The following is a 72089-nucleotide window of genomic DNA, read 5'->3' as shown; positions in this document are numbered from 1 at the left end:
ATAGTTTTGCTTCTATAAAACAACTACAATCTGTACCCCTTCCGGCTAATTACAATAAAATGCTTCCATTCACATTAACAATGTAAACTGAGGGTGGAGGCGAATGAATTCTGACTCAGGTTTATAGCTTCCCAGGCCCTTGAGATTTCCCAGGTGTAGCATCCCCTGACTGAGGTGCCTTTGGGGGTCGGTTCCCAGGGAGAGCCGCCAGCTAGGGACTGTGCCAATTGCTGGGAGATTGTAGGGGTTATTGCTGAGGGATGGCTCAAGGCACACTGAGAAGAGGGAAGAGGTTGGGAGGAAATATGACTAGACATCCATTTAGGCTGACCTGGGAAAAAAGAGAGTACCAGACTTAAGTATGATAGGGTCTCATCGGAAAGAGGAAAGGAAATCAGCTATATGAGATGTAGATTAAGTGAGCAGGATGCAGGGGAATGAAGTTTTTAAACTTAAATGACAGGTTCAAAAAGCATCTGAGAAAAATGCAAAACAAGGTGAGAGACCAAGAGATGTTTTATAATGGGATTCATTTTCCTACTACAGTGTAATGTATTTACTCAAGAGCTGTTTGCATACAGAAGCCCTGCTTAAAGCAATGCTTTTTTTTTTTAATTAAAACATAAAATCAAATATCCCCAATGACTGAGGAAAAAGTTAACAAAATCCTTTCTTACTTCAAAATCCCCAAAGTTAAAATAACCTTGTGTCAAGAAAAGCAATGATTTCCCAGTTAACAAAAATAGAACACAATACTTAATGGACTTTCTCTGTTTATTAATTAACAAATAGATTTCCCATATCTGCACAAATCAGTTAAAAATGAGCTACCATCTACCTTGATACCCTATTTGTTTAAGCTTTCTCCAACCTGTGTACAAGCTTAGCATGTAAAATTCTCTGATGAAGAGTCATTGACAGGGAGGACTTGTGTTCTTATGGAAAGCCTTACTCCTGAACCCATGTTCTTAATGCCTACACTGGAGAAGAGTCATTCCTGATTTTAGGTCATGTCCATGTGCAACAAATAGAAATTTTTTTTAGCTTTGTAGTCCTTCTTACACAGTAATAAAGAATACCTTTAAAGCTCAAATTGTTTCAGGGGGGCAGGTTGATCATTTTTTTTTACGTTCCCTTCCTAAGATTGCTGATTTTGTGAGGGTCTCTTTTTTTTTTTTTTTGAGAAAAGAAAATCCTACATTTACATGGATGAGAGATGACTGATGTTCGTGGCAACAAACACCACTGCCACTACGATTCTAGTGAGGCAAATGTACATGTGAGTTTCTGCTTGCACATAGAATAAAAATATGTCTGATTCCCCATCCACATGGCAACCCAAGTACATCTGACGACCCAATTTTTGACACTTTGTGACATGGCCCCAGGTCTAATAACCTTTTTCTGCAGATGTAGGTTTTGTATGCTTTTAATCATGAATCATTCCTTATCTATAAACCAATCATATTTGCTAACTGGATTGCTTGTGAAGACCTCTTATTGTAATTAGCATGCCTCAGCTGAAGAGTAAACAAATATTCTAACAAACTACTACGACATAAGTTGATTTTCTGTTACTAAATCGCTACCATTGTGGATACAGTAAATTTTGAATTAAACATCTCTCCATGATTTAATGATCTCAGTCAAGAACATTTTAATTAAATTAAGGGATTAGAACTTTTATTTTTGACAGAGAATGAATAAATTAACAAAAGGGGAATCTGGTTTAATGAAAAAAGTTGATCCAGAGAAATAGTCTGGGAAATAATTAAAATTAGGTTGACCAACTGTGATCAAAAGGAAGGGTAAACATTTTGTGCTAAAAAAAATATAATGTACTACATAGAATTCAAAGTATAGATATAGCAAGATATGTATGTGCCTACCTAGCAATAGCCCTCTGACAAGAAGGTCATGTCTTCCAGCAGCACCAGGCCTGTTCTGTCATCCTTGTGTTTGAGTTGACAGATGTGAATGTTGGGCTATTTCATGAAATATATTAGCAACATTTTGGGAGGTCTAGATATATTGGGGAATGGAAAGATCTCCTATTTCAAAAGCTTGGCTTTAAATCTGCCTGATATGACTGTTGAACTGAGTTTGTAGTCTGCAGTTTGCTGCATCTCCTACTGGTTACTCATCCACTGTTACAGAAGCTGCAATATACAACATTTACTACCACCTTTTGTTTTACTGACAAAATAAATAGTACTGGACATCAATCCAGAGCAACAGATTTATGTATATAATAACTGTATGACTAATATACTCGGATCAACCAAATAGCATCTGTCTGGCTCCTTTATTTTAAATTTATACCATGTTTTGAAACACATACACACACACACGTATCTCTGGATATTTAATCAGTCAAATTACCTGGGAAGTAGGTCTTGTATAGTGAACATATTATGAGCTACCAAGAAATATAAGTTTACCAAAAATATCTATCTGACATCTTTAGGAAGAATTCAAGGTTAAAATGACTCAAGGTTCCAATCTGTAGAAGCTCACTCATACACCAAACAATATCTATTTTCATATTCTTTAAACCACTGCACGCAATGCTCCTAATCTTAATAGTGCTCTGGAGAGTGTGGAATGGCCAAAACATGAAACAGAATAAACCAAATACACAGAAAACTGTTGTATTTGCATTGCAAAATATTGGCTTGAGTTTGAAAATCATGGAATGACAGTTTGTCCTCTAAACAGTATCCAACCTCCTTAACCTTTAAGTGTCATCTGCCTAGGCAGCCCTCAATGCTTGTTTTTACAGATGAAAATAGGGCCCATAGGACTTGGAATAGATCAGATAACTGGGCTCCATTAACAGTTGGGCTCATTCCTAAAATAGTAAGTCAAAATAAAATAAAATAGGACTGATTTAGAAGTGGATTTATTTGGCTACACTGGAAACTGCAGGAAGGGAGAGGAAAAAAAGAGCATAACCTGGGGGAGGGAACAGAATGCTAAAGAAGATGGGCACATCCCTGAAGCATGCTTCAGAAATCTTTCCTCCGGTCTTCTTCCTGGTGGCAGTAAAGAAAATGCAATATGGGAGAATGTTCTTCCAAAGTCCATTCAGGTTCATCTCAACTTCTTGCACACCTGCTTCTCTTTTCCTGGCCTGTCTCCTCTTCCTCCAAGAAAGCAGCTGGCTATGTGATAATTCCTTGTGGATATCCACCTTTCAGACTAAATGGAGCATGAGCAGAATTGTTAGTTTTCCTCATTTTAGTAAGAAGAATCTTTGTTGTCGTTTCTCCTCACTATAGCTCCACTTAAAAGCCACATTGAATTTCTGATGCTTATTCTCTCATAACCTCTCTTACATCTATTTTCTTTCTAGTCCTCCAACTAAATCTCTTTGCCAGGCCATCACAGTTTCATGTCATGAGTACTGGCAAGCTCCTGTGTAGCCTATTTAACCCCTTTCACCCTCAAAGAAATCAAATGGCACCAAAAGGAAGCACTAAACAGAGGTCTTGAGATGTCGTGTCAGAAAAAGAGGCAATTTTAGTCTGTAAAATGACACCACAGAGAAAGGAAGGATTGTTCTTAGGGTATCTGTCCAGGTTTGTTGAAATGTTCAGCATTGCCCATGGAAGTATTTTTGCATCTTCGTGCATCTTCATGTAGGAAGGTGTCTTTGTTCTCTTTTGTGAGATTGTGAACACTCATGAAAAATTTGTCTTTGTCTCCCAGGACTGGTTTCACTGGTTTTGCCTTCCTCATGGGAAGAAGAACAAAATATGTCAGGAAGCAGAGACAATAATATTAAGTGTGCAAATGAAAAAAATGCTATAAATATTTTGGTTGAAACAGCAAAAACATTAAAGATAAAAGTTAAATGGAAATAAAGGCAGTCAGATGGTTATTATATGTTGCTATAAAATTCAAGAACTGTTAGAAAAGGTAGATCAGGATTTGCTTTTAAAAAAAATGACAGGCCTGTAAGAAAGCAATATTTTTGATAGATAGAGATTTTAATTGCTATGATATTTATTGGAATGACAGCTATTAGGAAGTGAAGCAGTGATAAGGGATTCTCTGAAGCTTGAGGGTATTTGGATAAACACCTCAAATTTGAATACCTATCAGAAGCTTATTAAAATTATTAAAACCTTGAATTTTTCATTTGGGCTAAAAGTCTGAAAACAAGTTTGTTTGGAGAATTTCTTATGAAATGATACAGACTATTAGTGAAGAATTTTTTCCTTCTCTCTTGCAAAGTATATGCAGGAACTGCTGGTGTGTATATCTGCAGAGGTTATAGTGGTAGGAACAAAATTCATGTGGCTAAAACATGTTCCAGAAAAATGTGTAGCCTTAGAATTAACAAATGGTGTTACTTCCCCTAGGCATTCAGGTTTTATTTTTAAGAGATTTAATCTGTACGTGTGCTGTTTGCCATCTATGGCAACTCTAGTTTTTACAAAGTTAATTACTTGCTTTGGATATATAATCAGATAAATAAGGCCTGAGTTTTTAACAGTTCTGTTCTGGATTCCTGAATTTTCTGTGGTTTTCAAAACTTTTGAGCATCTGCAAACTGAAGCAAAGAAAGGAGGTGGCTATCACTGTTTCAGAGACTGGGGGATGTGAAAGCTTCAAGTATGGTCATCACATCATGGCTTTGCTGATCTATGTGTCTATTATCTTACAGAGATGAAACGAATGGCAAAGTTAATAAAATGGCCATTCATTAACTTTCATGCATATTTCCTCTTTTTTAATGTTTTATTTAGTCATTTCCACATTAAAAAGCAAGTGGTTGTAATTGTAGTACTATTTAACCTCGTGACACTGGTTATATGAATGTAGGGTTTTTCTTCTTTTTTTTTTTTCCCCTCTGCACAAATGCCATCCCAGTTACATGGTAGTCATGACCATTCATTATCATAAGCTAAACCAGTTCACTGTGAGATGTTCCACTAAAATGTCCAAATTATACATTGATTAAGTGCATGTGTTATATACTGATGGTTGGATATAAAGTCTAAGTACAGGTATGTTTGGCAAGGAACATTTATATGGGTACTTTAAAATAGTGGGATGGGGTACAGTTATAACAACTTGAACTGCTGTTTCCAAGAGTATTGGAAAAGGATGATGTGAGGAAGCTGTAACTGTTTCTGGAATGATGCAGCCTGGGACAACCTGATCAGATCACAAATAAAATATAACCTGTAACAGTAGAAAGTAGCGCCCTGCTGGCTATATGAAACAGAGTTTACGTGACTAAGGATTTTAGAGTAGACATAGTAATAGACTGGGGACTGGATCTTTCCAATCTGTGGATGTGCTGTGAATCATCAGTGCCATAAGCTGCTAGAGAAAAATATGTGTAAGAATCAAGAAAGCAGTACAGGCAGCTGTTGCATGAGTTTTGGGAGAAAATGGAAAGCAAGGGTAGACCTGAGGAGAAAGAAAACAATGCCCTATGTTGTAGTGGTCAGTGGAAATGCTGGCCAACAGAATTAGCTCAGAGATACTGCGGTAAGCTAGGCTGAAAAAGTTAGTGTTGGAAAGAGGAAGACTCAGTTCAGAAAGTTTCAGATATATATATTTACTTTGGAGAAGTTATTTACAACATGTTTCAGTTCTTTCACATGAGGTTTTCTCTTTGTCCATTTTTATCCAGTCAGCTCTCTTCTGTGCTATACCCCTTTATAATTTCTCTGTATTTTTCCTCCTTTCCAGTCTTTTCCTCTTCTTGTCCTCTTCCATTTAGTTCCTCACTGTGGGGCTAAGTTGGTTAATGCTTCTGAAATGCTGCAGCAGAGGAAGGGGAGAGTATGTCTACTAAATGCATGCAACACCTTTCTACTGTTTGCAGTGCAGAGCATATTTCACCCAATGTATTGTGTATCTATTAGACTATTTCAGTCTTCTGGATATTTGGGAGATTTTGCTTTTTGAATTTCAATGCCCTATTCAGAACTATAGCTTAGACTTGTTTTTATTCTTCCATGCACCGCTAGGATGTATCAGCCAATAATTAAGAATGTGAAAAGCTGCAGTGGATAGTCAATAATACAAATACTTCCATGTATCATGCGTCCTTCAGATTGTTAGCAAATTTCTCTTTGATAATAACATATTTTCTTTCACACTGGCAAAGTGACATGACATAACCCTTGGCATTTGAGGAAAACGTTTTTTTTTTTTTTTTTTCAGATGGATTAGTTCAGGTAAGCAGATCTGATGCAAATATTTAACAGTGTCCATAAATCCGACATTCATGGGAAGCTGTTAATTCTGAAGTGATCATAAACACTTAACAAATGCAAAGACTTCAGTCAGCGCATAACTCAAAGAAGACTAGAAACTGAGATGGTTGCTTCTGACAAATCTTTCACTGATGACTGTGTCTAACCATCAAAAGATGAACAAAGAGTCAGCATGTTTCATAAAATACACTCCTTATTTATTTTAATTCTTCTGTAAAAGAATTTGACATCTTTTTAGATTATTTCTTGGATTTACTTTTTATTGCAATCAATCTTGATTCAACAAACTGTTCTTACCAAAACATTTTTAATAATGAAACAATTACAGCAGTAAATTTACATAACCAATGAGTTCTTTCATTGTTTCTTTTTACTACAGTATTCTTCTTTTCTTTATTTCAGAGTAGTGTCTGCTAGTCAGTGTGAACCAAAGAAAATAGCTTAGTTGAAACTGACTGAATTTCTTCATTAAGCCTTAAAGTTAAAACAGTTTACTGGATAATTCTTCATCATTTCAGTGACTGTGTAGTTCTGGGTTAAAGCTAGAGGCAGCAGCACAGCAATAGTTAGACTGTTCTGGCAAAGATTCCCTGCCAGCTCTGGAGTGGTAAGAGCCACTCTTTCTGCACAGTAATCATCATTCCTGCCACCCACAGATGTGGTGCACTCCTTAATCTTTTCTCCCCACATTACCATCCTTGAAGGAACAGTGGACACTTAGTGCCACTGTCCCCATGAGGGATTCCAGGGTAATTCTTGCTCTGTCCACAGGACGCTTTGGCTTGCTTGTGGAGTAAATCACAGTCCCATGGTGCAGGAAGCGTGCTCTCATGGATGCCCACCCCCGGGGCTGGTGCAGGCTGCCCGCCCTGCTCCACAGGCACTTCGCACCCCAATCCACAGCAAGTAGCCATCAGGGCTTGGTGGGAGATGTACAAGAGCAAAGGGCTGGGCACAGGAACGTGACCCCCAAAGAAGGCCTAAACAAGGCTGCCACCATGCATGGGCTATCAGCTGTGAGCTCCTTCCAGATGGGTGAATTCAATCATTTTGGTATTGCCTTTCCATGCTATGGTGGGGTCCAGCCTCGTCTGAAATTGTTCTACCTCCTTCCAAAATGAGTGGGGCTTACTTATGATGCCAACTGCATTTTAGGATTAAACAAGTCTTGTAGCAAAATATGTGCACAGAAGTGCTAGACTGGGTGGTGTACAGCAGCTTTCCCAAATTCTATTTCAAGTGTGCTAAATGGTCACAGTAAGTTTTCCCCCAATTTTCCCATCTTTATTCTAACCAAGGGACCTCAAAGAATGCTGGTCATGCACAGGGGGTGGCCACATGTATTTTGCAGCAGGCATGAGGATAAATTCCTGCTGCTGTTTTAAATAATTTGAACTCAGATTCTTCTGCTGCAGTATTGTCCAAAATAGTGGCATTTTGAAATAATCCAGATATGTGGGTGCTACTAATGAGGAGAGTAAAACAGAAGAAACAAACTTCAAAGCAAGATTAAAAATATACTATGGAAATAACCTGTCTAGGTTTTGACAGACAAAATTTGAAGACAAATGATTTGTCTTTCAAGCAAAGGCATTTTTTAAAGAAAATTTAAATGTAATGCATGAGGAAGAGTTGTGCTGATCTGAAAGGTGGATTAACTGACATGATCTTGATTGTAGGGTCATTATGCTGCTACCCTGGAAAAATAAAACAAACAAAACAACTTAACAGGAGGTCAGGCAGTGGCTTGTAGCAGCTTAGCCCATGGGGGAAAAATGTAACATACAGAACTGCAGAATGTAGAAATCACCTGATTGTGGGAGATTTATGGGCTTTGTGGGGAGCAGAGGGCCATGTTGCATTTCTACCACAGTCCTGCTGTCCACAGACCTGGGGGAGGGAGAGCAGCCAGAAACAGTCTTCCCCAGAAATGTTTCCTGAAACAAGGGCTGCAGTGAAAACTATCTGAGTCTCTGGTTTGACTTAGCAATCAGGTCATGCTGGAGCTGTGACATTCCAGTCACTTCTGCAGCAAAAATCTTTGTGAGGAAAAAAAAAAAAGTGTTGTGAGATTGATAAAATGTGCTCATCACATAATCTTGTAGCGCTGCTCCAACAGGAAAATGTATAACAATATGTGCAATTTATTGATAAATGTCAGCCTAAATAGTCTGCGAGAGAAGGGGGGAGAAGAAAGCTATACATTTCCCACAAGCACCCCCTCAGGCAACAGCTTGAGCAAATACAATACATGCGATGCAATAAACTAAGATTATGGGACTTCACCACAGACAAGCGTGGCCTTCACCGTAGGCTAAGTAGGCAGTCACCTCCGCACTATATTTAAAGGGGCACTGGAATAACAGAGATAACACGGTCATTCACCAGTACTCCAGTTCAGACCAACTCCTCTACAACTGCTTCAATAACACTTGTCTTTCTCTCTAAAAGGATTTTTCTTCCAATTCTGTGCAGAAGATCAGGGCTCACACATCTTCAGCACTGCTCACATGCGTGATTTTCATCAATACATGGCCAAGCATTAGGGTGAGTTTGATTTACAGCATCGCTGCTTACTCCAGTTTCCAGCCGTTTCAGGTTGTGGTTGCTTGCTCTGGGCTCTCCATGTGTGCAGCCACAGAGCTGGCTGCAGGCTCGTGTGGCTACAACCAAGACGTGTAGATGGGCTCACAGAGAGCCCCACCATGGTCAGGGTGGACCATTTTGGCATGAGGCTGCAGACCAAAGAGGTTCACTGCAGGGACTGGAGCATTAAGAAACGTTTCAGTGTTTCAGCAACACATACCAGAAGAGTGGCTGAGGGAGTTTTCAGACAAAGAGAACAGCTGCAGTCTGAGGGTACAAAGGCTGTTTTCATGGTGGGGATGATGGGGTTTCCACTATTGTCTAGGTCCAGTTCAATTCCTTCTTGTTGCACTAAGTAGCACAAAGTGACTGCAATCAGACTCTACCTTCCCGCAGAAATGGGAATTTTAAGGTGACAAGGGTAAAGTCTGGCCTAAAAAGAGAGGCCAGATATTCTAAGCTTACGCTGGCAGATTCCTACTGTAAAACAGACTTTCTCAGCCGTGGCATGGGTAAGCAGCAAAATACTAACCATCTGCATTTTTCTGTGTACATGAGAACTGTTGTCATGTAAATGAAAGACCCTTCTAAAAACTGTATGAAACCGAGGCACCCCAAAGAGTTAAAAACACATGCAGTTAGTGGTATTTATAAGGCAGCTCAAATCTGGAAAGGATTTTAATGAGAACATTTAGTCTTCATTACTCTAACATTTTGTTTTGAAATAAATACTCAAACCTGGGTGTGTGAGATTTGGGGTGCTTTATAATGATCCATACAATAAATCCCTGAAGTAGAAATAAAAAAATTAAATATAAATAGATTGTTCTCCTGTGCTACCAGAACCTGGGGAGCCTGTCCATGTAGGCCCGCTAAAATACATATGAGCTGAGGTACTTGTTTTTGTTACGAAGCTGAGTACACAGAGAGGCATAAATCACTTCTTTCCTCTTTGCTGCTGTTTTCCTCAGTCAGCTCTCCCACAATGCCTTCGCAGAAGCTGACAGTTGGATGCTGCACAAGACCCTGCTGGACAACTGTCAGGTTTGTTGAAGGATATTAAGGAGAACTTGATCATGTGTCAGCTCTCTTCAAAATATACTCACATTGGAAAAGTGATATATCTGTCAAAGCAAGGACTTCAGCATTTGGCAGAACAGGCCATTTTCACAAACAAAACTGTCCAATTACATTAGGGGGCATGAACTTCAGGTGTGTATGCCAGGGACAGAAAGATCTGCAGCCACACATCACAGAGACTGTCTCCTTAAGCCATATGGTTGGATGTGGGCTGCATCTCAAGCATAGTTTCTTTATGCTTCATAGATTAGGAATTAATTTAGAATTATCAGAAACATAAATTGCTGCTTTGAACTTCTACGTTAACTTTTTTTTTTTTTTTTTTTTTCACTGAAGGCTGCCAAGAATTCATTTTAGGGGAGAGAGAGAGAGTGGAAAATTTATCAAGTTCGATTAGATGATTAAGAACTAAACTATGGAACAGAAATGCTTCTTTCTTGTTTTGTTTTTAAATGCTTTTAGGAAGACTAGTGTGAGTTTTGATTAAATAGCATCATTGGTTAAGAAACAAATTGTGCCTGAGAGAATAACAGCAAAGACTTTTTCTCGGAAATATGTTATAGTTGAGTTTAGGTCTTTCTTGGCTCACACAAAAATGCAGACATTTGGTGGGAGTGAGCTTTCAAGTTAAAACTGCTTGTATCACACACAATATCCTGTGTGTGGGGAACTGTTATATCTAAGTTCAAGAAAACCATCAAGATTCAGTGATGAGGATGGAAACTGTCTTGATCACATTGTTCATGCCAAAATGCTCATTTTTGTGTACAAGAAATTTCAGACTTCATCTGTGCATGGAGGTAAAATACTGCAGTGTAGTGTGGAGTTGTATACAGTCTGACAGGCACAATTTACAAAGGATGAGCTCAGGTTTGGGAGCAATGTTAGGAGATCCTAAGGTGAATTTAGCTTTCTTAGGTTGTTTACAATTCTATTAAAGAACTGTAAACATTTATACAATCTTTTTATATGAATTATGCTTCAATTTCAGAATGCAAATGTGAAAAACATGACATTAAGACAAAACTTCCTGTTCCAGCTGAACATCTGGGCTAAATTTTATGCTGACTTTTACCTTGTGCAATCCCACCAAAGGCTGTTCATTAAAATGACAGCTCTCAATATTCTCTTTTTTTCCTTTTCTTTCCCAATCCCCAGAAGCAAAATCCCACTTTGATTAGCAAGCTGATTTATTTTGAATAAAAACAGCACTTCTTCTTTCTCCTTTGAGAGGGAGAATTCCACATGAGTGTTCTCAGTTCCGGGAGAACAAGATACCTCCTCTTTGCCTCCTGCTTAGCCTGTGCTTCCTTAGCCAAGTCCCTCCTCAGGAACAGGAAAACTACCAGATAATCATAACTATTTATGTTGTCAAATATGGAAATATATATGCATACATATAAGCACACACACAGAGGCATATATCTATATACATGTGAGCATATACATGTTCTCCTCTCTTGCTTCAATTTCTCCACAGGTTCAATTTCCTTATTTCTTCATAATTTCCCCATTAGGAAAAATGTCCTCTTCCTTGGCTTTGCAAAAACTTGCAAAAAGTTTTGTTTTTTTTTTTTAAATTCTTTTCTTTTCTTTTCTTTTCTTTTCTTTTCTTTTCTTTTCTTTTCTTTTCTTTTCTTTTCTTTTCTTTTCTTTTAATTTTAACAGCAAGACAATACACAGCTATGAAGCTATCTGTCTATGAAATCTTTGTGGAGACAAATCTCAGGCAGGTTTTGCATGAAACATTGTTGTGGTTTAGCGCGGCTGGCAGCCAAACACCACACAGCCGTTCGCTCACCCTCCCCCCTCCCTCTCCGGGATGGGCGAGAGAAACGGGAAAGTGAAGTCTGAGTTGAGATAAAGACAGTTTATTAAGACAGGGAAAAGAATAACAACAACAACAATAATAATAATAATAATAGTATTAATAGTAATAATGTGTACGAAATAAGTGATATACAATGCAATTGCTCACCACCCGTTGACCGATGCCCAGCCTATCCCCGAGCAGCCGGCCCCCCCTCCACCCCGGCTAGCCACCCCTATATATTGTTCAGCATGACGTCAGATGGTATGGAATACCCCTTTGGCCGGTTTGGGTCAGCTGTCCTGGGTCTGTCCCCTCCCAGCTCCTGCTGCATCCCTAGCCTGCTCGCTAGCAGGACAGAGCGAGAAGCTGAAAAGTCCTTGGCTTGGTGTAAGCACTGCTCTACAACAATTAAAACATCAGCACGTTATCAGCGCTCTTCTCATTCTAATCCAAAACATAGCACCCTGCCAGCTACTAGGAGGAAAATTAACTCTGTCCTACCTGAAACCAGGACAAACATTCAGGCAAGATTACCAGTAGGCCCGAAACAACCAAGTGTTTGAGTTTACGAGCCACTTTGTGGTAACTCCTAGAGATGGTGGATTAGCCATGTATGCTTACAATGCATTAGCTATAGAAGTTTTTGGTATATTGTTCCATGCATGCTGACGTAGTTGAGTGGGACTATACCTCTTTTTGAGGCTCCCTGCAAAACTCAGAAACACATTTCTGCAGTTGCAGTACTAGTTTTACGTTTTAAGAATTGTTTTTATTCACATCTAAATTTGTCTTTTTTTCTTATGAGATCTCTGGAAAACAATAGAAGGAACCCTCCCTTGTCACCACCTTGTCTTTTGTGTCTGTCTTCTGTGTCACCCTGATGGATGTAACCCACTTTTTGAGAAATAGGCACTATTCTGTGTTATTAAATTTGTTTCAAAATCCTCATCTAAAAGTAGTTTAATTTCTGTAGAGCTGACATTATGATTGATAGGAATTTCTACATCACAGTCAGTAATCCTTAAGAAACTAAATACCTAAGTGGAAACAGTTGTAGTGAGGGCTTTTAACTCTATGTCCGTGATAGCTGCATGGTAACGTGGTGACATGTCACCATGACAATGATGTGACATGTCACCTCATACAATGACATGTGACAGCCACATAGTAACTCTGGTACTACCGGATAAATCACAATTTGTGCAGAACTGTGATAACTCTCTGGCTACTAATCCAATTCTTGTGCAGATTAACCGCAGTCAGACTTATAATTAGCTCCAAAACTTACTGTCTCAAAACATCTGGCCAGCTCAGAGTTGTGTGGTTAATGTTAAGAGCAGATCTGAGGGAGGTGAAGTTATAGAAATCTTCAACATGGACTTGTAATGGACGTGTTACATGAGTCCATGGACTTGGACATAACCTGAGTCCATGGACTCAACATGGACACGTAACGGGCTTCCCTTTGGTGCCTGTAGTCCTGGAAGATAATCTTTGTGTGAGACCTCTTTTAGTCTTATGAATGTGATGACTAATTTAAGATTTGTACTTATTTATAATCTCCCATCCAACAATTGGAATCACATGAGAAGAGCACCATTTACATGAAGAAAGCTCTATCAGGGTTGCTAAGAGCTAGATCTGAAAGAGATGCAGGGGCTGTAATGCCAACCAACGCAAAGCCCGGTGCACGAGGGTCTCTTGCTCTGGACTTGGAGCCTGGTGCATGCAACCTCCAGGTTCATTGCTGTGGGGAGCTAGGAATGATTTCCATGGACAGACGCAAACAGTCGTGTTCAGCAGTAAGCCAGAATTGCAGCAGGATTTATTACAGTGCATTCACTGTACAAGCGAACATACTGTGAGTCTCAGCTGCGAGCGTGGGCACAGCAATGGGCGATTTTGGCTTTACAAATTTTAGAGAGGCACTGGCTTTTGCCTGCCTGGCTTGTAGGGTGTGTGCAGTTTGAATGTCAGCACTCATCTCTGCAGTAACCAAGGGTTTTGGAAAACTGGGTTTAAGGTAGTCCCCTGTGGAACAGTGATTTCACTCAACAGTGGATGGAAACACGAATGTGGTACTGTAGCCCCTGTATTATGTATATGTATGCACGCACACATATATAAACTTGTGTACTTTTCTCTATAGTTAGACCATCTTCAGTGTACACACACACACACACACACACAGAGCTTTTAGGCATCCAAGGGACTTGGTAGTCAAAAAGCGAAGCCTAGATGAACAGGTGAATTCAGCAGTGTACTTAAATCCTATTTGAATAATAATTTTGTGCAAGTCTTCCTCTGAATTTCCCACTATGCCATTTTAAAATCCTTTTTTTTTCTTCTTTTTTTTTTTGAGATTGTCAATATGAAATATAATGTATGCATGAATAGCCCCATAATGCTCTGGGATGTATGTTTTATCGGTACTCATGATGCGTATGTTATGCCATACCATTTGCTATTCACAATTAACAGAACACATTTAAACTTGTGCTGATCAGCTTCTATGCCTCTCTTTCTTTCCTCATCTTTCTATTTGAATAATGACAGTAGAGGACTCCACTGCCAGTACAATTTCAACTTCACAGTAACCTCATATGACATAATGATTTGAGATATTCACGGTTATGGCTATGTCAGGCTCTTCACAAGCTTCAGTTAGTGGAATAGCTCCTCCACTTGACAGATTACTTGCCTGAAAATGCAAGGGGACCTTAAATTTTACTTCTCCCTCTGCTTTGTTCCATAATTTAATCTCTTAATTGGCATGCAGAGTATGTCCCTTTATTTAATGAGTTGTGTGGTGACCTACAATGGCTTTTAGTGAAGATCTTGATGGGTGTGATGCTCAGCTTCGAGCTGGCACTAAAGGCTCACATGCAAGAGCTCAACAAGTGTTGAGAGAAGGTGGGAGAATGAAAAAGAAAAATAAGGTTAAAAGCAATAAGACTCTTTACCGGACTTGAGGCATCTTTTAACCATGATGAAAACTTCTAAAGACCTGGAGTTTTTTGTTTGTTTGTTTGTTTTACCTGGGTTTACCCTATCTGGTGTGATGTGAGGGGACAAGCTGATCCCTCCCCAGTGAAAGATGAAAGTTCAAATCTTTCAGTTCTGCTTCCACCTCATTCTGGGACTGCTTCCCAATGTAGCTGGTACCTAATGAATCTTTGCTTCAGACTGGTATCTCCACCACAAGTGGACTTGTATTTTAAAATAAATAGGTAGGAATGTCAGATCATAGGCGTAATTTTGGTCTCCTGGGTGCAAATTGGCCAGTGGGTTCAAATCTGGAGGGGGGGGGAAGTTTGCAAACAGCCAGACTAGGGTGGCCCCATGCTGGGGATAAGGGGCTCCTGGGGCTGTCACACCTATGTCACACACAGGGCTGCTGGGAGAGCTGGAAAGCCTTGACAGGGAGGTCCCAGCATGTCACTGAGCTGTTGCAGGGCACTGGAGCGCTGGGTACCACGTCCTGGCCCAGGCAGTGCAGGCACCCTGGCAGCTGCAGGGGCTCTGGGTGGTTCTCTTTGTTGGGCCACAGATCCCAGCAGGGGAGCCTGGCAGGGATTTTAACAGCTTTTTGCATTGCCCTGGCTTTCCGCTAATGCAGAGGGTCCCAAGCAGGGTGTGAAGACTGTTGAACCCTGTGTTATACATGTAAACTCAGTGCCAGAAAACAAAGGGGTTGCCCAAACTTTGAAGTGTGAGCCTACAAGTCTGGGAAATAGTTACCTCCTAAAATGTAGGTAATGATCATCACTGTGAAAGCTGAGAAAAATCTGCTTGGTAAGCAAGCACTCTAAAAAAGTCAAAGCATTAAGATGGTTTAATTGGCTTAATTTACTTCCTGTTACTTTAAAATACGCCTGTTTGAGCCTTGACATTACAGCACTTCAAGATGCTCCCTCTCTGATGCCGCATAAAAGCAGTGTTGAAGCAAGAGGGGCTGTAGTTTAAAGTAGCAGCTCTAAAAATTACGGTTCTTCTCTTGCCCTCCTTAACTCCCAGCAGCAAAATCCCAGCCCGATTAGCAGGCTGATTTATTTTACATAAAAATAGTAATCTCCCTTTTTGCTCGTCTCCTCCCAGTTGGTGAATTCCATTCCTGACATCTGCAATTTCATCTGGATACTGTTCTATTTTTTCTCCACACCCCACCTTCAGTGCATATCGAATTGCCGGGTGCTGTTAAGTATCTGCTATATTTCACTGCAGAAGTGGGTGCATTTGGATGATGAATTGAATATTTCCTATACATGAATAATCTTCAATACCCTGCTTATATCCTTTGGGGTGAAACGCATTATGGGTCACATTTGAAAACTGTTTAGGCACTTTGCTCAAATCAGGCATTTAAATAACTTTGCAAATCTTTCCTTCCAATACTGACTTTTATTTATTTTGAAATCTTTTGAAATATTTGAATATTTTGAAATCTTTTGAAATATTTGAGAGTAATGCTTTATCACAGTTTCTAATTAAATTAATTTTATATGACAGTAAAGGAGAGAGATTAAGACACAGTATGAAGCGTCCTACCCCTCAGTACACTCACAATCTCAGGAATGCATTGTTGTGACCACAGGTGTGTGGAGCGAGGCTGGATGGCAGCAGTCAGGAGAAGAGCATGCTGTGGGCTATCAGTGACATGGCACTGAGCAAGATTTTCCTCTTTGCATTCCTGTGGTTTCAGGGAATGAAGGAAATTGCTGTGCCACACTCACCATCTTCTAAAGCTCACTCACCCTGATTTCAAAACTTGTGAAAAATCTTAGAGATTTCAAAATGATTTTGAAAAACCTCAAATATTTGGCTTCTTAATGAAGTGAGGGGATTTGCTTGCTCTGGTCTTCATGAGCTCTGACCATCAGCACATCCCGGTATCTGTATCTAGGCCCTATGCATCTCCAGTCCCTGATGGCAGAGGGAACTTTCCAGGGACAGTGACTGTGCTGGTGACTGCCGGAGGTTGGGCCAGGAGCAAAGGGATGCCCTAGTTTGCCAGGGCAATGTCTTCTTGCTCTCCACCCATAAAGTCCAAGTAATTTCCCAACTTTGTTTATACTGAAGCTTAGCTGGCCCTTAGATCAAAGCAGAGGTGAAACCAGTTTTCTTGTCCTGTTTTCTAATAAGCTCAGGAGCAAAAAGCTCCCTTGAAGGATGCTATTGACTGGAAGAGCATCACATTTTGTGTTTGCTGAAAAACTCTGTCATCCCCTGCTATCAAAGTGACATTGAAGATTCTAATGGGGTCATATGACTTTTGGAAGGGAGAGTGAAAAAGCCTTTCCTTTTCAGAGGATACTTAGAGGTGAAAAGGTAGAGAGCAGCAGCTCCTGGAATCACTTGAGCACAGAGGTGGTGTTTCAGGAACAAGGGGTGAGGGATCTGGGCTGGTTGAAATGCTTTGTGCATCCCCAGAGAAAGGGGGGTGAGGGAGCAAGAGAAAGAGGGAAAGAGGCATTATATCAAAACCAGGTGATCTTTGTCTAGTATAGAGCTGAAAGTTTTGCTCAGCATCAATCATACTAGAAACCAATTTTTGTCCTCCTGTATTAGTGATTTCAGGAAAAAGAGCATTTGGAAAGAAGAAAAATGCAAAGAAACTTGACTGAGGTATATAACGTTGTGAGTATGTAGTGAAAACCGACCAGTTCTTCCTTTTCATGTTAAGTCCTAATATAGCAACAGCTTGTCGTTGACTAAAATTAATAGCAGGTACATTTAGAACAAATGAAAGGATACCTTTCTTCACCCAGCGTGTCCCCAGTCTCTGAAACTCACTACCGCAGCAGGTCATAAGGACCACTACTGTAGCTGGAACAGGTACAGATGTTTACGTGCAAATACCATCACTTATAGTTATACTTGCTAAAATAAGAGTGATCTAACCACAGCTTGTGTTCAGTCTGCAGTGATGTCTGAACTAACCAGGAAAAAATTTGGTCCTGAGGGTGCTCCAATGGCAGACAGTTTTACTGTTAAAATTGTTCCTACAGTTTTGTTATTTTTGTGGCTTGTTGAGTTTCTTTTTAAAATACATCTCTTTCTTTCATAACACATTATTAAAAAAAAAAGAAAAAAAAGATTCACAGTACTTGCTGCTAAACTTTCATTTGCCAGAAAGTTGTTCTTTTTTTTTCTTTTTCTTTTTCTTTTTTTTTTTTTTATGCTGTAAACTGCTACATGAAAATTGAATACAAGGTGTTAAAGATCGATGGGCACAGCTGATTGCTGTTCCAAATGAGACTACCAAGCACTAAGACACTGAGAAATCAAATTGATGACCTGTAAAAAATAAGTTCTGATTAAGAAATATCAAGTTGATAGAAATTCTTGAAGGCAAGGAGACAAGGGAAGATGAAATACTTTTGAGAGTGAATGATGAAGTTGTTGGTTATGGATAATTTTGAATTTCCTTTACAGTCTGTTACAGCACATCAGATCTGTGGTTGATCAGACAACACCCTGTTTGGTAGCCAGGGATATTTCAGCGCTCAGTTGGTTATTATAAATTTGTGTTTGTGCTGTGGCTGTGCTGCAGAGGCAGGTACTGGACACTTACACATTCTCCTTCCCCAGCTGCACCCCAACAAAGGACTGTCTTTGATTATGCACAAAAATCATCCTGTGTGGTCTCACAGAAAACATTCCACTGTTAACTTCTTCAGTAATAGTTTCCTTTATCTAGTACATCTGAAAGGGATACTGTACAATTAAGAGTATTGTTTTATACAGATTATCTGAAGGAGCTTATGGACCTGTTTTGGGGCCTAGTTTTGCCAGCATGACCCTGCGAACACTTATTTGCAAGAGCCTTAAATATATGGTCAGTAGGACTTTTTGCTCGTCTAAGACTCGTGGAAGGAATGATTTGCAAGGCTGAGCCCTTAGCGTGTTAACTCTTTAGTAGACAAGACTCCTATTTACTCTTTCTCCTAGGCATGCTATGGGCCCTCTAAAAGCCACACCAAAGTCCACGTTTCCAAAAACAGGGGTCATGCCAGTGCATGCTCAAGACTTGTCTCCTCATGTACTTATGATAATTGCAGGAAAAAAACAAAACAAAACAAAAACAACAATAACAACAACAAACACAATGAAAGGCTGTAGAGCTAAGCGAGCAAACCTGACTTTCCCTTGGTGTCTCCTTGTAATTGTACTTGCCTTTGCTGCTGGTGCACTGCTCGTCCCTCCAGCTGTATCCCTATAGCAGAAAGACAGTGGTAAAGCAGGCCTTGGTGGCTTCAGTAGATGTCTGCCTCTGAATTTTGTTCTTAGAAATGGCTTAGGAGGAATACAAATTGAAGATAAGTTCCTTTACTCTGATATGGATTTTCATTTGATTTTTACTGTATGTTTTCAAAAAGAACTGTCAGCGTGTTTGTTCAACTGAGTATATATGATGTTATAATTGTTTTGTTTAGTACTGTAAATATTATCTGTGATTAATCTTGTTCATGCTAGAAAGGTATTTGAGTTTCTTACCAGACAGTATATATTTAAGGTTTGCTTTATTTATGTGAAGAAAATGACAAATACTGTAGCTGAGGGAACAGGAAAAAAAAATGAGAATTGTGCCCTGAAAAAAATCTAGATTGGGAACTGGGAAACAGTGCTGCTCTGCTGTGCTCTGAGTTGGGGTGATGCTGTGTAGTGGAGGGTCAGAGCTAAAGATTGCTGGCAACTGTCACACCCAACCTGAGATAACAGAAGCTAGAAGGAGCCAGATGAGCAGGATGTGACCCTAAAGGGTAAGGAGAATAAGCCAAAGAGCCTGGAGGAGGCATCTTCCCCAGAGTTTAAATCTTTTGTAAATAGCTTGTTCCATCACAAGTACTGATATCATGACCCTGAGCTATTGAAGTTGCTGCTTTCAATAGATCTTAGAGGCTCCATTAATACTGTTAGATCACTCACACAGGATGACACGATAGTCCTTTCCTTTCCTTCCTTTTTTTTCCCACTTCCTGAGCAGTGGGCACTTAGGAAAAAAGGGGGGAAAAAAACACCCACCCTTCTTCAAGAGTGCATCTACTTAAAATGTAATAATAAATTGTGCCCCATTAGGGTTAAAATAAACACAGCTACAGCCCAGCCATACTTTTGGGAAACACCGCTGTTCTATTTTATTTTAATACTGCAGGACTGTTTTGCTCTCACTCCACACCAGCCTCACAAATCACTAGTGCAGTGCTCCCACTAACTTGTCTGTATTATGTTCATTTTCTGGGTGGCAATAAATATTAGAATAAAATAAACTAAAGACTGCTGGCTGGGGCTCTGTTAGCTATCTTTATGGTTTCCACAGCAGCTGAATGACAGCTCAGGCTGGAAGCAAGCGGCCCCTTTTCACCAAGTAAATTTAGCCTTGGGAAGGATGAACATCTTCTAACTCTTGAGCTGTGATGGTTGATGCCAGTCAGTAAATCAGTCAGATTTTAATTATCGGACACATGACAGGGAGCAGTGACAGGCGGCAGTCCACTGGAGAGCATTCCTTCAAAGCAGCTTTAAAAACAGAACAGCACTTGAAGAGGAAAACCAAGTGAACAGAACACAGTCACAGCTGAATTGCAGGACATTAATAGCATGATGGAATTCCCTTCCTAATATTTTTAACTGCTTCTCGGCCACAGCCTTCCCAATGAAGTAGATCTAATGCAGCTTTATTGGGAATTTATTTTAAGCCCCCTTCACACAGGCCTGTGTTTTTTAATAGAGTTTCACACAGTTCTCTGCATAAGCAGCTGTTTGGTGCAAAGAAAGCAGTGACAGATTTATAATGCAGCAAAACCTGCTAATTGGGTAGATGAAATTGCGTTTCTGTGAGTGGCCCCTCTATGAATATTGGTAACATACCTCACAGAGACTTGTGTATGTAAGAACTTGATTATTTATTGTATTTTGCCTTTTATGTTAATCCTATGATTAATTCTTGGGTAATTACCTACAAACACCTCCCTGGAAGCCTCTTTAGATAATAAGGGCTGGGTAGTTAGTGAAAGGTTACGGGAATTTTACAAAACCTATTTAGAGAATTCTCAGGATATTTAGAAACACTCTGTAGTTTCATATGCATATTTGGGAGAAACTGGGGAGCTGCTAAATATTAGTTAGATTTTTTTTTTTTAAATAGCTATTAAAGGAATCATCCAAAGTGATCTTTGGAAATGGTCACTGAGTTAACAAAAATCATAAGAGAAAATTTAATAATAATAATATCAATAGCAGCAAGGCTCTTAGATATTCAAAATATATTAATGTGCCACCTTTCCAAATGGGCAGCTTGCCATTATTTGTTAATTGCGGTATGTGAAAGGGAAACTGAAGTGCAGTCTTAAAACTGTACCACTTTCTCTTGCACTGGTTCAAATTCATTGTTCAGGCTCCCATACTGAAATCAAGAGGAAGCTTTGATCAAGCTCGGTCGCATGGGAGACTGTAAAACCCTTCCCACTGCAGCCACTCTGTGGTGCGGGGCACAGTGCATGGAGGACAAGGGGCCCCCACCCCAGCGAGCCCACCGCCAGGACACGGCGCTGAACAATTCAGAACAGAGCCGAGACTGCTGAGAATACATGAAGTCGTGAAAACAAAAATAATGTTTGACTTAATCTCAGTGAAGATCAATACTTTTTTCAATGAGTAAGCCACAGCCAGGTACAAATAGGCCGTACTTTAGAATTGGACCTCTCTTCTTCTATGAAAATAAATGTCTTTCCTACTGTCACAAAAATCACCCAGCGTCTATAAATGAATCCCTTTTCCCAATGGGAATCATACCGTGCACTTGAACTCTGATGTGGTTTTGATGTTTTTAGGCTGGGCTTCAAAAATAATTTTAATTTAAAGGCTTCTGTGGGAAGAGCTTTATAATAGGAATGCAGGTTTCCAACAAATACATAACTGCTCAGCATTGTTGGAGTTTCTTGGTAATCATCTTCACAAAGCTAAAAAGCTTCAGTTTTTATTATTTGTTTTATAAAAAGAAATCTGTAGATTGTCAAATGTTCAGGTTTCCTTGTTTTGTTTTGTTTCTAAAAGAAACAGAGGAAAGGAAATGTAACATTTTTTTTTTTGGATGCCTTTATTTTCCAATCAGGTAATTCAAACATCCTCCCCAGCTGACAGGAACAGGGACTTAACCAGTGTCTACCCAAAACAGGCTTGTCGTGTACTTGTCAGCTTCCACTTGTCTGTGGTTCTTAAAGCATGGAACATGCAATTAGTCCTGTTTAAACCATGGGTCAAGAATAAGGACAAGGATCAGAGCCTGTTGTGCTGGACACTGTCCTGTGCCTTCTGTTTGTAAGAGGATAACTTGGCATTCATGAGAGTGCCATTTCCTACACTAAGTCAGTAGAAAAAGACATGAAGTGCAGTAACACAGGATAAACCCTTTGCTCTGGCTCTGTACCTGACTTCCAGCTGCTAAACTGCACTGGAAGACAGTTAAAAATACATTAAATACTTCCTAAATGCTCTTTTTCCAGGAAAACAATTGCTGTGATTGCTGCAGTGATGTTTTCTGGCTGTAGATGGGAGGGGATGATGGTGTATTGTGCTTTGGAAAGGGAAGTCATCCCGCTGGCAGTGAACATGGGGAGACGGCCCCTGAGACAAAACCTGGGAAGTGTGGCTCATTGTGAGGGCATTTGTGAACAGCTAGGTTTAGTCAGTTTAGGAGAATGGTTTGTACCTCATTTTATGCCGTTTGTAAATAAGGGTGCATTATTCCAGACTGATGTTAGGGAAACTTGGAGCAGAATCTGGACCTTAAGTTCTCTAGAGGATATTTATCTTGTCAGGATGAGTTATTTTATTACGTTGTTTAGATGCATAAAGCAGGTTATTCAGGTGACTTAAACAGTAGGCTGTAATTTCTACAGAAAACAGAGATTTGTAAGTAGATAGCAATATATGTCAGTGTTTTACTGTGATTATTAAATGTTACAGGAAATGCATCGCATAATCCATGCCCTTTGTGGTTTTTTTTTCTTTCTTTCTTTCTTATTATTATTTCTTTGTGAACAAGAGGATGTTATGGCTGCAGACAAAGAAAGAAATCATCCAACACTGAGTTTGATGTAAAACCACCACCCTCTTTATAAGGCAGCACCTTCTGGCTAGGGGACAAATAACCCAGACAAAGGGAATTACTTTCACAAAGATGGGAAGGTCATGAAACAAAAGAAAACAGATGAACCAGATCTTTTGCTAGTGTAAGTCAACATAGATTCACTGGGATGTAATCAATTAGGTATATTTTTTCTGAGAATTTTTCAGATTTGGGAAAGGGAAACCAATGGAGCTCAGAGGACATTCTATATATTACTGGAAGCTTATGACATCCAGAAAAGATAGCCTTCTTTACCTGGGATTTAATATTAAGGGTAGTCTGTGTGGATTTCTAAGGGAAACACACTAATTTGAATGGCAGTGAAGTAATTCACTAACACCAAGTAAAAGTTGAATTATGTCTCACCAAATGTGACAACCAAGTCCTCTGATTACAGGCAGTATTTTCACCGTAATATTTATTTCATCTTGTGGTTTTGGTCGACAGTGAAATATATAATCATCTACTTAAGCATTCAAAGAACCTGTTTATGATTTGCTGTTCCTGATATGTGGAAAGAGAAAGGTTTCTGGGAGTTTTTCTTCTCTTCTTACAGTATTTTGCACTTGATAAGGAGAGAGAAACGTGGGAAATCTGAGATTAAGCCTCTAATTTAAACTAGGATGGGCCAAATTTGAAATAGAGTCTGAGATTTTCTAAGGCTGCAGGCAAGGTTTGGTTTAGAAATAGGGTCCAAAACAGCATCTGCATACAGATTTAGATTTGGCCCTCTTGCAGGTTTCAACATGCTTTAAGTCTGAGTTTGTGGCTCCAGATTCTCTCTAGTTTAATAGGTAGGGCACCAAAACTCAGATGCCAAACAATGCTGAAGGGACTGACTCCAGCTGTTTGAATATGAGAGGAATATATTAATAAAAATCTGCAAAGAGAAGTAATAACCATTACTATTATCATTATTTCTATTCCTATGGACCCTTTTTCTGTGAACAGCTGCAAGGGCTAATCCTTAGTATTTTGCTACTGAGTGGAGAGTGAAGGGGTGTCAGGCAATGAGCGGTGCTCACTTACATTTCCTACATGACAGAGTAGAATAGGAGAGAGGGAGAAGAAGGGCCATCGTGCCTGGGTGAATTCTGGTGAGGGAGAAGGAGATGGTTGCAGTCCTGCTGGACTGCCTGTTGGAAAGGGCAGTCTGACAGCCACTGTCTGTTACAGAGGGCTGATCCTAGTTAGCCTGACCTTAAGCCATCACGTTGGCCAGTGCAAACTAGGCATGAACGCTACCATTTCTGTAACAACTTGTAGCCACTTTGTACCATGTACTCAAAGCACATGGTGAAGGAGAACAAAACCCATGTCTCGTTAACAAAAGGTTTCCAGTGGCTGTCACTCAGACTGTTCACTTCATCCCCTTCCCAGCATCTCTGTCTCTTAAGAGATGTTCTTGGGCTCAAAGTGTTTATAGATTTTAATTAACTAAGTCTAATAACAATCTTTGAGAGGTAGAAGCTCTCTTCACCACCACTAACATGCAGCTGCTCTTTCAGTAGTGAGCAAGAATGCTATTTACAGTTTGGGGCAGGAAATTAAGTTTATCCCAGGCAGTTGAAAGTGTAGGTAGGCAGAGAGGAGCTGGAAAGTGGCCAGAAGGCTGAGGCGCAGAGAAAACATCCACCAACTCTGGTTTCCATCTTATCTGAAAGCTTTCTCCGTTAGCATTAAAGTTCTTCCCTTCATACCATGCTTGGTCATATTGGCCCATAAAAGAAACAGATGCCTCGAATCACTGCCCACTTCCTGCACCACCCAAGAGGTTTTGAAGATACCCTGTTCAGATACTGACTGACAGGACACGACCCCACCTCAATATGCATTTTTAATATGTCTTAAAACTTTAAAAATCATCTTTACAGACAAAAAGGAAACAAAACAAACAAACAAAAAAAAAACAATTAGTGACAGAAACTGGAAATTTCATCTCTTATTGCCATCCTCCACTACACCAGTAAAAAAAGTATCTTCTAACACTAGATTCATCATCAAATCAAAGCCTTACTGTTACCAGGATAATCTACTTAACAGCATTGGGAAGGATGAAGTATTGTCAGTTGGTATTTAGCTGGGGGCCCTTCTTAACAAATTTGAATTTAACATGAGTCCTTTTGGAAAGCGGAGCTGAGCTTTTCTGGTTCTTAACAGGACAAATGTCACTCTTGTTAACCCAAACATTAGAAAACTTTTGGGAAGGTTAGATTTAAATTGAGACTGTGTAATTGTGTAGTGGTAACTCCACTTTGGTTGGTCTCAAGACAACTCCAAATGGCAGAATGCCAGGTGAAATGGCTCTAAGTGCAGAAGTCTTCTGCCCTCTGCAACCTGCACAGAGTCACACTTCATTGGAGGTGGTGGAGGAGGCAGCATACCTACGGTAGGAAAATATCCACTCTATTCCATACAAAATAGAAGCATTTAAACATGTCCGTTGCTATTACTAAAGCAAAAACTTTGCAGAAGGAGCAGTTGTATGCTGCAGAGCTGTATGTATACCTGAGCATTTGGAGCACCTCAGAGACAGGAATAGGTGCCAGAAGCTGTCTGATATATTTTTGGGTGGCATTAAATTAGCTTCACTTGCAAAAAAGAAATGATTTGGTAGAGTAAACTATATCCATCAATGGAAAAAAGGTGGTCAGGTTGGAAAGTATAGTATGACTGGCTTAGGCAAAAGGCCTTTTTTTCCCAATTACAATTAATTTCAGTGGACTTGGGCCTACAAGCCCCTGGCCTTGGGCACTTTTCACATCATAACAGTCGTGGGGAGGGAAAATGCAGAGATGAAATGCAGCCGTTCAAAACTAGCCCAAAGCTGTTCTAGCAAATAGACAGACTTTTCTCATTTTCATGAAACCATCGAATATATGAATTTCACTGGATTCACTTTCTTGTGCCAAAGAAGTCAACATAGTTCATCCTGGCATGTTCAAAATTGGAAGGATCTGATTGACAGAAGAGGGAGATGGCAGATTCAGAATATTCAAATCTTGCTGTTGCACACTTCACTGCAATACAAAAGATACACACACAAAGAAATACTGCTGACAGTCCATCCATTGCACTGTGCCATGTATACTTTACATCTCCTTTAAAATAATTTGTTTTTCTATTTTACCATATCATTATTATGTTTTACTCTTCATATTATATTTTCATATTTTAAGCTAGATTCCTCATGGGTCATCTTTTAAAATTGGAGTCCCACAGTGCTGTTCTTCCTTCCTCTATTTAGGGGGCATATCTAACTATATTTTCTCTTCCCAGAATGGTCTCCCTCACTAACATTAATTTAATTTTTTTTTTGATTTAGTGTGTCTAGAAATAAAACTTACCTCAAATCAAAAGTATTTCTTGAGAAAATGTGGGATTTCAACTCAGAACCAATAGGGAGCAAATACATGAAGCCCCATAAAGAGTCTGTGACCAAAAAGCAAGCTTACGTGGTGCACTGAAACATGGTATATGGACACCCAAGCTATCCTTAAGCAAACTAGGGTGATTAGTGGAAGCAGTCCCCCGTGGTGGTGTGATGCTTCACACAGGTACATTGCTCTGTATCTCCACAAGACTTGCCACAATCCAGAGAATGGGCTGAGCCCTGAAAATCTGGAAGGGTTTCTTTGTGTGTCCCCAGAGAGCAGTGCCATTCAAAGTGAGAGAGATGTTTGACGTTCTGTGACAGCATCGGGCAGTAGTACCCCCCAGCACCTTGTGGAGCTCCAGTATCTGCAGAGACTCATCCTGTGCAGCTCAGCTCCCTTCAGCAGTTCATGAAGGAACAGGTCAAACATCTGGCTACTGCTTGTTCTCTCGTCCTCTTCCCCAGTGCATCTGCTGAGGGATTGTTTTGCTTTGAAACCTTTCAATAATATATAGGTACATTGGTGTGCATTTATGTCAGAGAGGGCCAAGCCAAAGGCAATGCCTTGCAGTTACTAGAGAGAGAGTGGTGTTGATCCTCAGTTTCTGTGGGATTTCACTGTCAGGGAGCAGTTCCTATGGAAAGGTGATAGGCTGCTGCTTCTCTCCTTTGCGTGGGCTCAATGCAGACCTTCCCTGGGCACTCCTTGCGAAGGAAGCACCTGCAGAGGGAGGCCAGCTGGGAGATGAGCAAAGCTCCTCCACCCTCCCCTCTGTACCTGGGAAAATGGCTTTCAGGTAGGGCTCTGGCAGAGAGATGTGGCCATGCTTCCAGGGAGCAAATGGGTGGGAAATTCCTAGGTTTCTGCACATAGTGTTAAACTCAGTGATCAGTTTGGTGTGGGGAACAAACATCATTTTTTATTTATTTTTTTCTCAATGGGAATGAGAAGTCAGTCACAAATTTCATCTCACTGGAGGCAGTCGAGGCAAACTAAGCATTTGGAGAGCATGTGCATTCTTTCAAGATTTCCCTCAACTGACCATACACATTTTCTTAAAAGGGGAAAACACGATCAGTACAGCTTGCAGGTATGTTCTGAAATTAGGGTCTCCATTTTTGCACTTCTTAGTTCTGAGGCACACCCCGAGTAACTTGAGTTATAGCAATGTAAGACCTCAAAACCCAGTCCAGCAGTCAAACATTGTCAGATGATGAATGAATCCCAGCTGAACACTGGCTTCGTAAGGAAAGCAGGTGAGTCCTGTCTGGTCTCAAGTTCAGTTACAAACACTTCAAACAGCTCTAGCTAATATGTCTTCTCATCTGCTGCTTTATTTGTCATTAAGTGATCCTTCCTTGGGCTTTCTTGTGTTCTGCATAGTCATTCATTTGAACTGCCATTCCCCCTGGCAAGTTACAGGATTTTCAAATGCAGGTTAAACCAGCTATTTCCCAAAGCAGCTAGTGCACATACTTCTGGGATCTCTTTGTAGCATGTACTCTACTAAGGTCTAGCAGCACCTATTTGCCATTTGTCTCATTTCTATCTTGCAATTAAACGTTTTATCTTAACCCATCAAAAAGTGCTCCTTACAACACTAAATAGAACGCTTCACATGAAAACTTTCCTATGAAAAGAAGGTTTCTGGACATGAGACATACAGCAATTAATGCTGCTTGATAGAATCTATAAATGTACACTGTAGCAATGCTATTTGCTTTAAGTACTACTTCAAGCAGGAAAAGGCAATGAATCCCCCTTCCAGTGTCTGATTTTATGTTTAAGAACTAATGAACTGAATTCTTCGTAAACATTGGCAAAAGATGCAAATGAACAGACAGATTCTCCAAATGCAAAGGGACACATGAGAAAGAGCTAATTTTACACAATTGACTCTCTAACCTTTTTGGATCAGTGGAATTAGAGGCTGATTAATCTGCCATGATTAGCATTTATTGAAGCTTTTGACACTGCTGCATTGTTTTTCTTTTCCTTTTCTTTTGTGTCTCAGAGAGTTAACAGTTTATAATACATTTAACTGCCAGTCCATCACCCTGACAGGGTCATAGCTTTCCTTTATGGACTTTTAAAATTAATAACAGACAGTTCTATTTTGACATGCCCTTGCTTCTGCTGCAGAGCTCGGCTGTTTAATTGTAGAGCTGGCCTCTTGTGGCCAAATGCTCCCAATGTTTAGCAAGGGTTGAAAATATGGATGTTAGGAGAAAAACTGGCAGATGGCTGACAAGGCATTTTTACTCATAACACACCAGTAAAACTTTAACTCAGAAGATTTAGTGCTAGAGCTTTGCAGTCAGCAAGCTGCAGCCATATGCAGATTTTTTTTTCAAACTTCTAAACTGATGGTTTTGCAAAGTGTGCATAAGCGGCCTTTATTGATTATGATGTTAAAAATTGAAAGCGTCAGTATCATTTAACTTGAGATACTTTTAAAGAAAAAATGAACATTTGTTTTCATTATGAATTCCTGATAGGCCAGACACCAGTAGGGTCTATGGTCTTTATTTTTTAAACTAAAGCAAGGAACATTCTTACCATGCTTTTTTCTAAAAGAAGTGTTGTATATATGAATCAAACAGCACCTAACATATATACAGTAACTGTTGGTTCTTACACATTCATAGACTCCAGATGATGTCCCGACCCATGAAAGTGACTTGTTAGCTGGATATAAAATCACAGACACCATAAGCCTGGGTGATAGCTTCACAGCCTAACTTTCAGACACAAGTTAGTATTTATAACACTCTCAGTACCTATTTATCACCGCAAAAAGAGTGTTAAATAACTTTAAAGGCCTGACAAACCCACAAAACTAGGAAATGAAGATTTATGGGTGCACAGTCCATGAATACATTCTATTGTGCCCAGGTGTTACAGCACACACAGCAGTGACATACGTTTGCTTTAGTTTAACTGTGAAGTGATGCAAGTACATTATCACAGGTATCCTGCAGTGGCTAGGTAGCGCTGCCCACCATTTTTGCTGTTGAACACAGCCAAACTTTGTGCTTGGTCACAAAATATGGTTTAAAATAGTCAGTTACTTAAATCCTTTCTCTTTGCTTCTACACCATAAGATATTCACTTGTGTATTAGCTAATCATAAACATAATTTATACAAAAAAAGAATGGAAAACACATTTAAGTCTACATTTATGAAAAGAAACATTTAATCTCAGCTTAGAAAGGACAGATAAATTTTCAGTTAGGCAAGTAAAAAGAAAGAACATAATTTTTTTTTCCATGCCCCGTGAGATAATTCTGTGTCAAAAACACAACATTGGTAAGAAAACAACAAAAAAAAAAGCAACACAAAAACTAGATACGTTAACTAGTGCTGCTGAACTTCAAGTCTGTCTATCTAGAACAACATTAGTAGATAAAAGTTTGGTAACTGTGCACTTAAATAGCTTTGCTCACACATCAGAAGAGTCTGCAGGTAGATGACTCTGCACCTTAGGTTGGTGTTTCTCTTGCAGACACACCTCTTCCTCCCACCAGAGCAGTGCTGCCTCCCCAGCAAACTTTTACCTGATATCCCTTTTAGAAAGAAATGCTGGAAGTGGAATTCTCTTAAACCCTCAAGCACAGTGGTGCAGTTATATCATAAATCAAATTAATTAAACAGTGTTTAAATCTATCAGGGCTTCCAAGAAGCCTGACGAATTTCACCCTGCTAGCAAGTCAAAAGGGAAGCTGAATTGTAAGGAACAAGGCCCCTCACAGCCATTGCTAGCCTTATTTTTGCAAAGGACAGAGCAGCCCTTCATCATGGGCACTGCAGGGGAGAGGAGCAGCAAGCAGAGTCTGTCTCCAATAACCGACCTAGGCCAAGTCATCCTGATTTTCTGGCCTTTCCCAGCTGGCTGTTGTCAGGCAGCTCCTCCTCTCTCCCCATGACCAGTCCTGCTCTCCTCCTGGGTTCAGCCTCACACAGCTGCTCCCAGTAAGAGAGGTATGTATCCTGCTGCCTGGCACCAAGCATCCAAACCCATCCCTCACTGTTTAATGTACGTATTTTCCTAATTTAAGTTCTAATGAGCCTGCCTGCTTTGGGCATCTGGTACAGCCACCCCAAATAGCCTCTACATGGGGCTGAACAAGAGTAGGTTCTGCTGATGTCTATGCTGTGAAGGAGGCCAGGGTGAGGAGCCTGTTGCAGACCTAATTCAGCTTTGAGAGAGCAGGTAGGGAGCTGCCTTCCCCAAGTCCTATGGTCAGCCTTCCAAACCGGGGACAGTGTATTTCTGAGAAGGGTTTGTAGCTCTCATGCCAGGTTTCTGGGAGCCAATAGGTCTCTGCTGAAGCCTTCGCCTTCTCCTCACACCTCCAGGCCCCAAGGAGAGGAAAAGACGCCCCGTGCGCTGCGGCCCTCCTAGTCATGGGGAGAAGGGAGGGAGAAAGGGGGGTTGTAAGAGAGGAAGAAATTCTTTGTATATAGCAATCAGGAAAGCCAAAGAAAAACCTCCTTCATGAGACACCAGAATGAAACAGGGACAGGATTTTGAAAATGCTTTGGGTTACAGCAGCAGTGCTGATAGCATCAGCAGATTGCCTGACTCTTTAATTTCATGTTACCAATTACTACAATCAAATTGATTACATGAACTGAATTCATGTGTATTACCTGAGCGTGTGGCCCCTGGTGTTTTGAATACTTATGCATAAAAATTGCTATAATTCTTGTTAATAGTTATTATAGTTCATCTATTGCTCATCTATAGTCTCTTGAAGATATAATAGAGAGAGAGACAATGGGGAAATGGAGTCTAACACCCCGACTGAGGCTGAATCGCACCAGAGCCAGTGTTAGTCAAGCTTTGACTGAGGAATGCCCAAAACATTTCAAGTAAGTCAAAACTGCTGAAAACCTGGCCGAGTTCCCTCCTTTATGAAAACTTTCCAAAGATTTACCCAGCTTTTTGCCATGGAGTTATTTCCTTTGAGAAAGATAGTGCAAGGGCAGGAGTTCATTTTGCCAAATAAATATTACTCAATGCTTGTGAAGTCCTGGCATTTCCGAACCTAAAGCAACAAAATCCATTTAGCACCAGGAGTCAGGATTTCTTGCTCCCTTGGTACCCTGCCAGCTCCAGGCTGTGCCAAAGCCGCTATTGCCAAGGGGATAATGAGGTAATGTGCCTGGGTGATAAAATTCTGGCTTTCTGGCTTGTCGCCTGAGATATAAGACGGCACACACCTATGATCATATGAAAAGGCAGTGTGGGGTCTTTTAGGAGGCTTTCCTGCCTAAAATAATGTATCTGAGAAAAGAAGGAGCCAGGAATTAGACAGAGAAAAGCATCCCTTAACTGCTTATAAACTGAAAGGAAACTTCAGTGGCAGAATACTAGTCAATGCCTAAACCAGTCTGCTTTAACTAATGCTTGTTGGATGTTGAATTACAACAGAAAGCCTATGTTAATGCATGTGAGAGCCACATGAATATCAAACAAATTCATTATGATCAGTGCTATTACAGTGAATACCAAATGAGTTCATAATGATGGAACAATGAAACTGTTACTGATAGATTTTATTTCTGCAACAAATCCTCTGTATAAGGGTCCACTCCTGTAGTATTAATTCTAATATGACTGCATCTGAATATTAGTATCATCAGATAAGTTATACCTTTCAATAGTCTGAACTATATAGTTGAACCTTTTTTTCCCCACCAGTACATCGTCTTTTTTATCTCAAATTGTCCTTAAAGTTTGATGACTATTGTAAAGGGGTAACACTTTATTTTAAGTATCCAATCATTAGAAATTCATTTAGTATTCATTGCAATAACACTAATACAATAGAATTGAATGAATAAGAAATTCATTTGGTATTCATATGGATGTGAGATGTACCTCTAAAAGAGTTTCACTCTAATTCAGCATTATTTTAGCATTATTTAATGGACATTTACTGGTAAAGATGACTTAATTTCTATACTTAGATATTTAGATTATTATTATTATGAATTAATTTATTTATTTTTTTACAAAAAGTATTAGGATATATGGCAAATTCATCAGAATATGATGTGTTTCATACCTGAGCAAGAGCATCAGCTTTATGAAAATGGTTAAAAGGAATTCTGAACACTTTTTTTTTTTCCCCCCTCTTTGGTATTTACATATTTACAGAACTTGCTAGTTACAGGGGTTGCATAAATTATTTGATAATACAATGCATCCTTGCTGATTGGAGAACTATTATTTTGTATCAGACCTTAAAGCACAGAAATATCTTGTTTATTATCCTGAAGGACTTCTAATGTATAAATTGCAATTGTAAGAACAAAGGCAAATCAAGCTTTCCTGCAGATTATGATCATTAGAGGCAGAAAAGAGCTACATCCGTGTTCGACTGTTGCACACAGTTTAAGTAAATTGAAGAAATGCCCCTACCCAGCAAAGGCGAAGCCTTATAGATAACCTTTCCTTCCTCTTTAAGCTTACTCTCTACTACCCATTAGTGATGGTTACTAGCAAGCTGCAGCCACATCACTGAATTTGACAAAGTTATTCTGAACCCAGAGGGATTATGATGGTTTGCCTATAATTTCTGGACTTCAGCAAACACACAAATGCATTTATGAAGTACCAACCATCCTTTCAGCTAACTCTTCATTAAAATGTATTTAGATGTCCTTCAAAAAAAAATAATAAAAAAATCATCTTACAGTGAAACTCAAACTGGCTGATTCCCAGGCTTACAGTTACTTTCCTATCAAGAATTAATGCAATATCATGCACACACCATTACTGAAAAATTCTACGCTGTTTTTTGCCAAGTGTTCCTATATAACAGTTTTATCACAAGTCTGACAGCCGCCATAAAAATTCCAGGCATTCTATATCAACAGCCCTCTTTGTACTAAGTTATTAAACATTAAATTTTTATTCGTCATTTGTATTCTGTTATGCAAAATAAGCTCCTTGATAAGATGTGTCTTCTTAATTGGGCCCTTGATGCTTCTTGGATCGGAGTTGTCAGATTAGCTGGAAGAAGAGGCTCTGCATTGAGCCAGCTCGCTACCAGGAGACCAATAGCTTTGTAACAACGATATTAAGTTAGAGGGGCCAAATGGAGGGCAGCACTAGGCTCAGGTGAGACTCTACATCTGTGCATGTCTTATGCTCAGGCACTTTTCTCATAGCATCAGCAGGGCTGATGGAAATAGATTTGTTTGTTGTTTACAGCATGCAGCTGTGGATGCTGCTGCATGGGAGTTGTATAAGATTGAAGCAAATTTGTACTGAGACTAAAATATTGAGCTTTTCTCCAGTCAGCAGTCTCTGGAATCTTATTGTCGAAACTTTATCTAGTTGTAACCCTCCCCAGGGTGATTTTCATTTGCAGCTGCCCTGCTCTCTCACCGCCTGTCCCACACTGCCTCTGCATCAGCCAGTGCAGGGGTAGACTCCTGGTGTGCAAGTCAGTGGCTGGGCCGTGCAGGGGCAGCAACAACTGGGTCAAGCAGCTTGTACCCTGGGTTTTCCAGAAAGCTGTTTGATTCCCACAGACCCCTCTGACAGCTGTCATTATGAGACATCATTATTTTCATCTCTTTTAGCTACAACCTGAAGAAAGGGCTCAACATTTAGTGTGGCGCTTGGTCACAAAGCATAATAAGAAATCTCTCGAGCACAAGGAGGAAAAAAAGTCATGAAAATGTAGGATTTATTATCTTCATAAGGTAGACCAATTTTAACAGAAGTATGATACCATTCCAGACAGGTGCTAGAAATTTAACAGATTAATACTTTTGGTACTTGTTTTACTGAATTCTCCTGTAATTCTGAAAAAATGACTCTTTCATTTAATGCATTATTTTCTGCATTGCAGCCAGACATGGAGGCATACATGGAGACCTAACCAACTTAAGAGTCTTTGCTCTGTGTGGAAGGAATACAACTGCTGCCTCAGTAGACCAACCACACCAAGAATATGTGAAGGGAATCATGTTTCCATTTTGCAGATGGGAAATGGAGACTAAATGGTATGGCCAAAGTCACACTCAGAAGCTGTGCTGGAACAGCACATTAAACTGAAATTTCTCTATTTGACAAGGTGTCCTAACCACAAGACCTTCATCTTGTCATAATTAAACAAGGCTTATTTAGTATTTAGCAAAACACTATACTTCAGGCTGTTGTATGACCTTTCACAATGCATTGCTTTTACTGGTTTAACTTCAGAAATCCATCTGTAGTTTTCTTCTAGGACAATGATTTTTCAGACTTTTCCATGAAACAAACAAACAAACAAAAAACCCTGAGAAATATCAATATGCAATATTATATGGATTTAATAACCTATTGCTCTGAGATTGTTTTCAATTGTTGTCTATGAAAAGTTTAGATATTTTAATATGGATTTTTTAAGAAGTCTTTTAAAGGAGTATAAAGCCTAATCCTATATTCTGGTGTACATTTTCATTTCAGTACACCTGCTGGAATTTAGATTATGGGTGACGCCAAGGACTAGCGATCAATCTCACATCTTTACTATCTTCTCTTTAGCCACAGTGATATTTTTTAAGTACCTCGTCTCTACAGGACATTTGACTGAAGTTTTGATATCGAGCTGCAGAAATGATTTCTGCAGAAGGAAGTAGTAATGAATTCCGTATGTGTGACCCTATGCATTCTTTTTCTAGTTTAGTATGAAGGCCTTCTGCAAATCTTTCTGTGTTTGTTCATAGGTGTCCTCATGTGGGCTGTGTAACTGCAAGGCTGTGGTGGATCAGTGGATATTTCAGCAGCAGAGCTGATAATATGAGTTTATGCCTACCATGCCTTGTGCTTTTAGCTGGGACGAGGGTCAAACAGCAGAAGCATGGTGGGGGGAAAAAGCAGCTGTAATGCCCAAAGCCATTACAAATGCGTTCAGAGACATTCTTTCTCTCTGTTACGCATGCTAAGGCCTGCTTTCTTTCTTTCATGCTAAGGACATCTGTTCCTCTTAAGGACATTCGGTGCTTGCTTCCTATTCTAAGACCACCCAAGCCAGATGTGTGTTCAAAGATGAGAAAAAGTAGTTGGTAAAGGCATGTGTCCCAACATCAGCATCTCACACAGCCCAAGGGGAAGTGGGGGAGATGGTGCTGGCAGTGCCCTCTCCATATCTACAGTCAGCTGTGAAAGGAGAGAAGAAGACATGCATTTCCAGCACTTCTCCATTGATTATTTGGTGTAAACCTCTTCAGTATTCAGAACACTTTCCCTGGAGCAGGGTAGAACAGCTTGCTCACTCAGTGTCCCTGTGCCTGGTGCCCAGCGGGTCTCCCCATCAGGCAGCACACTTCCCTTCCTTGGATCAGAAAGTTCCTCACAGCACTTAAGACATTTTTTAAGCCTTGTTTGTAGAAAATTATGAAGATTTCAAAAGGAGAAAGGGAGGTGAGTCTTCAGATTCTGGGGGGAGCTTGCTCTTATCTGCAGAATTAAAACCCATGATCCTGAGTGGCTAAATAGATACATTCCAACCATAATAATTCTTTTAAGAGATACCAGCTCACCCATGTGATTTCAGAAGCCATGGCTCCAGCATCTGGCTGTGTTTTGACGTTTCTAAGATGTAGAGGTATTGTGTGGAATTGCAATGTTTTTGCTCAAACGTCAGTGATAATATTCCTGGCATGCTCAAGCAGTGGATATTCCTGTGCCGAGATACCTCATTATCTGCAGATGCCATAATGAGAATATGAACGCTGTCAATCACTTTAAGACACTTGTAAAAGCAATAACATAGGAAAGCTTTCCTTGATTTTCTGTTACTGCAGCGTGTTGGTTGGCTGGGAAAATTGTTCATGTGTGAGGAACTGGGACTTTGTTTGGCCTCTTCTTTACTTGAATTTGTCAAGTCTTGAGCTACTCTCGTTAAATACCTCCCATTCATCTTGTCTTCAGAGGGGGCTAATGACACACAGGAAATTCTCCCTTAATTTCTCAGATAACTGTTACCTGTAAGACTGATTGTAGGGGACATGCAGTGGCTCATCCCCAGATATGACACCACTGCTGCCAGATCATTCTCAATTATACCATTAAGGTTTATGGACTCTCCCTCACTGTTTACTTCAAGTCCACACAGGCAGTCATACTTTCAACCCAAAAAGCTATTAGAACAAGCTATCCCTGGAAGTCACCTTTTCATCTAGAAGGGCTTTCCCAAGCAAGATGTCTGAAGCTTTTAATAAGTGTTATGAAACCCCTACAGATGTAGATACAAAGCATCTGCAATAGTTGACAGCTTCACAGATTTATTTAAGTTATTTCTGAAAGGCATATTCTGTAAGTAAACATCTTATGGTTCCTAATTATCAAAAGGTTAAATAGTTTGACTACTTTCTCCTTACTTTTTGCTCATTTCAGTTTGACATCCATGGAATACTGGATATATAATATTAATCTTCCTTGACTTTGATATCTAAAAGTTAGACAATTAAGTCTGAGCTAGCTACCCTTTAAAGTCAGTGGAGTGAAACAGGGCAGTTTGTGCTAAGACAGTCTTAGCATTGGTCAAATGAAATGGATTTATAGTCTTCACTGATTATAAAATAAGATGTAGCTTAGTGAGTAGTGCAGGTTAGATACCTGACTTTACCTATTTAATGCTGTGTGAGATTGATTCCACTCATTACTAGCCAGCATATTGCATTATGTGTTTGTGCTCTCCACACATCTGAACAAAAAAAAACAATACAGAGAAGCCAGGGGTGGCTCACCAGGAGTGCCAGTACCCGAGGCTATGCCACCAGCTGGGAAGCTTGCCTCACCCATATGTGCTGCAGGCCAGCCCAGCGAAATGGCTTTTTGCCTAAGCAATGCCTGGGTGCCCCTGTTGATTTTCTGTGTGTTGGTGTTATAATGAAAACTGTGTTAAGCTGAATAAAATCAAAAGCAGGGGCAGGAGAGCATCTGTTTCCCTGAGGAAGCACCTCTACATTTCCTGCTTCCTTGGCCAAAGTCATAGAGTCGGGCTCCTACCTCTGCACACCCCCTGGGTCTGTTCTGCTCCAGCAGGAGGAGGTGTAATGTTTTATGCAGAATATGCTTCTGCCTGACCATTTCTGGAGGCTGCTGATGTATTCCCCTCTCCTCTTTTAATTGATAAATTAATGAATTCAGCGCTGATTTCACTTTGCCCTTTTGAGCGTTGGAAGGCATGATAAACAGTAATCATCATTGCACTGGTGGGAGGCTGAACATGGCTTTGGATAACAGCTCTTCACAAACGTTGAGAAAGTTGCCTTGGGTGGCCACAGACGGGCAGGCGACATGGCTGTGTAGCACTGCAGAGGTTTTCGGCTCCGTCGCTGGATGCGCCTGATCTGCTGGGCAGCTTTGATGTACTGGAGTTGCTGGCATACAGCCTTCGCACCACTCATAGACCAACGACACCTGAACAAATCTCTTGAGCTCCTTTCTGTAAATCGGTTGAACTTTCACTCTGGACTTGCTTCACACCTTTTGTATTTTACACCAGTCTTGCTACATATTTTTTGAACACAGCTCCTCCCATCTTACCATTGCATTTAACATAAACATAACATAGCATAAATGTGAACTTGATTTTATCATTTCACCAGGACTCCACACAGAAATTCAAACACAGTGTGTGTTTTCATGGAATTCATTTTACCTGTATAATCTCACATTATAACGGTATTGCTTTCCAAAGGGTCATTGCAGACTTGCACTGAGATCATTTTGTCACTGCAAGCTTGTGTGATAATAGGATTATCATAGGCGTGTTTTCAAATTGTTGTAAGATTGCTGTGAGGACTTTAAGTCTCAAGTGTTTGCGTCACTAAGAGTAATACAGACCAAGCTAGAAAACCTGAGAAATGCAAATGTATTACAAAAAGAAAGATACTTGATGTATTTTGCTCATGAAGTAAAACCATTTGTATTTGTAGAAGTTGTGCAACAAGCATGAAAGTAAACCAGGAGAGCTGGAGAGAAATAAAATATTTATCGCAGGTCAGATTTACATATATACATGAAAGTACACACAGAAAAATAAACATGGAGTTACTATCGGTGCCTATAGAGGCAAATGTGCACGTCAATACCTAATTAAACAGCTGTATATGGCACTGTTTTATCAGAGCAGTAATGGTGTCTGTGTGCTAGGGCTGCCCAATTGTGTCAGCTCTTTTATTCTTAAATAAAAATGTCTGGTTACTAACACTACCACTGCAACAGTGAGTATCCTGGTACATACACAAACGTATATGGTTTCTCATTTGAAATGCTGATAGCTATTATATGCCATAGTTCTGATCGAATAGAAAGTGAACGAGACCATAAAACTAACATCATTGAAATAAAGAATTATTATACTCTACTTAAATTTTACACAGGTAGTGGGAAGTATTTCATTTGTGCTTATCCTTTTTGATGCTCTTTGTGTTCTTAAGACTTACTTAATGGAAGAAGAGCTTGTGGATGCTTTGGGGAAAACAACTCCACACAGAAAGGTGTATCATATTCTATTCTAATTCTGTCAGATTTATTTATTTAATATGGATATTAAGCCTACCTACCATTCTGAAAGCTAGGCAAACCTCAGATCACCCTGAATACTTGCCCATCCAAACCTTAGTCAGTGACAGATTAGTTTAGCAAAGGGCCTTACTTGGCTGTCCCAGCTGGCTTCTATACTCACTTCAAAAATATGTTTTCATCAAATGCTCTTCAGCTGACAGCTGATTTGGGGGGCAAATAAGAACAGAAAAACTCTTGGCAATTTAATTTTTCAATGAAAGCTTTGACAAAAGAATATACTTTTTCCATTGTTAAATTCTAATAATTTTCAACATTATTTTCTGAATAACTCTTAAACAACCTGTAGGTTTTGTCATTGGTTCCAGCTCAGAAGCCACCAACCTTTAGGAGAGTTAAGAGAATTTTCAGCTGGTCCTGAGGAGACTTCTGTCTACACATGGCTTGTTTAAGTGCGTCAACATGGTATGAGACACATCTGGGGTGGCTATGTATGGATGATATGTTAAGGGCTGGAGCTGTGGGAAAAGGGCTTGGAGTGGCAGCCGTTTTAAACCCAGTTCTGCCAGACGCTGAAATCATTGAGTCGTAGAATAATTTATGTTGAACAGGACCTCTGGAGGTCTTCTGCTCCAACCCCTTACTTAGAGGCGGGTTAAACTTCTGGAATATCTTCATAACCTTTTAATCTTATCTAATTTCAGAGTTATCTTACCTTTCATTCAAGGGTATGAATGCACCTTTGAAAATGGAGTTTTATACTCATTTTGAAGTTTGGCAAGCTTATTCCTCAAGTAACCTAAAGCTGCTGGCTTAATCAGAACCACAGGTTTCACATCCTGGCTCCCAATTTTGTGCTCTGCCTGCTAGACATGCTGCTTGTCTACAGTACAAGTGGTTATTATTTACATGGAGGTATGGGATCCTTGTGATGAAATGCCCATCAAAGAAACAAAGTGGTCATCACTGCAGGCTCTTTTTTTTTAAAATCTTGATACCATTCAGAGTTGTATACATGTGTTTCCCACAGGCAGATTTTGACCCTTACTGCACAAATTAGAAAAATAGCTTGGTTATTAAAGAAATGTGGTTTGAAACTGCTTGGCTAGTTGCTAAGCATATCTGTGATTACCTCAATTCAGATTTACCTAAAAATATAAAGCTTCCAGTGAAATGTAAGGAAAGCAAGGAAAAATAATGCTTTCACGTGTAAATGACATATGTTGGACAACCCAAATAAAAACCTGCATGTGGTTATATTCAGGGCTCCCTTTTGTTTTGCAGCTCTGTGTATACTGCATCAAGGTCTACAGTTGCTGACCACTGCTTTGATTATCTCACTGTAGCACATAATGTTTCATACCCAGAGAATGTATTCCAGCAAGCCCCTAAATTGTATTTGGACAAAGAATAATTGAACACTGGACAGAATAACAAATGCTATGGTCAAGTTTGCTTCATGGGTTTATCGTGTTGTATTAACATGATAGAAATATGAATACTTAAATCTTATCTCAGGTGTAGTTTATAACTGCATTAATCATTTATTGTATTATATATTTTTCATGTCACTAAGATTGTGAGGAAAAGATTCAATTTTCCCAGTGCAGTCAGTTGAATGTGGTTTAGATAAGTTAAAGGCGCTGCATTAAACTGTTTCAACATGGCTTTCTCTTATAGGTCCTATAAAAGGATGGGAAACATACATCAAACAGTAATAACTGGTATATTTTACTTTTTAAATATAGTCATATAGCAGTACATTTTCCATTTTCATTAAAATCAGATAAATGAAGTTACTAAGTTTGCCACTTACAGGTAAACATATTCAAATTTACATGGTCATTTTTACCTACTATATTTGCTTAAAATTGTTAGGGGGAAATGCTCTCCTATCAATTAAAGCAGCATCTTGATAGACACTGAAATTATTCAGAGATATTGCAAAGAGTGACGACAAATACCCTCAATACTCCCAACAGTGTTTCACTTGCTTATATTTACTGGTGATGTGGAATATGAGCCTTCCAAAAAAAGAGAGTGACTCCCCAGCATGAATCTCTGAGGTTTCAGCACACCGCAAAGCACTCCCATTTCACTCCACATAAAAAAAGGAATAGGTACCAGCATATGCATCATGCACTGCTAACTGCCTTTTTAGACCATTATATGAACATTGCACATTCATTGCCCATGAATTATACGTAGATTCTCATTTGCAAGAGAGAACTGATTCATTTCCTCGAAATCAAGAGGTGACTGAAGGAAAACAGCAGATGAAAAGATGAAGTCTGCTGGGAAGGCTGCCCTTTTCTGCAGGCTGAGCTGGGGATGAAAAGCCATAACTGGATGAGGCAGCGCTAATCTGTGAAGGTGTCTTGTCCAGCTGAAGTGGGTTGGGACGTACAGGTGAGTGTCTGGTGATTAGGTCCTTTTGGAGTGCCTTTTATTGATGGTTTCATATGTGGCCACGGGGACTCATACCATAGGGTGCTGAGCAGCTCCTCCTGCTCCTTGGGGAGCAGTGTGGGGGATCAGGTCTGGCTGGGATCAAGTCTGGCCAGGATCTGGTCTGGTGATACCAACTGTGCCTAAACACTGTGGCTGGAGATGAATGCAAACTTTCACAATTGCTCCTAGCCATGTTTGGGAAAGTCCCGTTTAATACTAACAAAAACAAACCAAAGCAAAACAAAAATGGTAATTGCATTGCTATTGCTGTCATGCTTTGCCATCATTCATTATTACAGCTTTTAAAAGTTTTGCTTCCAGGAAGCCAATTGAAATTCCAGAATCCTTACATTGTGACCATTCTTTTGATGCAGAATTCCCCTCAATCATTTGTATGTACCTGTGGGACTTCAGAATCATGCTCTGCTTGATTGATTATTGTAGAAATAAGTAGGATGTTATAAATATACTGTACAATAATAACTTATTTTTTCTGGTTAGATTTCTTCTAATAGAGATCAACTGAAAAAATCATAATGAAGTTGTACAATATGGAAGATTCCCTGCCATGGAAGATTTATGTGCCTAGGCTGTAAGTGATGAGTGAAGTGTTTGCCAGCACTCAATTAGTAGTTCGTATGTCATTACTGAATTTTTAGAGGGTTTTTCTTAAACTACTTTGAAGTACAGTGTCAAAAAATGCTAAATCAATTACATACATGTCCTTGTATCTATCCCATAAGGATATCTGCCATGATTTTTTAATGGTCCTTTTAGACTTCATGTTTACTTCCATGAAGTGAAGTAAAGGTCATAATGCAGTGCAAATTATTTCTTAAAGTTTAGAAAAAAAACCACAAACAGCAGGCCATAGAATAGAAAGGTGAGATTCAAAGACACAAATCACTTTACAGTCACAAAAATTGCCAAAAAATAGCAGCTTGCAGCTGTGCACAGCAGGGACAGAAAACATTAAACACATGTTAAGTAACAAATAGGAGACTTAAATATAGCTAAAAGTGGACCTTATTCTGAATAAATCATGTAAACTGCATCATAATGGTTCTAAGGAACGTAATGGATCATGTGAAATATGCTAAATTTATGTTGTTAAAAAAATCAATAGTTAACCCCCTCCCTCTTAAAAAAAGGACTGTTGAGTCCATGAGTAAATATTTTGTCTCTCATTTTCATTCTATATGTACAGCTGGATTTGTGAAATTTCATTTCAGTTAAGGGCAAAGCAGGACTTGCATTCAAAGCAGTTCAGGTTTTGGGTATGAAACTATTTAACATTCTCTTTACAGAGGCTGGACTTTTAATGAAATTGTCCTTTTTCCCTTTCTTCCATTACAAATGCAAAGGATGTGGATTATCCCATTTTTGATATACTCCTTGCGAAGTGTCTGAATTGGTCTCTCCAGCATCCCGCATTCATTTGTAGTGCCTGTGAAAGGGCAGCCATTGCTCAATGGGCGATTCTCATCCCATCCTTTCTACTGTCTGGGAAAGAGCGAGTGAGCGCGAGAGTGAGGGAGAGAGGAGGGGAAGAAAGAATCTCTCCTTTTTATGAGAAGCATGAAAAATAAATCACTGGTTTGAGTATTCAAATCAATCCTGCTGGCAACTATCTTTCCCTTGAAATGTTTGTTGCCTGTATATTTCTGTCTTCTGAATATTTTCAGGCCTTTTTGCTTGCCTTCCACAGTGAGGGGCATGTTTTACTTTTCCTGTATGTATCTTTTTTGAGATTAATGCACCTTAATGACATAATTGTGTACAGTGATGGGAAGGTCCCCAAGTTTGCTTTTCTTCTCATCTCAGTTGCACTTAAATCAGCTCTCAGGCTTTGATGTTTTTTCCTTTAGGGCTATCTTTCTTATAGGCAATATAGCTTACCTATACATTTAGCAAGTCTGCATTCTCTCATTAGATGCATTTTTGTCATCAACAATAAGTTCCCAAGGAGCCTAATGTGAGGGGTAGCGGATACAGTGTGGAATAGAGCCATTGTTTGATAATGCAATATCTCTCATAACAATGTAAATAAGAGGCTGAATACATTTCAGGGCTCCTTTGTGTTGCACATTATTAGATGGTGCTCTATTTCCAATCTGAATATTCATAATATGCTCCTAGAGTGTAGCATCGAAGTAAGTGGCTTTGAGGAATTTTTTTTTTCTAAGTGGAAGGAAAAAAAAAGAAATGAAGAGTGTTCTAATGAGGAACAGTTGAGTACTATGATTTAACATACTTCTGAGGTTTCTATCAGCCTGAAGCCGTTCTTTCTTGGCTTGTACACAGTGCGTTTACATGGAGCTCTGTTTGGATGAGTGCCTTCCAAAGTACTAAATGCTTTAATGTTCTGAAGAATGATAAAAGTGGAAAATGCACACATGCATACACACACACACGTGCAGATACGTATGCAAACATGTCATACACATCTGCACACACAAACACCCTATCCCATACAGCTGTTTTCCTGTTCTCAATGGGTGAAATTTCAAAGGCAAAAATAAAATTGTACCTAGTTTATTTATTTATTACGTGACATTGCATAATACTGAAGTGCTGTTTAAAGGCACATGCTTCTACTCCTTCAGTGTGGGACTGAAGACCAAGAATAGAGAGAGGGGAAGAAAAACATGAAACAAACAAACAAACAATAAAATGCATGTGAGTGTTAGCACTTCCTCCCTGACCTGCCTGACCCTGCTAACCTGCAAATGAGGCAAAGAAGGGTTTGGTTTTAACCTGAACAAGAAGCTGTGCTGCTGGAAATAAGATACTGTAAGTGCAGGCACTGAGCTCTGGAAAGCATCTCTGTTTACCAACGGGCTCTTTGCAATGACCTTCTGAGCTAACAACAGTGATGGGAGTAGAAATGGTAATTGTGATTTTTATAGCACAGGCTTTGCTAATTTCTTTCAGTTCATTCCTAAAAAATCCTAGACCACAGAAGAGAGAGATAAAATCACAAAAACAAAGCTGAATAGGTTAATGAAATGACAATAGAAAAGTGTCCTTAATGGGGATACAATTGCTGCCTGAAATATTTATTACTTACATTTATTTAGATCCTTCACGAAAAAATGTGTCTGTTTTCCTATACTTTGATTTTTGCTCTGAATTTTCGAGGAGTTTTTGTGCTTTTTCATCTAATATTCCTCCTCTAACTCTCCCAACATGATTCATTTCTTTAAGATCTTGTTTTATTTTTAAGTCATCAATTACTCAAACTTTGTTGGCCTATCTATTCTCTGCCATCTGGACCCCATACCTTATTTTAAAGCATGTTCAAATAATGACAACCTTCTTTTCTCAATTAATTTATGGGCTGTGGGGACCATTTTTCATTTGTTATCATGCACTTCCATTTGATCTCTCATATCTTTCTTCTGCATCTGCAACCATAGTGTATAAATCTTCCTCTCAAGCATTGTCATGGTGCCCAAGATATATAGGTGTAACTCCCTATTAGTTCCACAAAACTGACCTTAATTTCTAAAAATGGTATCAGATGCGAATAAAGTTTGGTAAGATGATTTGTTTTGATTTACTTTGTACCACTTATCTTGGAGTTTTCTTCCTACTTTTCTTTTATCTAATTTAGACAGTATAGTCTTGCAAGCCCAGTTGCATGTTTATCCATTACCTTGCTGCCAATGCTGCTCCTTAGAGAGATGGTGCTGTAAGATTTTGGATGCTAAGAATAATAAAATGGCATTTTTCAGTAACCTGTAGTAAGTACGCAATTTCTTTTTGCATTTAAAAATGGTAATTTTGCTTCCAGTAAAATACAGGGATTTTGCAGGTCTGATTGAGGTGACATTAGTCTGGTAAAATGAACAGAAACAGACAAATCCAAATAGCTTTCATTTTATTCTGCTGTGTTGACAAATTATAGGACTTAAAAATTCAATTCTCCCATGGAGCACTTACAAGAAGCTGGTTTGGACTGCTGAAGGGCTGTGGCTCACAAAACAAAACCCCCTCTTTTTTAGTATTGTTACGAAGAGGGAGAGTGTGCACGCATGTGTGTATGTGTGTGTGTGTATGTGTGTTTTGTTTTACACAAACAGCCTTCAGTCCAAACTAAGGATTGCTAATTAAGCAAAAACCAGGACCAGATGTTTATTAAGACCTCTCAGGTTCATGGGATTTGGATTGTGTGCAGTTTTCATGGACTAATTTGAGAAGGGAAAAACCTTTATTGGAATAATGGCCAATTATAATTGCCTACTTTGCCTATTTTTCTTTTATCTGGTGTAGAGGGGAAAAAATATAAGCCCAACCGATCATCCTAGCACTGTTGGTATTAATTCTGCACGTTATTAGGTACATATTATTAATAATAAATACGTAATAATGTACAGATGAAAAATTCCTAAGCCATTTACTTTACGACAAGTTTTTGTGTGTGGTGTTATTAGTTTATCACATGCCACCATTGTTAACCTATTTATATGTAGCCTGCCACGAGGTTTGCATCTGCCAAAGCAGCGATGCGTCACTAGGATGCCAAAAAGCACTGAAACAGGAAGAGTTGCTGTTGGGTCCCAGCATGGTGACTTCATCACAGGCCTCCGCTTCAAACTGTGGAGTAATAAAACTGAATAGCACAATATAAAACTCCATGTTTCATAAGACAAATATTGCTTTACGCATTCATGTCCCTTGTACTATGTTAACTGTAGGAAGAAATGGAATACAGTTTTAGTGACCCCCTGGGACCTATAAAGGCTATTTCTGAGTCTGAATCTTGCTGTTTAATTTAATCATTTATTATATTAATATTCAAATGGGCTGCATCTTATTAGCTACTGCAAAGATGTTAGTATGTCTGAAATAAATACCTAATTATGCTTTTGAAGAGAGAGGTTCTAAAGACTTTTGTACATTTGTGCTAATAGAACAGTTCATTTGCAGATTTTTTCTGCAGAAATCAGCAGTCTGAGCATTTTGTTTTTTTCCCCTCCTTACTTTGAATAAAATACGAACACAGATCAAATATACCTTTGTGATGCCCAAATAGCACATACAAGTTCTCCCCTTTGTACTGTTAGACTTCATTCTCCGAGCGAGTGAGTTATACAGTAGCAAACTGACCAGTGCCCTCAGCTTCTAGCTCAATAACACATTAATAAAAATAACTGCTTTAACCAAATTACCATGAAATTAAGTATGTTCTTATTCAAATTAAACAAATGGATATGCTTTTGAAAAACATTTTTGAGCCTGACATGGTCATGTTTAAAACACATTGACATTTTATTGTTTTAAAAGCCCATAATTATTTTTTCCCTTGAGTGCAAACCAAAAAAGATGAGGACTTTGAAATTCACGTTTTCAAACAATGGACAGCAGTTTTTTGCAAAACACATATTGCGATAGTGCAGCAAATGGGCAGCAGGATACAGGGACATGGAGGACAAACTGTTGGTGGATGCCTTGTGCCAGCTCCTCTGCAGGACCTCTAGGAAAAAAATGTTTTACTAGGTCTGCAAGAGGATGAATTGAACTGCAAATACTATGTATGTAAATGGCACTAACAAATTTTAAAGTAGATGCACACAGTGTGTTTAGAGCAGTGCAGAAAATTAGCAATAAATGCAAAAGTTACAGTCTAAAAAACTAGGAATTACAAGTTACTATCTTTCAAAAGATCACCACAACCAAACTTGTAATACTCTTCTTTTTAAGTCTCTAAATCCGCAGTTCCTCCTAATACAAAATTACTTCTTTCATAACTGTTTGCTGAATAAATGATGGTGTTAATAAAAGGTTAAAAGACAGAGACTGCTGGAAGCTGAAGTCCTCATCTTATCCGCCAGCAGCCATGTTAGCAAGCTGCAGGATGAGGTCCTCTGGCCAACCTGCAAAGGGGCTTGCCCTCTCTCAGTGGCAGTGGTGTGGAAACCTTGCCAGAACCTCTTCTGCTGGAGAGGAAGACAGGGATCACAGCTATTATTGCTGTGCAGATTATCGTCCCTCATGCACCCAAAGAAAAGGTGGGTCCGTTCCTCGTTCCTCCCGCTGCTGCCAAAGGGAGTGTCGCCTGCGGGTGCTGAGACAGGTGAACCCCACAGAACTGTCAGGTTGTACCTTGTCTCATCCAGCCCCACAGCTCTTCCCCTGTCTCAAAGGCACCCTTAGGATCGGAAGAACAACAGTCAGTCACACCCCACCATTTGCAGGAGACCCTAGTGACAATTATTTGGTTACCCAAAACAACTGCAGGACTGTAAGAAGGATCGCCGTATGTTACGCTATGCAATACATGATGTTTTAGAACCACTGCTATTCTTAATGAGCAACTGACATAATTAACAAAGGTCACCTGAACTATCCTGTATAGAAAACAATAGCCTGGACAGTTTTCTAATTAATGGAAGCAACATATAAGTAGGTGATGCATTTCCCTGTTGGAAGATACTTAAAAATATACATCGTCGCTCAGTTTTGCCATCATTATTCCTGCAGAGTAGGTAAAGATTAGATTTTCACCATTGGTTTAATGAGTGGAAGCAAAGCGAGGGCATCAATAGTTAACCTTATATTACCCTCTGCTGCACAGACACAGTATCAATGTAGGGGTTTAACTACCATACCACTAAAAACACATATTCCTGCAGTTTTAGACCAGCCGTAAGAATGCTGTGTGTATGTTTTCCTCATTATTTGGATGTGCTGTTTGAATGTTGTGATCAGTGATTCAGAGCACATGATTCATCAGGAAGACATTTGCTAGGCAGACATGTGAGGAGCTGTCTGCCTCTTCAATCTCACTGACAGGGCAAAAATGCTGATTTATAGTAAATCATTAAAATCTGCTTATTATTGCACTGCTTGTTCCTCTTCTCCACTTCAAGCCAGCATCTTGATCTGCATCATGTCTCTTACAATTTTATACTACAGCAAGCAGTTATTTAAACAAGAGAGAAATGATCCTTAGTCTTTATTAGTGCATATGAAAGGATATTTTGTTTAAAGAAGACTAATTAAGAAAGCAGACTCTATTTTCTTGCTCAGTTTAGGGAAAAATAAAGATTTAAAACATCTAAGTGCAAAGAATTGTTGCAGAAAAAAATCAACAGTATTTTAAAATGATTATTGAATAGCTTGTTGTTGTTGTTGTTTTTAAAAATCATAAAGAATCAGCTCAAATACTACCAAATGTATTTGGAAGAGAAGAGAGGTTGGATGGTTATTCAGCTTGTAATAGACCTCAGGGAAGACACAGCTAAATATTATGTGATTTTTGGTGAACCCCCCCACCCCTGAAACCAGCACTTGGTGCCACCTGGGTACAGTAACCATGGGAATGGTCTTTTAAAATCATTTTCAACAAGGAGGGGAAAAAGTTTTGTTTACTTTGAAAGAGATGGTTTTGCGAAATCATACAGTATGTAAATATGCTGTCTGATAGAAAAACAAAGAAACAATACAAAGAGGTCCATATTGTGTATGTGTTACTTACAGTAAAAATTTTAATTTGACGCCTGGGGACAGAAATCCTTGCCACTGAATTACAAAGAAGTGAATAAACTGACTCAAAATTAATCCATACAGATCTGTCCCCTTAATAATACTAATTCCAGAGAACAAAGCAGTGCATAATGCATTTTAAATTAACTTGGAAAATGCATAATTTATATTTGTTTTATTTCTTAATATTTGAACACAGGTACATTTTAGAATGCTAAGGACAAGAAAGGAGAGGACAGATTTTGTTCATATATTGCTGAATTTAAAAAAAATAAAACCAGACAAAATTTTTCAAGCGCTCTTAGAAAAGGACTTCAGCTGTGAAATATTACAGAGAAAGGATAAACACAGTTAGAGGAGAGAAAATGATTTTTAACATGCTGTGAAATGAATATGTTTGGTTAAAATATAAAAAGGGTCCTAATTCCTAATAAAACATTCTGAAATAGATAATTACATATTAGTTTGGATCAAAAATAATGTCCTTACTCATGAGAAGCAATTGAGGGATACCCCACAGGGCGCCCTGTCGGGCATGGCAGGCAGAGAATACCAGATGCGAAGGGCAGGGTAAGGCAGAGCCAGGCAGTGCTCTGCTCCACGAGGAACACACCATGCGTACGGCAAACGTTGGGGTTCCCTTCTGCTTCGTTGTGAATGCTCTACACCTACACACATAATGTTGTCACCTGCCTTTTATAGATCATATTGTGTCATGTGTGGATGGGCAAGGAGAAAACCAGACATCGTGTGAGTAAGCCAGAAAAGCCATGCCTGTGACGCCGAGATGCATTTATCCACAGCCTGCAGGGTAGCTCAGCAAGTTAGTGTTCTCCTTCCCAGTCCAAAGAGCAAACCTTCAGTTACCCATCCCTACATCACCACACAGAAGAGGCAAAGAGTGTCATGTAGCGGTATGGCGGTCTCCTTCCAAGCTGTTGCCTGGGGGACAGACTCGTAGGTGCCACGCTGCCACACTGCACCGTGTCCATGCTGTTGGGTTTGGAAGGTTATTGTTTAGTTGGAAGGAAAAAGAAAGAAATGAAAAAAAAAAAGGAAAAAAAAAAGAAAAAAAAAAAGATTGCTGTTACAGTACAAGCATAGAGGCAGAAGGTAATGCAGTACAAGGAGAGAGCATCTGGAATTAAAGATTTGCAGTTTGGAAAATGTGTCCTGCCTGTTTTCCTCTCTTTTCTTCCAGAATGTCTTTGGATATAGTAAATTGGAAGGGTGTTTGGAGAAGGCCAGGTGAGTGTGTTTAGCATGGCTGTATATGCAGGGATGGGGAGTGCCTATGTTGGATGGGGGCTGTCTGCATTCCCCCTCCAGGGCACCGTTCTGGGGAGCTCCTAAGAAGAAAGCTAAGCTTTCTTAAAGTCAAGAAATCCTGCAAGCATTTCCTTTCTTGTGTCAAAGTTATGGTGCTGAGTGAGGATAGTAACCAGAGTGAAAATTGAATAATTGGTCTTGGTTGACTATATTTACTTGCGGGAACGTCAGCTCACCCAGTATTTAAATCAGTGACAGTACATGTGTAACTGCTAATCAGCAACAATTTAGAATAATTTGCTTGGTGTAGATTTCAGTTAATACAACCAATTGTTAATGCTCTTGGACTGGCTGTCATAGGAGCACATGAAGGGTAAAGAGTATATTTCATGGAGATTTTGCTAAATAATCTTTATGATGTTCCAAAGAGGTTAAATTTGCCTGAGACCAGACTTGCTTACAACACAGAAATTTAGCCCCCAGTTGCTAAGTTATAAATCTTTCTGCCAGATTGGGTAGAACACCACATTACCTTGAACTAAATTTGTAAAGAATGACCACTGTCCTCACAGCTGTAAGAGAAAAATGTAGAGCTTGTCCCAAACCATGGGCTTTAATAGGCTGTTCACATGAAACTAAAAGGTGAGGAGATAAAATGCAGCCAGCTCAAATTTATCCAGACTGATTACTTCCACCATAACAATTTGTTAAATAATGACTTTACTAGAAAAGTAAATTGGTTACATTTTGCACACTTTTAGTATTTTAACTACCTGGAAAAAAATATCAGCTTATGTTTATAGGAAAACATTCCTAGTTAATTCCTTCCTTGGTGCTATGGTTGCGAGTTATTTTCAATAATTTAATTTACAGGCTAGCCTTATCGTGGGCTAATGCAAATTAATGCTTTGAGTCATAAGTGTTTCCCTTGGAAACAGTAATTTCAAGTTAATGTCTCTTGATGTGAAATGGAGTGCAGTGTCACAAGCTCTCTCTCACCAACCTACAAATTAACTTCGATTCCCTCTGTACAAGAAATATGGATTGCATCCTGCTTCACTTCCCTTAAAAAGTTATATACATGGGAGTGTGTGTGTGTGTGTCTCTCTCAGTTCACTCGCTAATGACATGGTTATCTTGGATTTTCACTAGTGCAAACAAAACTATGTGAAACAGCTGTATGCCGCCACTGGAAATAAAAGAGAAACCAAACACTGAGATTTACTGAACATTTACACAATGATGATTTATGAAGGCTCACTGTTGATCCCCAAACGGGGCCTGCTTGGGCAGGTTGGTTTGGTTTGTACCTAGGACTGTAATACGGAATTTGCAGCTAGCAACTGTGAGAAGCAAGTAACAGAACTGAAGTAGGAAAGAAAACAAAGAAAGAAAATAGTGAGTCGAGGAAGAAAACATGTTTGTTCATTGTATTAATGACTGTATTGTATTAAAATGTGTGACATATTTTAAATGAATCAACAGTTGATAGTCTCCAGTATACTGCATATAATCAATTTAGTATTTTCAGTCCAGTATTTTTAATGCAGCCTGCAGAACTCCAGCAATTGGGTATTACACAGACAGAAACCAGAGCATTTCTCTCCATCCTTGCAGCACTCTGTGCAAGGATGCCTTTCTCGTAGTTGGGTGAGACTAAGACCAGAGTTGTCTGAACTGTGAATGGAAAATTTGGTTACTGTTGAGTCAAAGTAGACTCGTTCTCCTGGCTGCGCTCTTGACAGTGCTTTTCCTGAGAGCTGTTGTGTTCTGGAAGGCACCTGTAGTTTGGACTGTTGGCTGTTTCTTCTTCTTGCCAAAAATCCTTTTCTCTTTTCCTTCTTATTAGTCCTGAAGTCAGACCTCTGGTTTTATTTGCACCTATCTTCCAGAAATTATTTAAAGCATAAAAAATAATAAAAAACCCTTTTCCACTTGCCCTTGCATAAGATAGAGCTAAGCTACACCAAACAACCTTTGTAAACAGAGAAACAGCAGAATCACATCGTACAATATAGAACATTTTCTACCTTTGCATATTCCTAAACGCCTCTTGGAGATGCTCAGCTCCCTGTCCCATCATGGACACTATTTGTGGTCTGCTACTCTTTGACCTTCACAAAATCCCACAGCATTCAGCAGACTTGGAGGTGCCCTAGTAATACTACTTACTTTATCCTAGGAAAAGGAACTATTCTCCAGACTCCTAGGGAATAAAAACAAGTCATGTCAAGCCAAAAAGAAAAAAAAAAAAAAAAGGGCAGTAAATAGCTGTTAATATAGGGTGTCCACTGAGCATCAGAAAGGACAGTCCCAACAGTCCTCTGAGAGAGCACACAGCTCAGCAAGCTTCAGGACAGCTACTGGAAATTATGTGGTGCTGCCTGGCAGCATCTTGCTCCTGAGAGAAGCTCTCTGCATCCTTGGGAAATACCTTCCCTCATCTTGAATACAGGTGAGAGGAATGGAAGTAGCAGTGCCCGTCAGCAGCCAACAGCAGATGTGGCATTTCAGAAAATGGGGAATCCAGGGCAATAATATCATCTGAGAGAGAGAACAAGGGAGATTCCTGGAAAATGAAATGGAAGAAAGAAGAAGCAAGACTGCAATAAAAGGAATGGAGAATGGAGGACAGTGCATTCGTAAACCAAGATGAATAAATAAGATGATTAAAAACTAGGGAGAAAAAGGAGAAGCATGACTGCTCTTTAAAAACAAAGGTGCTGATGACTGTAAGAGGAAGAAAGGAATAAAAAGACTGGTGGAAAAAGAGGAAATAAAGACAACAGAGTCTGGTGGAAATAGCAGAGACAAAGAAAATGAAGAAACAACAGTAGGAATGGAGAGCACAAATTCCTTTGGGAGGAGGCAAAAGAGAGAATGGTGGTGTGGTCTGGACAGAAAGGGATTGCTTTGTATGGAGAAAACACTGGCAAAAGACAACAGTTGCTATCTGTTAACATGGATTGTTAAATGGTTCCTTTTATATAAGATTTGGAGCCACTTACGGGACTCAGGATGGTAAACAAGGATGGAGAAGAGAGAAAATAGTTTAGGTTGTTCAGGTGAGCACAATGTATAGTTTTCTGACTGTCTTGAAATAGCACATACTGAATAAAATTGCAGAAAGTATAATAGCCTGTTTACAAGATCAAGGCACAGAAGCAAATCGAATGAAAGGTTAATAAGATCAGAGTTCATAAATTAGGGTTTAAATTCTCTTTTTCTTAAAGAGAAAGATTTAGATGAAAGATCATGCAATCTATTTTAATTGTAAGAATAATTAGATGTATGGAAGAACAGAAGGGCTAATATGTAATCAGTGAAAGGACTTGGTCTTCTTGACCAAGGAAATGTCCTTCCAGGCAAAGTCAAAGACATCACATATTCAGGAATCAATACATCTTTCTTTAGTTGAAAAAGTCACTTATTGTCCACCTTGATTCATGTCATCCAACTTTAAATGGCTTTACTTCATCAAAAGAAGTAAAATTCTATTATTATTATCATTATTGCTATTATTATTATTGCACAGATAATTCATTCTGACTGAGAAGCTAAGAGTCAGATCCATGCAACCAGACCAGACAGACTACTGGGGAAGACTCCATTTAGTGCTTTGATTTAAGAGATGTGAAAACAGCTGAAAAAATATTTTTAAATATATTTCCAACACAAATAGCTTCATGTTTAGAATTTTATTTGCAAACAAATTCTTAAGTCCAGAGATATCACTTTAATGTAGAGGCATAACTTTTCTCTTTTGGATATTTGTCTAGCAGTACATTACTTAAAAGAGTGCAGAAAAAAGTACTGCAGATTCAGCACTTAAGAGAAATGATAATCACATTTAAGTCATAATATTGCATTACATTGCAACACCTTGGTTTTCTTACAGCTCATGGTAATTCCCTGAGGACCATCACTCTTTAGAGAAAATAAGAGACTTCATCAGTAAAAATGCCAAGAGAATTCTTGCACTTTGGAAGATTTTTTTATAAGACATTTTACACACAAGAATATGGCTGCAGATGTGATAATTGTGGCTCACTTCACAAAAATGCTTTTTCTTTTCACAGCTGCTCCTTTTAGACCTCAGTCTGTGGAAGGGTGAAACATAAGTCCTGGCAAGATGTTACAGCCAAATGGTAGAAGAAAGCAGGCTGCCGTATGGAGAGCTGTGCTGGGCAGAGGCAGCAGAGGGTCCTGCCTTAGGTCACCTTGCCTGTGCCAGAAGAGGCTTCCCTGGCAATGAGGAGTACGTCACTTCTGAAAAGCAGCCGTGCTCACTGCTTTTTACCTGCCTGCAGCACCTTGCCATGGGGCAGAGGAGGAACACAAAGGCTGCCTCCACTCTCACAAGCATCTTCTCCTCCTTGAGCTGCTTTCCCCAAAGCTTGCGTGGCTCCTGAGCACCCAGCCAAGCCTTTCAGGTCTGAATGATTCGGACATCCATCTGCATAGCCTCCAAAAAAAATGAAAAGCAGAAATGTAAGCAAAAATGAGCCTGAAAGACAAGTCTGTGCTGCAGCAGGTGGTGGACTGCTGAAGAGGCCAGCAGCGCTCACTATTGCAGGTGGGAGAGATCAGGCACCTGCACATCCTCTGCCACGGCCAAATGCCTGGCAGACACTGGCCACAGTGGGGGGGTGGGATGGGGAGGGGGTGGGGGGGTGGTTCCCAGCACCTGGGACTAACACATCACCTCAAGGGGCCAGGAGCAACATCAGTAGGGACCGTTGCCTCCTTCCTTGTCAATGAAACAGCTCGTTTCAGGGATTTTGTTTTGGAAGAGAACAAACAGAACTGACTGGCAAACGTTACTTTGCATGTGCGTATATCACTGGAGTGCTCTAGCTGCTCTAATGTGATCTCATACATCAGAGTCAAGAGGGATTAACAGCTCTGTCAAATGTCATCAGTGAGATCTGTGTACGTACAGTCAGCTCCTTTGGAAACACTTCTGAGCAGACCAAGTTTAATTCAAATAGTTTTCAAAAACATCCCCAATTGTCATAAATAGGAGAGTCCCTGGAGAAGCAGATGTTAGTTCTACCAAATACAGTAAAACATATTAAGGAAAAAATCATAAATACGGGCAAAGTTTACTGATAGAATATTTGCTAGAGAAAGACTGAAAAATTAACTGTGGATGTCACTCGGTGCTTTAAAATACTATCATGTGTGTCATTAAAAAAGAAATATTCTCCTAAATGTCTGTTATTTAGTTTTGAAATGAAAAATATCAAATAGTTAAACTTTATTATGTGTAAAATTGTTTTTAGATCATGATGTAAATGTTACGTACAGAAAAGCAAACTTAAAAAGCAAGGATAAGCAGCTTGCTTCAGAAATATTCAGAACACCAAAACCAAACGTTTTTAAGCTGATCTGAATGCAACAAGGACCATATGCCATTGCCTATTTCCGAGCCCTCAAGGAGGGAGGCCAAGATCACTGGGGCTACAAGCCCTGCTTCTGCTGTGAAGAACTGTGTGGATCTTTGAAATTCCCTGAGTAAAATGCAAAGGGGCCTTCTGCCTGGTGCAACTCCCACCTAGCAAGAAGTTCTGGTTTAACCTGCTGAAGAACGGCTATGGGGACACAGCTCTGCTTCGCTCCCCAGCAGCAACTCCTGCTCAAGGAGCTCAAAGAAATACAGCAGAGTATATGGCAGTGGAAAGTCCACTACCTTCTCCTGCCATGCAGATTCTAGCAAAGGCTTGCACCCCAGATGTAATAGAATAAAATTTCCTGAAAAGGGAAAGGGTTTTGTTTAAAATGCTGGTCATGCCTCTTCATGTCTCAAAGGAGTCTAGCACCAAGCTTATCGTAGTTAAAGTTGTGTAAAAGTAGTACATTTGCTTGCTAAATTTAATCCTTCAAAATAAACCAAGTTCTAGAGATACAATGGTAAAAGAGCAATATCCCATGACAAATTCTGTATCTTCCTGGGCTGATTTTTTATGCTATCCGTCTTAGAAATGACTGAGATGAGCTATGTTCGTGTAACAGTATGTGCACACTGACCTCCAAATGCTGCTTATGGTGTCATTAAACCAAAAGAACAGTTCATCAGGTAATCAGGTCTCGATTCCTTGCAGCAACATCACTGTAGAGGTGACTGGTCCCTTGCAGACCAGCTAAATCCCTTTCTCTTTCTTTACATTAGGCCTTGGTAGCTGACCTGTTGCTTTTACAGACTCATACTTAAAATCTGTCATTCACATAGCTATCACAAAAGAACACTATAGCACCCATAACTTTTTGGCAAGTAGGCCACCAAAGACAACATTAACTAACCAGAAAGCAGAGGTATTAATGGCATGTAAGCGGTGTCAAAACGGTTGGGGTTACATGGCGTATTGGCAAAGCATGAATAAATCTTTAGTGTTCTTTAATTTTGCTAAGATTTTTTACTTCAGAACTCTTATGTGCCAAACTGAACATACAATTACTATATCTAAATGGTGACAACCTAGACCAGTAAACTGCACTGTTACATGAACGAGGGATTAACTGTTCCAAATGTGTGGTGGCATGAAGGTAGCCACGAGAAGTCAGTGATCCTTCAGAAGAATATTATTCCAAACTGACCTTGCTTGTTCCTTTGCAGGTAGCCAGCACCGTTCACATCACATTACAACAGGATGCTTATGAGCTCATCAAGGGAAGACTGCAGTGGGTCATGTGCCTTGTAAAACTGATGCTGCAGTGCAAACATACAAAGGATGTGCCTGGTCTGATGAGTTGCTAAGAACAGCACAGAGTTCTGCTATGGCTTGTGGCCTGTTTACTGTCCATGGATTCATGCACCCACCCATCCCTCCAGCCTCCTGTCCTGCAACATTTTGATGTACGTACCCAGAAACTGCTGGTAGGATGGCAGCCATCAGCTTCCAAAGCCAGGTATTATTATTATTTTTTCCTTTTAACTGGAAAATTGTATGTTCTATCCACTTTACAGTCTAAATCAAACTGCAGGATGCTAATAAAAGAAGTCACGACTAACAGATTAAATTTCTTCTGTATTAGCCTTAAACTTCTTGAGATTTATCAGAGCCTCAGATTTTTAGCTTTAAAGAGAGAAAGTATTCCATTACTAGGAGATCAAATTTTGATAACAGATCTATTGTTGTTTGACAGCATAAGAAAAGCCCCAAAGTGCAAGAAACTTGAATCACCTGACCCTAAACTTTGCTTATACCAGGCCAAAATATTGTTGTCTATCATATTTGGCATCTTTCTTTACCTGACAGTTAATTCAGCTGCAAGGCCTTTTCTAATATCCTGTATTCCACTGGAGTTAAAAAAGTCAATGTCTATGCTCTTATTAAGGTTCAAAGAGTTTAATTACTATTTATGACCTTAAAATAGTATTGAAATTTTAGCTTTCCGAACATTAATTATACAATGCATAATTAAATACTAGGAGTACTTTTAAGTGACATTTGTTGGGTGTTATGAATCAGACCTCCAGCAGTAACCTTGTGGCCGCAGGGACCTGAGGACAGCAGCAGGCTTCATCAGGACAAACGGGGAGAGCCACTGGTCCCACAGCGTGTGGCTGGAGGGCAGCAGGAAGACTGCACAGACCCGCCACAGAGGGGACACATCCGACTCAATTTCCATTTATATTCAACTACATTGTGGAAAAGACTTTGTGTGTGAATGTCTCCACGATACCACTCAGTAAGGTGGACATAAACATAATTCTTTTCCTTAGAACCCAGATATATATGGTCAGAACGGTGCTAAAGGGTTTCCTTAGCCAGGGGAGACAGGCTCTCTAAATCATCTTTGTTTTACAGCATCATGTGTTATTTCAACTATTAATGAAAATACACTGGTTAATGTTATTTAAAATTTATTTAGTATAAAGGCTGCATATGAAACAACGTCAAAAGGAAAACAAAAATCAAAATAATCATAAAAGCCAGCTTTCTTGGAGAAATATTGCATTGGATTTATGAAAGAAAGAAAGAAAGGCAGGCTTGATATTTTATGTTTGGAGGATTTTAATGAATAAATGCTATTCCTATTTATTATTTACTACTTTCAAAATTTAATGAATAGTCCTGGTGATAACTCCTTTATTTCTATATTTATAGAAATACAGCATTTCATACATACTGAACTGTGTTATTATCTACACATGTTCCGCCTTTCTGTAAATACAGAAATTTGGTGTTTGCCAGCAGAACTATTCATTACAATTTGAAAGTGGATAAATAATGAATAGTAATGCCATTTCTTCATTAAAATTCTACAAAAGGAAAATATATATTCGTTATTCCTTTCATGAATTCGGCCCATTGAAGGTTCATAAATAATTGTGCTTCACAATTGTGTCTAATTAGCAGTGAACTTAATCCACTGCATCTAAAAGCCTGAAGCAAAGGGAGGGATTTTTTGTTGTTGTTGTTGTTTTATTTCTCACTCTCAGTGGCAACTGTCTAATTTTCTGAATGCACCTTTGCTGATTACACAAAACGACTCATCTTCAAAGATCAGTTACGTGTATACTTTTTTTTGCCCCAGATTCGCTCTTTTAAGTACTGAGTTTGTAACCACTGTCCTCATCGCACTTAAGACAAGCTCAACAGGAAATCAGCAGTACAGTAGCAAATAAACAAATATTAAAAATACTTCTCAAAATACTCAGAGAGGCTTGTTCTCGAATGTGAGCTTTCCTGAGTGCTGTGTTACTGTAGGAATGTCTCTCCAAGAAATAGCACATATGTCCTGGAGTAAGCCCAAGCAGCAGCAGCAGCTGTGGTGAAAACCTTACAGAGGGGTTGTGCCCAAGGCAGGCTCTTCCCAGGCAGCCTGGTGGAGTACCATCACACAGGCAGCGCCACAGCCCATGTTCTTTCCCTGCACTGGCTTCAAAATCAATATACAAAATAAAGTGACCATATTGTTAATGTGTATTTCCCCAACAATGCACCCTGAAGAGCCGTTAGAGAATGATTTATATTTAGCCGTCCCCCTTTGCTGTATAGTCTATTTTACTAGAGACTGGATGATGTAAAATAGAGCCAGACATATTCAATGTCGCATATTGTTCGGCTTTTGGTATCCCTAGTTTCTGTGGTGCTTATCACATGCCTATATATCTGCTCCCATTGAGATTCCTAGGCAGGCTTACTAGTCAGTTGCCAGCAACGCTGTTAGCTTTGTTCTTTGTACATTTTCAACAGTGCTTAAGCCCATACTTTAACTGATTTGATGTTATTTGATTCCTAAACCATCACCAGCTATGAAACATCTAAGTCTGTTATGAATGGTTGTTTAAACAACCAGTACTTCTTTATGAGACGCCAGCAGGTTATTTGATTATATTACAATCACATGGCTTGCAGTTGAACTTTATTGTTGCCAATGAAAAGCAGAGGAGGGGGAGAAGGAAAGGGAAATGGATCTTTGCTTTTCTTGGTGTCCTTTGTAACTCATACAACTCGTACAGTGAGGACACTAGACAATGTCCTCATTGAATTTATGCCATCAAACTATTTAACACAAAACATGATATATTTTTAACCGGCCTTATCTTAGAAAACAAAGACAGACTCCAACAGATTTCTTAAGTGAAAGTCTCTCATATCACAGCTTCAATAAAATAAACATCTCTCTTGTTTTTCCTCTTTATCCTTTATAAAGACCAAAGGAAAATCTAAAGACAGGCTCCCTGATGGAACAAATTTAACTAAAATAACCATAGCCTGGTTTTAGAAATATCTCAACTCCTTCCAAATGTAGAAAATAGCAAAATAAATGCTGTTTTGTCATCATAATTCAACCCTGAGAAATTCACGTCCTCCTACAAAAAAAAAAACACTATGAATTAAAATGATCAGATCTTTCAAAGTAAGTACTAGAGAAAGTTATGTAGGGAAGGGTCAGGTATTAAATACAGAGGCTGGTTTCCATTCCCAGTGCTGCCACAGACATCCAGAATGACTCCAGGCAAGTCGGGGATTTTTTAGGTACCTGCTCCCCCCTCACAAAATCCATAGCCATGAGCTAAATCCTGATGGCTTATAAAATGCATCCAGAGAGTCAGGCACAGAGAATAATAAGTGAAAAGCTGCCTAATATAACATAAATCTAAAAAACGTAGTCACCCTTGGGCATAATAAAATGGGTATAATACTATTCTCCTACCTCACAGAGTTCTATCAGCATATATTTACAAATGCATAGGTTCATAAAGACTACAGAAACAGTTTTGGAGACCCTTGTGTTATGTCATTGTCACTGAACAAATCCTGACATTGCCTGTCCCTGGCATGAGGTGTGTGTGAGCTTGGGATGTGCCAGGAAAAGTGCTTATAATATACTGCTCTCCCAACTTACTGTTTAAACACTTTTTTTTTTTTTTTAAACTCAGCACTATTAGTCCATCTATAAGAGTGCAAGAATCATATCTTGGGATCTGGTTGGCAAGAAAACCATAGTGTTTCCTCATGTTTTTTTCCATGTTCTTCACACTGCAGCATTCTCTAAGTCTGGGAGTTATCTGGAGTACCTAAGAAACCCAAATTCAGCAACATGGATTTGGTGTTTGTCTTTATGTCAGGCCTCTGAGCAAAAAAAACAACGTCTAAATGCTTGGCATTGTCTAAATTCTCAGAGCACAAATTCATATGTCTTCACTTATACGTCCTTTGTGTCCACAGACATTTGCAAAGTGGTAAAATATCTGCAAAAGTGATTTCCCATCTGAACACGCTGTGACCTGGATGCACATGTAGGTATATTGTTACAATTTTTGCAACCTAGGTGCAGAGAGTTGAAAATATGCCCCTGGTGACCAGTCATTAGTGAAACTGAAATGAGGACAGCTTCATGTAAGAGGCTTTCTGAATGCCTTGAAATATACTCAGCATATTTTAAATGGCTTTAATTCTACAGTACTTTTAATATAACCCTTTAAACATGAGGGAACACAAAGGGAAGGTTAATTGGAATGGCTAATTAAACATAGTGAAGTTAAAGAACTGGAACACTGGGATTTTGTTTTGATATTTAGCAACATCTCATAACCCTAAGGACATTGATTTAGCCTAAGGTCTGGTATCTTTATAAATTGCAACATAGCCTGGAGCCCCAAAGGAGAGAGAAAAAGGGTCGAGTGCTTGTAACAACAGATTCCCAAAGGAGCCCTAATAACAATTATAACCAACATGATTATTTGCGTTACTTAAAATATAAATCCATCTCTCAGGTTTTAGTCATTTTATACTGATCAACTAGGACATGAAAACAGTGAGACAAAATCTGCAACAAAAGCACATCAGATCCCAGGATCCAGAGGACACAAATCCATACGTCAAGACTACCCTGCGTGGCTCTGCAGCCACGAACTACATTTTGCCCTGGATAATCCCAGTACAGTCCAAAACATTCCCCAGATGTGTCAACTACTAATAAAAAATAGTGCTTCTCTGGACTTCCTCAGCGGTCTTAGAAGAACTTTCAGAGAGTCCGGGAAGTGTAGTTACACTTATTGTATAGCAGGGAAGATGAACAACACCATACCCAAGTCATAGCTGGCAGAGAGAAATATGAAAGAAGTGACGATGTCCAGATCTGTTCCTCGCTGTTGAAGTGCCTGTGCCTTGTGTTCTGCTGTGGTTTTTATGCCGGAGTCACAGACAGCAGAGCAGAAACTACCGGAGAGCACTACCAGGTTAGAAATGGTGGCGCCGTACCAGTGGGATCATCTGCCTTACAGTTTTTCTGGGTTTGGGACCAGCTTCACTTCCGTACAAAGCACAGTGCAGGAATGTGTGCTGGACACCAGCCTGGTTGCCGTGTCTCGTGTTATTAAACCGGGAGCACAAATCAAAGTTGCTGAAGCTCTGTTGGCTTTGTTCAGTGAGCTCCACTGCCGTGAGAGTTGTCCTTACTACACAAAATAAAAGTTTGCTTTAACAAAGGTGTCCTGATGGCATGCCTAGACACAGCTATAGGCTGCTGAATGCTAAAAACAAATAGAAGGAGTTGTTTCTAAATATTTTCTTTCCTTTTAGCTCACTGAGAAGTTCCTACAACAGAGCACAGTTCACTCAGGGACATTTACCTTACCCATTTCTGTATCACCATTCAGCTGACATAGGCTCCCAATGGTGTATGGATTACAATGTTTGCTAAAAATGCTGATTTCTCAGCCTTAGCAATGGTACCTTAAGAGAACTCTTAAGAATTAAAGTGAGATCCTAACCATACTTACACTACCCTGTGTACCCAGTGTGAAAAAGAGTTAGTATCTGTTACCATTATTCACGTGGCTGATGCAAAAGTGTATAATCTTTTTAGGAATGCTGACTTCTATTAATTTACGGATACAGTGATCAGATTACTGGATTATTAATGGCATGAGCATGGAAGAGTAATGAGCTATATGAGCATGTTGTTTTAGTTTCGTAGCCGGATGGAAAAAAACAGGAATGTGAAGGATACATATAAAACCTCCTGTAGCCAAACATTGGTGATTGCCTTCCTCATGCTACATCCAGGCCCCACCAACGTGATGCATATATTTTGCCCAGACTGGGAAAAGACTAGTAGGTTTGAGCCAATGATCTGGACATTGGCTCAAGAGATCTGACAAAATGAGGCCCTTCCTGGACTACCATGGCAAGATAAGTGGTGGTGTTCTGCATGTATAAGAGAATTTTATGATGTTAATCAACCTTAAAACCAGCATCATTATGCTGAGTTCCTGTTCCGATGGTCTGTTTCTACCTTTGTGAGGTCATTAAACCATGCCGGGGTGGATTGGACCGTGTGTGCTCTTCTGTTGGGAAGAATTAGGTTAAGTATTTGACTCCGACATCTCCAAATCTTGCAAGTGTCAGATTATGGCTGTGTATATTCTTTTACCCTGCTTTTATCCTCAAACTGTTTCAGGAGATCTTGACCAACACATTCCTTTCCCACTCCTACATGAGTCGCACCTAGTACACCCTGATTATGAAAGATCAGCACCAAAACAAAGAATGGCAAAGCATGGCCTGGCCTTCTCACACATCTAATCCTCGGCAGCATCGTTTGGTTTCATTGGAAGACCGCTGGGGTCAGTACACAGCTTCACTGAAGTCACTGAAGCCTCACAGTGAAAGCAGAAAAGCAGGTCCTTGTGCTTCCTTGAACTCAGAACATTTGGATTTGGGTCAGCTCTGTGAGGCCTGCCACCATCTCTGCAAGGAAGATTTGCTGACAATCTACCTACATTTAGATCCATAATTCCGGTTTCATTAATATAGAGGCACCGTTAAATGATTGTATGAAGCTGCAATCCAGCTCTAAAACAGTTAGCAACAAAAGGTATTCAGGCACCAGATACATCTACGAATTCACTGCTTTCATTAATACTTGCAGAATGCTTGAGAGTAGAGAAGGCCTTTATGCACTATATGAAATATTTAAATGGAAACATATTACCAATAATCAAATATTATGCTCAGAGAAACCTAAATGCAGTCTAAAAATTGAGAACTTACTGCTGAGATGGCAAATAGCTTGTTCTTTATTTCTTGCAAAGTTTTGTCATAGCTTTGCAAAAATATCTGAGAAATGTGAATCCTGCCTGCGAAATTCAGCAGGAAAGGGCCACTTCCCAGCTGTCTTTGTTGTCCATTTAGGAGGAAAAAAATGGTTTTGCAATGATTACTTTCACTTTTTTCCTTTCTTAATTTCAGAGGAGAAGATTCTGCCCTTAAAAGGGTGGTGCAAGTCCAGAACTGCTCTGCTGACTTCACAGAGGTGTAAATGAGAACAAAACACAGACAATTACTTTTAAATGGATTAATCAGAGCAAGCTAAAAAATAAGAAGAAAATTCTGTTCCCATTTTATATTCAGGTCAGAAATTGGGGTTTGTTCTCCTTGTTTGCCAGTGCTTCAGAAATAGGAAATAATATCTGAGAATTCTTTTTTCTTTCTTGACAAAGAGCGCTAGTCAAAAATTGGGAACCAGATGGCTGCTTATATATTTCTTTTTTTTTTTTTTTTATTTACTGCAATACTAAAGCCACCATAAAAAAAGCAAAGTTGAACAGACAGAGCTAATAATATAATCATTCAAAACACCTGCAAACAGTGCAGATGGGCAATTTCTGTCTGCAAAATCATCAGTGAAAGACCGCCTTCCCATATGGGCAAATCTAGCTGCCTTAGAGCTTCCTAAGCTCTGTCCCTTACCTTAAGAAAACCTGCATTGAGCATATGCAGTCTTTTTATAGCAGAGCAGAAGCGTCTGTATCTGCCCGTTTATTTTAGTTAAATATAACTTACCACACTGATAGCCCTCTATCAGCGTATTTGATTTGCCCATCATATGTCCCAAAAGTGCAGAAACCCTGAAGCAGTAAGGCAAACAGCTTTTATTCGGGCAGAACATTTGCAATTGTTAATGTATATTAACGAACCCCCAGCACACAAGTTTTATTCCTTTATGTAAGCAAACAGTTACAGGATCAGGGCTGCTGTCGCTGGGGTGTGTGAGCACGTGTCTATCTTACATGTGCATGCATTTAATATTGGGTTACAAAATTATTTTCCCCTTTATTAAAAGAAATAAATCCTCCTTCTGCCATCTGTTTGGCATGTCACCCCCAATGCTAACGCACACTGAGAGGTGGAAAAGAACCAGGCCCAGGGTGTCCTGGAGACAATGCCACCCATCCCCAGTGAGGCTGGGCTGGTCATGTAATGCGAGATCCATTTCACTCATGATCAGGCATCACAGCAACTCCAGTCCTCAGCCAGCAGGAGCCCCCAGCCACAGAGCCTAGTTGGAGTGGTGGCAGGAACGTGGATGGCTTTGCATTGAGCATATTCCACCATCAGTCCCTGGGACCCCCACCTCCCCACGCAATCCCCGCCCATGGAGGTGATATTGGTATTACTTTTGAGTCGGCATCGTTAAGAAGCCTCCACACTTAAACTTCAGTGTTTTATGTGAAAGTCTTATATATAAATTTGATTTTCCTCCAGGATACATGATGTTTAAAAAAAGAGAAAAAAGTGTAATTAAACACTGTGAAAATGAAAGTAGCAAGGATGTTCCAAGCCAAGCAGATCATCTGTAGTACTACTTTATTCAATGAATTCACCCTCTGTTGTGTCTTTGCTCTCTACACAATATAAAGAAAGCACAGATCTAACACTTTTATTTTAATACTAGCTGTGTACAAAAATAGAAGGCTTAACTACATTTTTACACTGCTGTTCTTGTTAGGTGTGGGCACCCACACCAACTGCTAAATAAAAAAAAATGATTCTTGTTCCAGAATATCTATGAGATTACTTTGAAATGCCCTTTTGTTGGTTATAAGTATTGTTTCTAATGGTTTTTGCTTTTTTTTTTTTTTTTTTTTTTTTTTTTAATCCAGAGTGGTCACAAAAGCAAGCTCTGCTGAAGCACAACTGGTGGGGGAATCCCAACAGGGTTTTTTTTTTCTCCTCTTTAAAAAACCAACCAACCAAAAACTTAAAATAACTGTATTGGCACAAGTCTGCAGCCAGGACATCAGAGCGGGCTGTAAGCATGGATCTGGCTGAGGCAGGGACCTTCTGCCCCTCTGCGCATGAGGTCTTTCTGGCAGGAGCTCATTGCCATGGCAGGGCCTTAGATTTCATTTTCTTTGAATATGTGCACTACTTGGAAATTTGCTTTGTGTAAATACTTTCTGGCAGTGAAATGCAACTTCTCAAATAGCCAGTGAAAGAAAGCGAAGGGAACAGAAACCATGCCACAAGGAATGCAAACATTCACAGAAAACACTGCACATTATGTACCTAGTTCTGGGGAACATCATCATTAGGCCACCTCACCAGGATGTACGGCATTAGCAGCTCACGTCATTGGTTTAACATAACTATTCAAAAAATGTCATAGGAAGGGAAGGGGGGGGGGGGGTCCAGGTACAGAAAGACCCAATATCTGCATGATATATCAATACCATCCTGCAGATAAGCCAAGTCTGCTCTCTTAGCAAGAGCTTGGGAGACTGCAGCATTTACTATGCCAGCTCATGTAGAAGGAAAAAGAGATGTAAAGCCTTTTCCAGAGCTTCCTATAGAGCAGTAGCTCCATTATTATCATTAAGCATCTTCCTTTCAAAGTTTCCTGGATTTCCTAAATGTAACAATAATTTTAATAATTACAAAACCAGGAATACTGCTTCCATGACCATGTTCCCTGTTTTCCTCCAAGCTAAAACTCTGCTTTCATGTAATACATAAAAGAGCAATATTGCTCTGATGAACTAAGACACATGAAATATCTAATTAACATTAAAATATTGTCTCTTGTCATTAGCTTCATTTGCACTTTAAGTGTCATTTCTTGAGAGAGAGGTTCAGAAGCAATGACCTGGCCCTTGCATTAAAAAATGCAAGGCAGAAAAGAGGAAAAAATCCACTGCAACATACCATGTTACAAATAAACAGAGCTGTGTTCATTTGTACCAAGACTCAAAGCAGGGCTCTCTAAAGAGGAAAAGTCCTCTAAAAGATAAAGTCCTTCCTTTCTTTCTCTTGGCTCCCCAGCTACTCTCCCTGCCCTGGGCCAACAGACACGATGAATTCAGCCACCAGAGGGGCAGGGTTGCTGGGTGAGGCAAGGCCCAGCTCCTTGCCCTCACTGTGCCCTGGTAGATAGTGCCCTTGGGGGCGAGACCAACCCAGGAAGCTGCTGCCAGTTGACAAAAACGTGTGCCCTCGACCGCAGGTCCCCCTGCTCCAGCGCCAGGGCTCCCTGAAAGGCTGGGGGCAGCTGGGCTGGGGGAGAGGTGCAGGCCTGGGGCCGCACACAGGCTGTGGGCAGCCTGGCCTAGGAGCTGTGTGTGAAAGGCAAAAATCAGCCCAGAGGGTTAGAGAGCGGTGTGGTTGGCTTCTACTTGCTTGGCAAATAAGCCAGCTTGTTGGATCTAATTGATTTATGAAAACGGATAACCTTTTGCGATCATCCTGATGGGAGCAGGAAGGCAAAGGAAGATCATTATTTTCATTTTAAACTGACCAGTTTGTTAATCAGGTTTTGATTATTTATGTTGCTAGGAGGTTTGTGCCAAATGAGAACAGAATTTATTTATTTATTTGCCTGTTTGTTTGTTTTGTACCTGGCACTGAAGTACTCCAGACCCCTCCCCAACTTCTCTTCGGCACATGGGGGCGTGGGCCTCACAAAGCAGTGTGGAGGGGAGGCAGCCATTTTCCAGCGCAATGAGGTGAGGTCAGCTGCATTGGCGTGCTGGGACCTGGGCTTCTGGGCTCTCAGGGTGCTGGGAAGTTGGTCACGTTAGAGGGGGGAGCTGAGCTGAGATGCTGAGAGCAGGCACTCGCCTCCAGCCTCCAGCAACCCACACCTGTTCATGCCAGGCTGTGTGTTTCTGTCCCGTCTCTGGTAACACCCCTTAACGTTCAAATATCAGGGCTCTAGGCAAAGAGAGAAATTTTATGATGAAAAGAAGGGTGCATATTAATTATACAATGGACACCTACCCCATAAACAAAATAAACTTTCATCCCACCATCCCTTTAAAAACACCTGCAAGTTAATTTGGGGTGTCGTTACCTTCTCTTTGTGCTCAGCCTGTTTTACAGGATCTTTTCACAGCTCCCCAAGTTGCTCCTATTTTTGGTGCTCCCTGATATCGGAAGGTGGGAGTGTCAAGACGAGACACTGCTCTGTCCCCATTCCCTTGGCCAGGGGAGCTCTCATCTGCTGCTTGTCCCCAGGGCTGGGGCAAGTCACGTTTTGGGGTAGGCAGCCCCGTGCTTCTCACCCACAGCTGGAGGAGTGAAGGTGCTGGTGCTGCAAGGGGCGGGGAGAGCAGGAGACAATCTGCACATCGTCGGAACCCCCTTGCCTGCCGTTATCTGTGATTTCCATGTGCTGAGGCCTCCTTTGCCTGGACATCAGGATTAAATGCCAAAACATGTAAAACTAATTGTATCACCACAATTCCCTTAGTCAGCACACCTCTTGGTTGCATTGCTGTTATTCCTTGCCATTTGTAGGTCAGGATCTAATGGATGAGCTTTACAGGCCCGCATATTTCTTTTTGGAGTTCATTAAAGCCTGAAGCAATTGCACCTTAACATTTCCATGCAATTGCAAATTTGACCTCTGGCAACGGGCCTTGCAAATCGATCCATTTCCAAACCTGTTATGATTTGTCATCACTGAAAACTTTTGGCGGGGGGAGCGCCCATCCTGGCACCCTGCACAAATCAGCCAGCAGCAGGCGAGAGCCTGGAGCAGGGCTTGGGCTGAGGCACAAGGACCAGCAGAAATCTGAAGATGGTTTTGACACTGCTTAAAAGTAGTTAATTATTTAAGAGTCATCAAGGTTTTTTTATGTGTTAAAAATTGATGGGAAAACAACCAAATGTATCCTATGTTTGGTTAACACCTAAAACTTAACTTTGACCCTCTGGTACCGAAGCAAAGAAATTCACAGTTAAAAAACTACGTCTATGCAATGCTCTGTGCTTAACTCACACTGTTTTTACAAGAGGTCTGTGCACAGTTTTAAGTGCCATATGTCCAGGGTAAGAAAGAAAAACAACAACAAAAATATAAATATCTGCCTTTTTTTTTTATACTGGAATTTAAATCTTGTAGAATAAATGTAGAGTAATGATTCTATCTGGTTATTGGTTTTCATTTTCCCTGGTACTTCAGATAATGCTTTTTTAAACTATTATAGCATGAGTTAAAGGTTGCTGAGCTTTGTTTCTTTTTTTTTAATCAGTTAAAATGTTTAAAGTTTGTGCAATGCAGACTCCTAAATCAATGCTGATGGCACAGCAAAGGTGCAACTTGCACACTAAGGAATTTCATTGGTTACAAATAATTAAAATCTTTTTTTTTTTTTTAAGTGAAAAGCCCACTTCTCTTGAACTCCTAATTGCAAAAGTTTGTAAGTAAGTACAAACGTAAACCAAACAGGAAATTACATTTATTTTTGGGTGTAGCAGATCTGAAAATCTGCCTTAACCACAGAGCAGACTGCAAGAGTAGGTCATGAGTTTGGAAGGACTCTTGATCTTAAAAGTTTTATTACTTCTCTGAATTTGTGAAGTTTCAGCTTTTAGCCACAGGGATTTGTAACACTTTTGTCAGCTGGACCTACAGGGACCTTTAATACAAGTTTATATTCCCTGCATTGGCACTTACAAAGGTGGTCATCTTAGGTAACTTCAGCTAGCGCAGTATCAGAGAGACTTTCCAACATACATATGTAATTTCATTAAGATTTTATTAATTAAAATGAATGCTGTAGCACCATCCAGAAAGCAGTCAGCTGCACACACATCATTCACTTTACTGTCAAAGCCCTTGGAGAAGTTCTCTGCCCCTCACTGTTCACAGTAATCAATGACTACATCATTGCCTTCCTCGGCACATATTACGCAGAGCCCTGCGTTCAGTTTCTCAGCTCTCGAAGTACAATCCCACAAGCAGCTTCCAAAGACTTTGAGATGAGGTGAGCAATAACAGATAAAAACTTAATAAACTTATATACGTATTTCTAAAACATTCGCTATGTCTGCATTTTGCCTACCAAAGAAGCTCCCCAAATGAAGTTTTTGCCCTTTTTATGTTTGGTCCAGGAGAATAAATCAAGTTTCATATGACTGAGTAAAATAGTTTATCAAGAGAAACTTCCTTTAATGTGCAGCCATGACAGCATTACAATTTATTTGAAAATGATAAAGGCAAGCCTTGGTCCATGTCAGTGAAACCACAGAGAGATCTGTCCTCCCTGATCCACAGGAAAATTATCAGCACTGTGGCTTTTGTTAAGTCTTTTCAAGCAAGATGTCATTTTTCAGGAATGTACAGTAGTTATCTTGTAGTGAATGCAAACAAAGTTATGAAGTCTACAAATTAAAGTAAAGATGAATATCCTGTTCTCTGGCTAATGTAATGTACAACTTTCTATACTTCCATATCAAAATTTCATCTATTTTAATATACAATAATTATACCAGATAGGATTTCCATCTCAGACTGTGACAAATGTCTGATTGCTGTACAATGCAGCACCTCCTGTGGTCCCCATCTCTGCTCAATGAGGAGGAGGAAATGAACCTTTCTGGCTTCTGGGACCTGGCAGTTCAAAGGCCATCTCTCTGGGGCTTTTAAACGATTGTAAGGCAACTCAGAGGTGTAAAATTGCTGCACAGGAGAGGCTTCCAGCTTGACTGTAGAGCACTGCCAACTCTCAACAGTTCCAGCCTGGTTTGCTTTTGATTTTCCTGCTGTCCCAATGTTTTTTCTGATTGTCCTGAATGGGGAGCTGGTGAGGAGAGCTGCAGAAATGTAGAACCGGATCATTCAGAGGAGCAAAGAAAAACTCTGCAGACTGCACTGTCAGCTGGCTCTCTCTTGTCTAAAAGCTTCTGTGCAATGAATCATTGGCATGAAACAAAGGCAAGACTCCTCAACATAATTAAAACTGTAGCCCTGCAAGCACAGAAGATGTGCTGCCCTTCCCATGCACACATCGTGCTGGTGCTGCTGGGAGCTCTTGGCTGCAGATCAGTGGAGATTTGGGTGCATCCACAGAGCACAATGCACTGCTGCAAAGTCCTGGCACTGGTCTCCCCGAAGCCCTGGAAGCAGCACAGCCATCTCAGCATGGCAATCCATTTTGGCTAGCTTCCTGGATGCTGCACTGATGCTGCAGATGCTGCTCTAACTTACTAGAAGAACCTGCTTGTTCAGAGCTATCCTGGGATCCTTGCATGATGTTATCAGGGACTTCTACCAGGTGTATTTTGCAAAAACAAAATCACCTTATTTTGCAAACTCTCATCTATGGACATTTTGTAGAGAGAAAACTTTGATAATGCTAGTGATGTGAAAAAAAAAAAAAAAAAAAAAAAAAAAAAAAGAGACCAGCATTCAAATTCCTGCAGTCCTTTTTCAACCTTTTTTGACTTAAAGTGTATCCATTGGTCAGCGGCTTAACTTCAGTGCCTCACTCATTTATCATTTGTAAAATGGATATATCTGTTTACACCTCCATTGAAGGCAACATGAGGGGCAGCACAGGGATTTAGAGTCACTTAATAACTGCAAAGTGGTGACAATAGAGGCAAGGTGCTTGGAAAGAGGAAAATATCTCTTTGGCAGGTGAATAATTTGTGCCCTGAAGCCACTGAAAGCTGGAACTGACCTCTTGTGTCAGCTTAGCTATCTGTGTCCATTTGGCTCTAACTAACACGTGAATAAATAAAGACGCGCCAACTAGAGTCCTTTTGAATTTCAGAAAATTCTCTTTCCCGTGGAAGTGAGTTCCACAGTTCAATCACAACATGAGCGAAAGCAACAACTTTTTTTCCAGTTTGATATCCAATTAGCATGAATAATGACATTTAGAGACCACACGCAGAACCAGAAACCCACTTAAATCATTATTTTGAGTACCTCCAGTGCATTTTCTCATTCTCTTCCTCTGAAGTACGAACCCTTCAGCGCTCTGCATTGGAAGTGCTCAGTCTGAAGGCACCGTGAAGGCCATGCAGGATGCAGAACGTGGCTGTGATGTTGGTCCCCTAGGAGAAAGCATTATGAAGCAAAGCCACATTGCTTTTCCTGCCTCTGACGGGAATAGCTAACCCGCTCTCATGTCACTAGCTAGAACTGCAGGGACTCTGATTTGAGGGGTGAATTTCTGAGCACGCTCCCCCACCAGAACTCAGTATTTCTTTCTTTTTTATTAACAGCAACTAAATGAACCTCAAAAATTATCCAAACTGAACGATAACAAAACAAACTAAAATTAGTAACAGCAAACTCATTGCCTGGGGCAGCGCTGAACTGATGGGTGACGTGATGGTGACAGACAAATCCTTATTCTCATTCTAAATTGTCTACTAAATAAATAAACAATGTCATCAATAGCATTTCCAGCATTGCATTCACCTCCTGCAACTTTTACACTATTATTGTATTGCCTTTGACTACCTCTATGGCACTCTTCAGTACCAGGGCTGACTCAGAAGTTGTACAGCAGCCAGTGAACTGATGATGGGAGATTGGCTCAGATGGTGTGAAGTACTAGATGGCCAATACCTTATACCA

The 72089-nt window shown here is 39.8% G+C and overlaps 1 long non-coding RNA gene across 1 annotated transcript; it reads left to right on the top strand.

Moving 5' to 3' along the window:
* The first annotated feature begins 30991 nt into the window (after positions 1–30991).
* On the top strand, positions 30992–39155 carry LOC121076662. Its single transcript, XR_005823655.1, has 3 exons — positions 30992–31102; positions 34099–34252; positions 39115–39155. It is a non-coding gene; the product is annotated as an uncharacterized LOC121076662 (long non-coding RNA).
* Positions 39156–72089: the final 32934 nt, after the last annotated feature.

Source organism: Cygnus olor, chromosome 12 (genome assembly GCF_009769625.2).
Source record: "Cygnus olor isolate bCygOlo1 chromosome 12, bCygOlo1.pri.v2, whole genome shotgun sequence".
Lineage (NCBI taxonomy): Eukaryota > Metazoa > Chordata > Aves > Anseriformes > Anatidae > Cygnus > Cygnus olor.
The sequence above is the reverse complement of the archived record's forward strand: the minus strand, read 5'-3'. Positions and strand labels throughout refer to the sequence as shown.